General features: G+C 46.1%; 1 long non-coding RNA gene across 1 annotated transcript; it reads left to right on the forward strand.

The window, feature by feature from the left end:
* The first annotated feature begins 20,364 nt into the window (after positions 1-20,364).
* On the forward strand, positions 20,365-21,986 carry LOC123430023. The gene is made up of 4 exons (XR_006622825.1): positions 20,365-20,640; positions 20,731-20,957; positions 21,434-21,521; positions 21,636-21,986. It is a non-coding gene; the product is annotated as an uncharacterized LOC123430023 (long non-coding RNA).
* The last annotated feature ends 50,103 nt before the right edge of the window (positions 21,987-72,089 follow it).

Below are 72,089 nucleotides of genomic sequence, written 5' to 3' on the forward strand. Positions count from 1 at the left end.
ACAAAGTCATTTTAAAAATGTTGGTTATTTTGGATAAATCTAGTTTGTTATTTAAAAAATATTTTCTTCTGTTTTTAGAGAAAGAATATTTTTAAAATCAACTTAGCAGAAGCAAAACTATTCCAATTTAATCCTATTTATTATTATAAAACAGAATAGTTGCTGCGAAAATTCAACCAATGATTGTGTTAAATACTACACATTTTTAGAAGAATAACAGTGGAAAAATTATATTTTTACATTGGTTAAATCTTTTTATAAAAATCATTTAAACTCAGGTATAAAATCTAAAAGAAAAAGGCTAGAGACGCTGGCCTGGCTTGACCTGGGACTGGGCCAGCCCAATGGCCAGCCAACCAGCCTACCCAGGCGCGCTCGCCGTCAGGTTTGAACCTGGCAAGCGGGCCCTGCGGTCAGTGGCTGCGGGCAGTGAGGGAGAGAGATATGGGCCACTGACAGGTGGGGCACACCTGTCGGGATCGTCTCCTACCTCTGGACAGAGAAGAGGAGGAGCACGCTAGCGTGGCTACCAAAGTCCTCGGGCCCTAAGGGCGACGGGAATAGGTCCGGCTTGTCGTCGCCTACCTGATGATGGTCAAGAAGACTGTGGAGGGGCTCAGGTTCACCGGCGACGAGGTATCCGTGGCGGAGGAGTTTCGGGCAAAGGTGGAGGTGGTAGCTACGGGCACGGATTTGCTCGAGGAAGAGGGGGAAATCTTCCTGAGGTCACGGGGAGTGGTTTGGTGGGCAGAGGGACGCGAGAGCCGACGTGTATCCAAAGGTCGACCAGAGCTCCGAGGCGGAGGGGCCTCGGTCGATCTTGAGTACCGAGGCTCTGCTTGCTCAAAGAGGAGGATAGGGAGGTGATTGATGTTGCTGCGATGAGGAATGGGCGGTGCTGGAGTGAGGGGAGAGGCTATAAATAGGCCCATGATGGTGAGCTGACTCGGGAGCGCCGGTGATTCACCATGGAGTGCATGGGGTGTGCAGACAGGAGCTGGAGTCGAAACCACGGTCTCAGGACATGGTTTTAGACTGCTAGGACTCACTACGAGAGAGGGAGAGAGAGGAGAGGCGAGCTACCGTGGGCACGCCTCTCTCGCCAGTTCTGGTGCACGCGGGCGCGCATCGCACCAGTTCTTAGCGCGGGAGAGAAGGGGCCTTGATGGTCGCCTGATGCATAGGGGTTGTCGGGGGAGAGGATGGACACATCAGGGAGGCTGGAACTGGCCGAGAGTGTCGCCCCCACCTTGGTGGCTCTCTGTAGTGCGCCCAGAGCGCAGCTTTGGCATGCCACGACATGCTGGCATGCTCTGGGTGCCTTGGACGTGTCTAGTGTGTCCTGGGCACTGGCTGAGAGATACCTAGCCGTTGGATACCCATGGGAGCTTTGGCTGGTCAAGGGGGACAAGGAAAACAGGTGTTATCAACCTTGAGGTGAAGCTTAGATTGGGTTTTTTGGCATTTCTACTTTGAACCAGAGAGGGGCCAGTTGACTGGGGCTTGGCATTGATGCTAGCCACCTAATCTGAGAGTTTGGGAGAAAGGGTTGGGGTTTAGCTAAGGTTAGGAGGGGTTTTACCCATCTGTCAGAAGGTGCTCGACAGTGGTTTGGGTGGTTGCACCCCACCACTGGCTCTGCAACTTAACAGGATTGGGTGTGGTGCTAAAACAAGGGGCTTCACCAAGTTTGAGCTCCATTGGACAAGTTTAGCTTTGTAAACTTGAAAACATCACCAAATGACCAAATTTGTTCCTTCCAAAGAGAGTGTGGGAAAATTAAGCCCCACAAATCCCATTTTTGGCATGGAGCCCTCATTTGAGGTATTAGGCAGTCCTACAAAGTTTCAACTCCATTGGACAAACTTTCCTATGTAGAGTTGCTCTAACTTCAATCTGGACAGAAGGGGATTTGCAACTATTTGGTGGCCTTAATCATCTTGGTCAAGGTGAAATTTTATATGGACACCAAATATGGCTTAGGGATACCACTGGAAATTTCTAGGAATTTATTGAGAATATTTCCTTTGGAAATACTTCAAAAGGTTAAAATAGACAGAAAGGTTTTCTGGGTTATACTCAAATAATAATAATATAAATAGGGGTTGCAATTCTTATGTATGGAAAATATATGTTCTTATGATCATCTCTAATTTTTCTCAGATTTTTCTAATGCAGAGAAGTATTTTTCCACATAGGATTACCATTTCTGCCCTCGAAAATTGACATGCAATTAAATTAGAAAAATAATTCAAAAAATAATTATAATATGGTTTTGGTGCTCTAAAATGGTGCTAGAACCAGATCACCAACTTTGGGTAAGAACACTCCTTGCCATCAAGGACTTGTAGTGCAACCCAAAGCACTGTTTTGCTTTAACCAGAAATAATAAAAAAGGGTTTTGAAAATAATTAAGTAATGAGAAATGTGGTTTTTAATATCACATGATCAAGCATACAAGCATACAATGACAATCATGGCACTCACAACATTAGTTTTGAAAAAGTTTTAATAAACTCAGATTTTTGAATTACAGAAAAAGTGGTAGTGAAAACAGGGTGTGACAGACCTATCCCCCTTACAAGAATCTCGTCCCCGAGATTCCTAAGCTAGGTGCGAAAAAGGTACGGAAACTCAGATTGGAGATAGTCTTCGGTGGGGTTGCTCCACTGAACTTTGAAATACTTGATGGTGCGGCTTCTGGTGCAACGCTCTGCTTCATCCAGGATGCGGATGCTTCTCGCGGTAAGTGAGGTCTGGCTGAAGGTCGATGGCCTGATGGTCAATGTCCTTGTAAAGATCAGAACGGTTTGGCGCTTGAAGACACTTCCGAAGTTGTGACACGTGGAAGACATTGTGCACACCCGAAAGTTCCGGAGGTAGCTCCAACTGGTAAGCAACTTCTCCACGCCTTGTCGTGATCTTAAAAGGCCCAATGAACCTTGGAGCAAGTTTCCCTTTAACGTGGAAACGCTTGGCTCCCTTAAGAGGTGTGACACAGAGGTACACGTGGTCTTCAAGGTTAAACTCCAATTCTCTGCGGTGAGAATCCGCATAGCTCTTCTGTCGCGACTTGGCTGCCTTTAGGTTTTCTCGAACAAGCTGCACCTTATCTTCTGCTTCTTGCAGAATTTCCGGCCCGAAAATCAACTCTTCACCGGTTTCGGACCACTTGAGCGGGGTGCGGCACTTTCGTCCGTATAACACTTCAAATGGGGCCATCTGGAGACTAGACTGGTAGCTGTTGTTCTATGAAAACTCGGCGAACGGCAGACAGTCTTCCCATTTGGCACCATCGCCAAGACACAAGCGCGGAGCATATCTTCGAGTATCAGATTTACTCGTTCCGTCTGTCCACCCGTTTGCAGGTGGAAAGCGGTGCTGAAAGAGAGTTTGGTTCCGAGGGCTTCTTGAAACTTCTTCCAGAATCTTGAGGTGAACTGCATGCCTCGGTCAGACACAATCTCCTTGGGAACTGTGTAAGGGCTCACAATACGCTCAATGTGGAGGCTAGCCAACTTGTCGCCCCCAAAGGTGGTGCTGATCGGAATGAAGTGAGACACCTTGGTGAGATGGTCAACGATGACCCATATAGAGTCATGGCCTCTGTTAGACCTTGGTAGGCCGGTAACGAAGTCCATGCCTACTTTGTCCCACTTCCATTCTGGCACTTGGAGAGGTTGTAGCAGTCCAGCAGGTCCTGATGCTCAACCTTGACTCGCTGGCACACATCGCACTTGGCAACATATGAGGCTATTTCCCTCTTCATGCAATGCCACCAGAATCTTTCTCGAAGATCTTGATACATCTTCGTACCACTTGGGTGAATAGAGTAGGGTGTGTCATGTGCTTCCTGCAGGATCAAGTCCTTAAATTCTGCCTTGTTGGGTACGCATAAATGTTTCCCAAACCACACTACTCCTTGCTTATCCACTGAGAATTCTGGGGCCTTGCCTTCTTGGATCTTCTTCTTGATGCCTTCAATGCTCTTATGCCCCTTCTGGGCCTCCTTGATATCATCAGCCAGCGTTGGTCTGACTTCGAGGTTAGCTAGGAATCCTGATTCCACTAGCTCCAACCCGAAGCTCTCCATTTCTTCATATAAGGCGGGTAGCCTTTCCTTGAGCATAACGTTCAAGGTGCTGGTCTTCCTGCTTAAGGCATCAGCCACTATATTGTCCTTACCGGGGTGATATTGAATGCTGAGATCGTAGTCTTTGATTAACTCTAACCATCTTCGTTGCCTCATATTCAATTCCCTTTGAGTGAATATATACTTCAGACTTTTGTGGTCGGTGCATATTTCACATCGCTTCCCCAGAAGGTAATGTCACCATGTCTTTAGAGCATGCACTACTGTTGCCAATTCGAGATCATGGATGGCATAATTCTCCTCATGCGGGTGCAGTTGCCGTGATAGATATGCCACGACCCTACCGTCTTGCATTAGGACTCCACCGAGCCCGATTCTGGAGGCATTACAATATATCACAAACTCCTTGCTGATATCTGGTGTAGCCAATACCGGGCGGTAGTCAATCTCTTCTTCAATTCCTGGAAGCTCGCTTCACACTCCGGCGTCCATTCGAATTCCTTGCCTTTCTTCAAGAGCTGAGTCATGGGTCGAGCGATGCGGGAGAATCCTTCTATGAACTTGCGGTAGTATCCCGCGAGCCCGAGGAAGCTCCTGACTTCCTTCACATCGATTGGCGACTCCCAGTTGGTTACCGTAGTAATCTTGGAGGGATCGACTGCCAACCCACTTGTTGTCATGGTATGACCCAAGAATCCAACTTCGTTCAGCCACAATTGGCATTTTCTGAATTTGGCATAAAGTTGGTGCTCTCGAAGCTTCTCCAACACTAACCTCAAGTGTTCCTCATGCTCTTCTTCGGACTTGGAGAAGATTAATATGTTATCAATAAATACGACGACAAACTTATCCAGGTATTCCATGAAGACTTTGTTCATGAGGTACATGAAGTAAGCTGGGGCATTAGTCAACCCGAAAGACATGACAGTGCATTCGTATAGACCGTATCGAGTCACGAATGCAGTCTTGGGTATGTCTTCAGGTCGGTTCTTCAGTTGGTAATATCAAGATCGGAGATCGATCTTAGAGAATACCTTGGCTCCATTTAACTGGTCAAACAAATCTTCAATCTTGGGGAGTGGGTACTTATTCTTGATCGTGACTTCATTGAGTGAACGGTAATCGACGCAGAGTGTGATAGTTCCATCCTTCTTAGACACGAACAGAACAGGTGATCCCCAAGGTGATGCACTCAGACGAATGAACCCTTTTCTGAGTTGCTCATCCAACTGCTTCTTCAGCTCTGCTAGCTCTTCGGATCCCAATCTATAAGGCTTCTTATAGATAGGCCTTGATCCGGGCATGAGCTCAATGATGAAATCGATGTCTCGGTCAGGAGGCATCCCTGGTAGTTCATCAGGAAAGACGTCCGGGTACTCACAGACTATCGGCACTCGGTCCAGTTCTCTCCTCACAAGTTGTTAACCTGCGGTGTACGAGTGGTTACTCGCTCAAAGACATACTTGACTTTGACCCCTTGGTTGCTTGTCATGGTAATAGCCCTATTGGCACAGTCCAAGATGCTCTGGTGTTTGGCCAACCAATCCATGCCGAGAATTACTGCTAGGCTTTGCGACTTAATGATGATGAGATTTGCTGAGAAGCTTATCCCATTGATAACAATCCCGACTTTCCTACACCCTAGGTTGGTCCTTAACACTGCTCCCGGGGTTTGTATTGCCATTTTCCCGTTAAGAAGGGTAGGCTTTAAACCACATTTTTCCGCAAATCTTTAGGTGACAAAAGAATGCGAAGCACCACAATCAAACAATATTGTTGCTGGGGTGGAGTTGACGAGGAACGTACCCAGAATGTAGTCCGGGTCTTCATGTGCCTCTACTGCAGAGATATGATTGATCCGCCCCCTGCTGTGATACTGCTAGTTGCAGGGAGATTGGTTCCTGCCTGGTGCTCCTTGGCCTTGGTTTGGCGCATTGGGGCACGGTGCGTCGGCCTTATTGTTGGGACACTGCCTGGAATAGTGCCCTGTCTGTCCACATCCAAAACAGGTAACTTGTGCTGGAAGGTTGGTCTTGAATCCACTATTGTTCGGTGGGTTGAATGCTCGCTTGGTGTTGACTTGCTACTGAAGTTGGTAGTTCTCGCGAAATTTTGGAGACTTGTACTGCTGCTGCTGGTAACTCGGTCTTGCTGGAGCTGACTGCCATGGACGTGGCTTCAGATTACTAGGTCCTCCACTACCCATCAGGTTACGCTTACGGGTGTCATCCATTGCACGATGCTTATCCTCCAACATAACGGCCTTATTAACCAGATCGCTGAAGGTGCGGCATTCACAAACAACCAGTTGATACTGGAGTGACTGTTGCAGTCCTTCCATCAACCGTTCCACTTTAGTGACCTCAGTGTTGACATCCTCTGGTGCATATCTTGACACGAGGTTGAACTTCTGCAAATATTCCTTGACGGATCCACTGCCTTGCCTTAAAGCTCGGAATTCACGCTTCTTAATGGTCATCATACCGGGAGGAATGTGAGCAGCGCGGAATCCTTCCTTGAACATTGCACACGTGATGACTTGTCCTGCTCGCATGATCTGAAATCCATCCCATCAAGATCTAGCCGTGCCTCCGAGATAGTGAGATGCACAGGGAACTTTCTCACGATCATCAGTGCATTTGACCAGCGCGAGGAGTTCCTCGATAGTACGGATCCATTCATCGGCATCAAATGGTTCAGTCATCTCCGTGAATATGGGTGGCGTAGTCCGCATGAACTCAGAGAGAGTAGAGCGACCATTGCCATTCCCGTTCTGCGGCGGGTTGTTCACCAAGACTTGAGCCAGCTACTGAATAGCAGCATTATTGGCTTGACGTTCCTCGCGAAGAGCTTGAAGGAACTGAACCATAGTCAAGCTTTTAGGAGGAGGTGGTGGCGGTGGAACATCGTCTTGTTGCTGCGCGTGGTGACCTCCAGCTTGAGCGTCCCCTCCGGTTCCCTGCTGCTGACCTGAAGAGACAGAGTCGGGGTTGCCGAAGGTGCCGATGCGAGTTGCAATCACCATCCTGTCAGGGGAGTAGACAGGTCAATTTGCCGAACTGGCCAGATTCATAAGGGAGGATGCTCTAGTGTAGGGGGTCTGGTGCTGTGCTGGTGTGAGCTTTTTAAGCCAAAGATTTTTGGAAAAGACTAATGCATTAGATTAAATCAAGCGATGTAGTCGCTTACAAGCTCCCTAAGGCAGAATGCAACTTGCATCCAACATGCTCACAACATCATGGTTCGCATGAACCGATACATAAACATACTACGCTTGGGAAATCTCCTACCTGCCTAAGTCGTAATCCTATGCGGTTGACTGCTCGGTTTCTTAGCCGGGTTCTGTCGGGTCTTTGTCTTCATCTTCATCAGTAATTTCCTCCTTCAGAGGGGTGGGAGAAGGAAGCGGTCCATCACGGCGTCTCTTTGTTGGCGAGGCAGCGAAGAGTTCAGTGTACTCTTCCGTGGTCAGGCGGCGACTCTGAATAGGAGTGGCCTGCAGTGGTGGTACTCCTCTTCGGAAAGCAACGGCTGATCGTCCTTCGGGTGTTCCTTCCTTCTTCACCTTGCGGGTCTTCATCTTCTCCATGCGGAGCAGATCCTTGGCTTGGTGCAGTTCTTGGCGAATCTTTGTTGACTCCTTGATCAAAAGGTGCGTCAAAGTGTCGGAGGAGAGGCTGAAGTCGGTCTGAAACCTTAGTGGCGTCCCGTCCTCCAAAGATGGGTTGAGTGTCCAACTCCCGTCTATCCCATCCTTAATGAAAGGTAGGTGACGAGTAGCTGGCTCGTTAGCCATCTCGGGAAGGATATCGCGGAGACGCATGAGCGCCTCTTGTGCGGTTTTCTCCATTGCCAGCATCAGATCCTCCATTTGTGGTCCTTCGAAGAACCAACTAGTCGGGGAGTCATTATCCTTCACTATCACATCCACGTGATATTCCTTTGTGTCGGTGTTGACCCAGTCTTCGTAGTAGAGGAAGATGGGTGTGCGGCGTACTTGGCACTTATCGAGGCTATCACCCAAAAGTAGGGGAAAGCGTGTCTCCAGAAGCATCTCAAGTACGGCGGCCATCTACAAGATGTAGGAGAGAGGGTTAGAAAGTTTTTAGTGGTGCAGAATCTCAGGTTAAGGTCTAGGTAAACTAATTGTCTCGGCTACTGTCCATGCTACCTAAGGATTCTTATAGTCAGGATGGCTCTGATACCAGCTCTGTGGGGACCCCGACTTACGAGTCAAGATCGCCAAATGAACGTGCTTAGTGATCCCGGAGATCAATGCTCACCGAACACACACATGCTTAATATTAAGAGTCTTACATCCAAATACCAAATTATTACATCACGTGACCGAATGGTCAAGTTCACAAGGTAGGGCCTATAAGGCCAGTCACACGGATACAACTAGTAGCGGAAAACTTAGGGCTAAGCGGGTGCCCATGCCATCAGCCTACACCAATAGGCATTCTGACTGGGAAGCGTCCTAGTTCGCAGGGGCATCTCCGAAGACGTACTCTTCTCCAAACTCCGGTCCTTCCATGTCTGGTCAATAATATAACCAGTGGCAATCCAATGAGGACTTTGGAATGTACTCGCAAACAGCCCAAGATATGAAAAATGCAAGTGAAGGATAACGAGTACGTGGATTCGGGAGAGTACGTGCAGGACGAACAAGAGCAGTTGCAAGCTGAGGATATCACAGGCAAGATGATATGACCTTGATTCCATCTCTAGACTTGTTATGCTAGATTATGTTTGCATTGTCATGTGCTTGCTGCCTACCACGGAAATAATTGCCTCCTGAAGTGCCATGAAACCCAAACACTTATCCGTTCCTAGCAAATCTTGAATGGCTAAGTAGGCTTTGCTCAGCTACTAATGTTAGCATTGCTAGATAGAGGTGCTTGTCTCATGTGATAACATGAGTTTGATATCATTATGTTAAATCTGTTATTTAATTAATGCACCTATATACTTGGTAAATAATGGAAGGCCTAGCCTTTTGTCGGGTGTTTTGTTCCTTTATTGCCGCCCTAGTTACCGGCTACCGGTGTTTGATTCCATATTGATCGCTCCTGACATGTTCGGGGTTGTTATGGGGACCCCCTCGATAAATCGCGTAGTGTTAAGACTTGTCCGGCAGGATCCAACCTTGGTGTTAATTTGCTAATCACTTAATAATAATCTACATAGGGAATGGCCTACCCGAGGAATTTAATCAACAACCCAGGCGAGTGCCTGATGAGTGTTGGTCCAACCCAGAGCAGCTTACTACGCTCCCCGGGGCAACTCGGTGTTTTGGCGTGGTAACCATCGCTTATCCCGTGTGTCCTTAGACTGAGATACGCGGCTCTTATAAGGGTTGTCGACAAGTCGGGAGGTCCTGCTAGTCTTGTCTTACCTTAACGATATATCTTGTGTATAGGAATCCCGGTGAAGCTTTGGTTCTCCCCAAAGTTGAGGTTTTCCTCTAAGGAATCCGACGAGCTCACGAGATTCATGAAAGAGGATTACTTTGCGGCCCGTGTACATTTGTGATGGACTAGTTGGAGCACCCCTGCAGGGTTTAATCTTTCGGAAAGCCGTGCCCGCGGTTATGTGGCAACTTGGAATGTTTGTTAACATCCGGTAATAGATAACTTAAACATAAGCTAATAAAATTGCCAACTGTGTGAGTAACCGTGTCTGTTCCCTTCGAAGATCTCTCTTCGATCGGGAACATGGTGGGGTTATGATTGACGTAGGTAGGTGTTTAGTATCACTTAGTGATCATCTATTATCGACCGCTAGAATAGACCACCTTCAATATATGTTCTACGTAAGTTAGCCACCATATAAAGCTTAGGATGCTGCAACCTAAACACTCCATCTTCCAACCTAATAACTTGACTAGTTCTGGCACCGAGGTCATAGATTGTTGAGTCCTCGTGGCTCACAGATTCCTTCACAACACCAACAGGTTCAGGTACCCCCGAGACAGGTGATCCCGACGACACGCAACTGGCGTGGCAGTACGATGAGGAGAACGGCCGCCTGTACATGAACTATCCAGAAGATTGAGGCGTGGTCATGATCGTGGGCAAGCATGCAGGGTAGCATAGTCATTTCCCTTGTTTTGTAGTCCGTAGCGGAACTACCTTGTCTGGATGCATGATGTAACTCTCATATATTTATGAGATGACAGTTGAATCCCTTATTGTCATTCCTCTATTATTTATGTATGTGCTATGTTACCATGTTTGTGAAACGCTTAGATGCGCTTCTTTCCAATTCGGGGCCTCGATCCCCAAATCGGAAAGGACCGCATCTTAGTCGTTACATGGCCCTACCTAATCAGCGCCCCTGTCGGCACCGGCGCCCAACCGGAACCCCACCACCACAGCCCCCCACTGCCCCGTCCTCCACACACTGCCTCTTGTGCCAACCACACCAAGGTGATGTTTTTCTCCTTTTTGTTGTTTAATGCTATGTTAGTTTAGTTTAGTGCTATGTTAGATTAGTGATAGGTTTATTTATATTAGATTTAGTGGTATGTTATATTAGATTAGAATTTTTCTGTGTTAGTGCTAGGTTTAGTTAATTAGTCAGAATTAAAAGAAGTAGAAAAAATATGAAAAAGATGAAGCAAAAAAGAAGAATAAGTAGAAGAAGGAAGAATAATAATAAGAAGAGGAGGAGGAGAAGAAAAGGAATAAGAAGAAGAGGATAAGAAAGAAGAGGAAAAAGGAAAAGAATGAAGAAGAAGAAAAACAAAAACAAGAAGAAGAAGAAGAAGAAGAAGAAGAGGAGAAGGAAAGAAGAAGAAGAAGAAGAAGAAGAAGAAGAAGAAGAAGAAGAAGAAGAAGAAGAAGAAGAAGAAGAAGAAGAAGAAGTAGAAGAAGAGGAGAAGGAAGAAGAAGAAGAAGAAGAAGAAGAAGAAGAAGTAGAAGAAGCGGAGAAGGAAGAAGAAGAAGAAGAAGAAGAAGAAGAGGAAGACGACGACGACGACGATGACGACGATGACGACGACGACGACGACGACGACGACGACGAAGAAGAAGAAGAAGAAGAAGAAGAAGAAGAAGAAGAAGAAGAAGAAGAAGAAGAAGAAGAAGAAGAAGAAGAAGAAGAAGAAGAAGAAGAAGAAGAAGAAGAAGAAGAAGAAGAAGAAAAGAAGAAGAAGAGGAGAAGGACAGAAGAAGAAGAAGAAGAAGAAGAAGAAGAAGTAGAAGAAGAGGAGAAGAAGAATATGATAAGGAAAGAAGAAGAAGAAGAAGAAAAAGAGGAACTGTCAATGCTTTATGCGATGTGATGTCATTAGTAACATTATTTGTTCATAGTTTGAACTGACAATGCTTTATGAGACGTGATGTACTAAAAAAATTTCACTCGGTAAAATTTAGAGGCTTTGCGCTATTTCATCTCCTTGGAGTCAATGTCGTCGAATATTTTGTTCAGTGATCCCGCCATTGTTCGACTTCTTCCTCTACATCAAAGGGTGATCTACGAATCCACCTTCACCTCCTACGCTCTTTTAATCATGTTAGTAGATTTCATTTTCATGCTAAGTAGCATAACCTAGGCGTCTCCCGTCCCAAAGGGTTGCATCGATAAATATGCATTCGGTTCCATATTTATCATCGTAACTCATTCGGATTGTCTAGCGATTTGCATGGACAACCTGAGTATGTGTAGAGTGAGTATTTGGAGAACAACGAGGAGGTGTGCCGATTTTTTTCTTGGAATGGGGTAGAGCATGGAAAACGTACTTACTCTACACATACTTGGCTGGGATTAGGACCTATCTTTACCTATTACCATGTAGGTTGCATGGACGTAATAAAATTGACAAACTAGATTAACTCATGTATATACATGTTGAATTATTTATATATATATAGTGTCTTTAGAAGCTAGGCATGATGAGTGATCATGCGTGGATGTACACCGGTCACACTAATCACGAAGAGATGACCAAAGAATGGTTTATAAAAACCAGGGAGTTTCTGAAAGCGGCATTTGCAAATGGCCAGGAAACAAACTCGTGCCCCTGTCCTGTGTGCAACAACTATAAAAAGAAGACATGGGCTGAAATGATAAAACACCTGCAGAGGAAGGGTTTTAAGCCTAACTATATGGTGTGTACATTTCATGATAAGTCTAGACAATGCACCAGAGTTTAGGTGGTTCGTCGTGGCACCGACGAGCATGGTGCCAGGATCGAAAGCATGGTGAAGACTTTGATGATGCTCGGGATTCGGAGAATGGGGGAGGAATCTCCAAAGGCCTTCTATGAAATGTTGGAGTCTTCAAACGTCCTCTCCACGAGCACACTCAGCTTTGTCAGTTGGATGCCATTGCACAAGTACTGGCTCTGAAGGCTTAGTTCAACTTGGGAAGGGAATGCTACGACGCGATGATTACACTATTTGGACACTTTCTACCCAAAGGCCATGTCATGCCTGCAAAACTGTACCATTCGGACAAAATACTTCATGTACTTAACATGCCCTATGAAAAGATACATGCATGTGAGAAAGGATGTGCCTTATTTAGGAAGGAGTATGCGGACTTGGACTATTGTTCCATTTGCAAGTCTTCTAGGTATGTGGTGGTCGAAAACGGTATGGGTGAGAAGAGCCATACCAAAATCCCAGTTAATGATATTCAGTATATGCCAATCACACCAAGTCTTCAACGTCTTTTCATGGTCGAAGAGACGGACAGACAGATGACATGGCACACATTGTGCAAAAGAACCGAACTATATGCGGATGAGAATAAGATGGCGGTACACACAACGGATGGGGAAGCGTGGAAGGATTTCGATGCAGTACCTCTAGATAAAGCGACAGATCCAAGGCATCTTCGAGTGTGCGTCGGCACGGATGGGTTCAATCCCTTGGGTGTGACGGCAACCCAATACAATTATTGGCATGTATTTTTCATTCCACTCAATCTCCCCCACCCCGGACAGATTATGCAAAGAAAGAACATATTCCTGACGTTGATAATTCCATAGCCCAATTATCCAGGGAAGAATATGAATGTTTACATGCAGCCGCTTAAGGATGAATTGCAAGAAGTTGGGATAATGGGGTCAAGACATATGATGCCGCTAGAAAATAAAACTTCAAAATGCATGTCTGGTACATGTACTCGATGCATGACTTCCCGGCGTATACGCTATTCTCTAGATGGCGGGTGCATGGAAGGTTCCCGTGCCCCATGTGCAAGGCAGCTGTTGGATCATATTTCTCCATATGTGGTTTTGGTAATTGATGACAATCCCTATGGACTAATGGCTGCCTTAATTTATATTCGAAGGATTTGTCCATAGGCACTTCTTGAAGTCCATCTGTTGGTTTCAAGGAGTTTATATGATGACCAAGGTGGTATTCAAAGTATTATCCAAAGATTGGTCCTAAAGACACAAGGTTGATCAAGAATAAGCACAAAGTAAATCAAGATGATCAACACACAAAGCGTACAAGATGTACCGAGAAGGATCAAGTGATCCCATGGTATGGTAAGCATTGTCCATAACGCTTTTGTGTACTAATCCATGTCTTCGTGAGAGTTCTATGTGGGGTTAGGTGTGTATCCATGGGTTTGCATCAAGAGGAAGATCTCATTCAACCTATGAAGTATGACATCAAGTGGTGATCATCATCAAGATTGTGGTGTGCAAGTTCAAGTGGAGCATCACGAAGATATCATGCTTCAAGCTTGTCGTCCATTGTGGTGGCAATGGACTTGTGAAGAATGTGCTGAAGATTGGCTCACCCATAGTGAGTATGTGGGAGCAATCAAGAAAGGTGGTCCATCTTGAGGAAGCCAAGATCATCATCATCTAGCTCAAGGTGACTAGATGCAAGGTATAGGTTTTCCCTTGATAGATTTTTCTATTGTAGGATAGTTTGTCGTACTATCAAGGGGGGCTCTCAAGTGAGTAGCTTGATCGTATCGTTGATTGAGCGCTCAAACCATTTGCATCCTTGCATCATATCTTGTTTATTGTTTGGTGTTTCTCCTTGTGAGTTTTAGAGTTTATAATTCTTCATGACAAGCTCGAGTTCATCAAAAACGGAGTCTATATACATCTTCTATGATGTTTTTCGATGTTGGAAGTTTTTGTCGGTTCTTCATTCATAGAGGTCTCACATCTCTATATAATTGGCATTCTCATAACTGCATGTTCTTAAGATTTTATGTCGTTGTTGGATAGCTCTTGTCATTGTGAATTCAACAAGCTTGAGCTTGCTCGATTCGGAGTTTGTAGGCAGAAGTTATGGCAGTTTCTGTATCCAGCGGTAGTACCGCTCCTAGTGCGAGCGGTAGTACCGCTCCTGGAGAGGTAGTACCACCCCTGGAGCGGTAGTAATTTTATACTACCGCTCCCGGGCGGTAGTACTGCTCCCTAGGACGTTCGGGTAGCGGAAGTACCGCTCCTAGTAGCAGTAGTACCGCTCCGGTCGGGCTATGAGTGGGGGTAATGGTTGGATTCTTTCCCCCACTATATAAAGGAGGTCTTCTTCCTCATTGGACTTTATATATCCGTTGAGCTCGTGTTATTCCCCCATTGTTGACCTTCTTAGAGCTTGCTAACTCTCAATCCCTGCAATGATTCTTGCTAGTTCTTGAGGGATAAGAGAGAGGAGATCTAGATCCACATCTCCACCAATCACTTTCTCCTCTATGTGAAGGCAACCCCTTGGATCTTGATCTTGGAGTTCTTTGTGAGCTCCTTGTTCTTCCTCTCATATTCTCCTTAGCTTTTGTTATTGTGGAGGGATTTGAGTGTGAGGGACTTGACCACTTCGTATGTTCTTGTCATTGCATTAGTTGCATCGGTTTGAGTTCTCCATGGTGATACGTGGAAGTGAGACGTTGAGAATCTTATTACACTTGGGTAATTGGTACCCCTAGAGATTGTTCTCCGTGGATGCTTTGGCGTCCTAGAAGCTTAGCGGTGCCTCGGAGCTTAATCATTGTGGTGTAAAGCTCCGGGCAAGCATCGGGGTCTCCAATTAAGTTCTGGAGATTGCCCCGAGCATTTTTGCTCACCTCGAAGCCATATGCCATTGTGGTGAATCTTCGTGGTGTTGTTGGGAGCCTCCAATTAAGTTGTGGAGATTGCCCCAACCTTGTTTGCACGGGTTCGGTGACCGCCCTCAAGGGTCCCTTAGTGGAATCACGACATCTTGCATTGTGCGAGGGCGTGAGGATATTACGGTGGCCTTAGTGGCATCTTGGGGAGCATTGTGCCTCCACGCTCCAAATGGAGACTAGCATCCGCAAGGGTGTGAACTTCGGGATACATCGTCGTCTCCGCGTGCCTCGGTTATCTCTTACCTGAACCATTTACTTATGCACTTCACTTTGTGATAGCCATATTGTTTCTTGTTATCACTTAGTTGTTTATCCTTCTTAGCATAAGTTGTTGGTGCACATAGGTGAGCCTAGTTGTTTTAGGTTTTGTGCTTGAAAAATTAAACGTTAGTTTTATTCTACATTTGTTCAAGCCTAAACCGTAATTATTTTAAAGCACCTATTCACCCCCCCCACTAGGCGACATCCACGTCCTTTCAGCAACTCTTCAGTTTCGTTGGTTGGAGGCGGGTGGGAAGTATTCTTGCTTTGACTTGCATAGACACTCACTACAAGAAATGTGTAACTTGTGACCTTCTCTCAGTGAACCCATCCGAATTGGTCATAAATCCACGACCATTTCACTAGGAAGGGCTCAATCCTTGAAATTGCCTTACACCAAATGGTCATAAAGCAGACAGCAGTGGTCGACGACCTTATTTCTACCTGATTACGACTAATATAAATGGTCATGAGGTTGTGAACGTGGATGCATTGGTACTTAAGGCCACCTCCTTTTTAAATGTATTGTGAAGGAAGTAACATTTTTACTTATCCAAATGGTACGAAATTTTTACAGCGCCTTCATATGCCCAAATTATCATCCTTCTCCAAATTGCAGCTCAATCCAATCATCTACGTGAGCCTAGTATCAATTTCTATTTTTTCTAGATTGCCACATTGCAAAGCAAGTGCTATCTAGACCCATCCTATTTCCCTCAAACTTTTTGGGCTCTCTTACATATTCAAATCATAGCTACATGGCAATATTCAGCTCCATTTGCCTAGTAAAGCTTCGTCAACAAATTTCCAAAGTTTCTATCCAAAGTGAAGCTTTGCGAATCAAGTACTCGCTAGGATTAACCAAATGATCTAAGATTTTTTCCAAATGTTTCATGTGCTTAAATAATCACTCTCCGCAAAATTTTAGATTTATCCACCAATCCATGTGAACTCATCATCCAAACTTTTATTCTAGTCATATTTTCACTTTGTGAAGGAACTATATTTTATAGTGCTTAACTATTTATGAAACTTTACTAGGGAATGTTGATACCTATATAACTTATCTCCACCAAATTTTAGCTCATTTTTTAGCCAAATTCTCTCAATAATCTTCCCAAGTTTCTGTCTGGTGAAGAGCATTGTGAAGGAAGTACCACTTTGGCACGTCAAAATGGTATCAAATTTGTACAGTACCTACCTACACCCAAATTACCATCGTCCGCCAAATTTCAGGTCAATTCATTCATTCATTTGAGCCCACCTTAAACATTCATTTTTCTGCCCAGTGTGGTACTTTGAAAAGCAAGTGCCACGTAGGCTCCTCCATTTGAAATGAAAATTTGCCAAGATAGTCTCCTTAGTTGATGATCATCCTCATCCATAACTCAAGCCCATTGGCCATGTTCATTTTGCCCAGAGCTAATCAAATACTTGGCTACTAATTAATGTTTGAGCTTAGTTTGATCTCCTTGTAAGATTCTTATGTTGTATTCTTGTTCCTAAGACCTACCGCGGGAGTGTCCGACACATCAGACATGCCTAGGACACCCAGAACACATGGCAACACCAAGGTCATGCGGTGACCACGCGGTTGGCATGCCAGTTTGCACGCTCTGAAGTTGGGGCCTCGGACACCATCAAAACCTCGACGTCTTGCCACCACACCATCTATCTCTGATTAAATGGATACTTATTTACCTATAAATAATTTTTGGGAAAAATAAAGAGCAAATTATAATGCAGATGCAGTTCAAATTTGACCTGCTTCCAACTGAATCGGTAGAAATTTGTGTTTTCCATGAGAGATGGATCAAAGCTTTTGAGACCCAACAATTTGGTCAATTGTACATTAAACATGGCCTATTATTTTAGAAAAATGATTTGGTCCAATATTTCAACAAATATATGGTAGGTCCTACACAGAAAAACTCATTTTGGGCACTTGAAAAATGGAAAATGAATTTTTCATCCAAGGAAATTGAAAACTTCCTTAAACAACATTGTTTGCCATTCTAATATGCACCCTTAAACACAATATTAGATCATCTGAATAAAATATGCCATGAATGAGGTCATAAGATTGACATTTGGCTTGAAAAAGCCTTTAACCTTCACACATGATAACTCATTTCTAAGAACACTTTTTAAAAATAATTTTCGTATTATAACTTTATTATTTTTTATCATAACATGGTAACATATAGTGACACAATGCGAAGGTTTTCCATTTTTTGATTTTTTGTTGAATTTTTCATGCCCATTTCAAAACACGGTCAAAACAGCACGAATGGCCGTTCAAAACTAGTGGCTAAATCTTGGAATTTTTTATTTTTCTCTGATTAAATAGATATTTATGTCCCTATAAATGATTTTTGGAAAAATAAATAGCAAACTATGAGACACGTGTAGTTCAAATTTGACCCACTTCCAATTGAATCGACGAAAATTTGTCTTTTTCGCGAGAGGTGGTTCAAAGGTTTTGACACCGAACCATTTGGTCAATTGTACATTAAATATAGCCTAATATTTTATAAAATTGATTCAATCCAATTTTGCAACAAATATTTGGTAGGTCCTTCACAAAAAAAACTGATTTTGGGCCCTCGAAAAATGGAAAATGAATTTTTCGTCCAAAGCAAATGAAAACTTCCTTATGCAACATTGTTTGTAATTCCAAGATGCACCCTTATGCACAATATGAGATCATTTGAACAAACTATGCCATGAATGTTGCCTTACTATTGATCATTTGGCTTGAAAGCCATGAATCTTCACACATGATAGCTCATTTCTGAGAACAATTTTCTAAAATAATTGTCGTATTACAACTTTATTGTTTTTCTGGTAAATTGGTCACATATAATGACACAATGCAAAGATTTTCCATTTTGTTTCAATTTTTTTGATTTTTTATGCCAATTTCAAAATGCGGTCAAAACGGCGGGCATGACCGTTCCTAGCAAGTGGTTAAATCTTGAATGTTTTTAGTGTTTCTATGATTAAATAGATACTTATGTACCTACAAATGATTTTTGTAAAAAATAAAAAGCAAACTATGAGGGAGCTGAAGTTCAAATATTACCCGCTTCCTCTTGAACCTAGTGATATTTGCCTTTTTCAGGAGAGGTGGCTCAAAGCTTTTGAAATCCAACCATTTGGTCAATTGTAAATTAAATATGACCTAATATTTTATATGATTGATTCGGTTCAATTTTGGAACAAATATATGGTAGTTTCTTCACAAAAAAACTCATTTTGGGCACTCAAAAAATGGAAATGAATTTTTCGTCCAAAGAAAATGAAAACTTCTTTAGGCAACATTGTTTGTCATTTCAAGATGCATCCTTGTGCACAATATGAGATGGTTTGAACAAACTATGCCATGAGTGTGGCCTTAATATTGATCATTCGGCTTGAAAGCCATGAATCTTCACACATGATAGCTCATTTTTGAAAATTGTTTTTTCAAATAATTGCCGTATTACAACTTTATTATTTTTTCTGGTAACTTGGTCACATATATTGACACAATGCAAAGCTTTTCTATTTTTTTATTTATTTCTGAATTTTGCATGCCCATTTCAAAATGCGGTCAAAACGGCAAGCATTGTCATTCCTAGCTAGGGGTTGAATCTTGAAAAACTTTTGGTGTTTTTATAATTAAATAGATACTTATGTATCTAGAAACGATTTTAGAAAATTTATTTGGTTCAATTTTGCAACAAATATTTGGTAGATTCTTTATGAAAAAACTCATTTTGGGCACTCCGAAAATGAAAATGATTTTTTCGTGCAAAGAAAAGGAAGAATTCCTTAGCCAACATTGTTTGTCATTCCATGATGCACCCTTGTGCAAATATTTGGTAGCTTCTTCAAAAAAATCATTTTGGAAACTCGAAAAAATGAAAATAAAAGGGAAAAGCTTCTCGTCACCTCACAAATATGTGTGTGCGCATCGGTCGCCTGTGTGGTCGACACATCTTTCTTTAATGAGACGGCTTCGCAGCATCCTCTTTTTACAGTATAATTTTGCAACTGACCCATCGTTACAATCTTTTTTCCCGTTACGAGTACTTTGTTGCATGATTTAGATTCCAACAGCTGTCGGGCACTCACATTATCGGACGAGACGGCATCGCAGTGATCAAGCTTTCCTCCATTGTGATCCCTCCCTTCTCTTGTCCTTCCTCTTTGGCTCGTCGACCCGACCCTTTCTCCTCCTCCATCTTGTCGGCCATCGATCGCATCTCCATCGGTCGCCCAAAGACCTTGCGCCAAGCCGTCTCCTACCGGATCCACGCCAATGAGATCACCGTCGCGCTGCCTTGGTAGTATCTGCCCCTATGTCGTTTCCAATCTCGCCCGCATCAGACAATGTAGTTGGAAGAGAAGGTCACCACACGAAGTCTGTTCGTCGCGTCGTGGTTCGCCTCGTATCGGTCGTCACCTCCTCAAGCTCAGTCACAACCACCGGTGCCGCAGTAGCAATAGTTCGTGCAACATGATCTTTGTTGCATAATTTTTCTGTAACATGACATCAGTTGCAAAACAAATTCGTCGACCCATCTTTTAAAAAGATCTACGGACCGACACATCGCATTGCCCAAAATAAAATGCTGACCTAACTTTACACTTTTTTTTAATCAACCAATTTTAAATGATCATAACATCGCACACGCATAATACATTCTGATTGGACCATAGTCATTTCATTTGCATTGTGATTGGACCATAGTCATTTCATTTCACGGGAATCATGATCAGACTTCCCTCACCCGGTTCTAATCTCGGAAACCCTAGCCTGCCCCCTTCCTCTCCCCCGATCTAGATCCCGTTCCAGATACCCTCCACTCACCCCCGTCTCCATTTCCTTCTCGTCGTTTCCAGAGAGAGAGGGAGGGAGGGAGGGAGCAAAAGAGAGTGAGTGAGTGAGTGAGGGAGGGAGCGAGAGAGCGAGCGCTAGGGAGGGAGCGAGGGAGGCAGCACGCCGAGGGGAAGGGGCGGAAGTGGATCCGGCTCTGGCGGAGCTCGATGCGGCGGCCTCCTCGGATTTCTCCAAGACGTCCTCCTCCTCCACTACCGACGCGCTCAGCTCCGTCGTCACCGCCGTGGTGCGCACGCCGCCCAAGGACTTCCGCGTCATCAGGAAGGAGTGGGGGCCCATCCGAATCTAGACCGCCTTCCGCGGCTTCCTGGTAGGCCGCTCGCCCCGCGTTGCTCGGTCCGATTCCGGCGGAAAAGTTTCGGGTTGTTCAATGTCGCATTTCTTTTGTGTGCCCGTGCAGGCCATGAGGGCGCTACGAGGGATCGTGCGGCTGCAGGCGCTGGTGCGCGGCCGTCGTACGCAGCTGGCCGTCACATTCAAGTGCATGCAAGCGCTCGTCAGGGTGCAAGCGTGAGCGAGGTACCCTTAGTTATTGTTTCTTGTGTCTCCGCCACCTGCGCTGAGGACAAGTCCGACGGCGTTCAGTCCTCCTTCACCATGGTCTCCCTCAAGTCTGCCATCTTCTAGGTCCGGAACTCATCCCGCGCTCACTAAAATCCTGTGTTGTGCCCTGCTGATCTGAGACTATGTTGCGCCTTCTTATACGTAATTAATTAGTTCCGATCCATTAGTTGTGATGATTCGTTAATAACTCAGCCAACCAATTGCTACTGATTCTGTGGTATGCATTCAGTAGCATGTCAGTGATTTCCGACGATCTGTTCTATTAAGATTTCTGGCCTGTCTGGATGAGGAACGGTTTTACTTTATGATAGTTATAGAGTGTTAGCCCAGCTGTATTAAAGTACTTGGAATCAGTTATTTACGGAGTGTTAGCCCTTCGTAGGCTTGAGTTGAAGCACTGCTTCATTTTGGTTTGGCAGTAGCACATTTATTCAGAATAGATGCCCTTGTTCAGATTTAGGTGCAGAGTTAATCTTTGTTCTATAGTTTTGAGAGGTCAATGGTTGGTAATGCTTCTTACTAATATATGTTAATTATAGCTTGTTGATGAGTTAATCATGCTTGGAGTTCGAATTGGTGGTGGCTTGAACAATTTGCCTGGACTTGACCATGAAGAGTTGTCAGAAGGTTGCTAGCTAATTTGTTTATCGTTATTAAATAAACGTTGCTTTCTGAGATGTGTTGTTTTATTTCAGTAGCGATGTTGCCTTAGCTGATTGTGTGTTCTCTTTTGTTGCTCAGTATCTATCAAGTCGTGTCCTGCAGAGGAATTTTTTTCTCTTCATGCTCTTGAAGTCCAACAATTATGGAAATAAGGACGACAATGGCTTGTTGGAATTCGTTGAAGAAGCTCTTGCTTTGCTCCGTTCGGCAACTCTTGCTCTGATGAGGTCCCTTCAAGAGGCTATTGCTGCAGAATAACCTAGAAGTGAATATTTGTCATTAGCTTTAAATGGAGAGAAGTTGAACGAGGAGCTTGTGGTTGTGATTACACTTGTAGAGCTTGTGGCTGTGATTACCATTGTATCCAAGTTATATGATGTAATAGACTTATTTTGGTTGTTATTTGGAGTATTATGTGTGCTTTCTGTCTGTTCTAATTTGAATATTGGTTATTTATTTACTGATGAATTGAAAACATTTGGACCTGTTTGAGTATTGGACCCATCTTTTGAAAAAAAAACTAAAACCATTGAGGGAGAAAGGCTACAACCCCAAAACAAAAAGGCCGAAATATTAGCCCAGGCCTATGTAGTCGATCAGAATGATAATTAAAAAGGCTGAATTACTGGGCTTGGCCCATTTAGACATCGAATTTGACCGGGCTCATTCTTATCAATGACCAATTCAATTGGTCATAGTTTTGTTGAATTAATGGGCTTGGCCCATTTAGACATTGAATTTGAGCTCATTCTTATCAATGACCAATTGAATTGGTCATAGTTTTGCCATGTCAGCTTGCCACGTTGGATCCATCGTGGCCTGGAGAAGCTGCCAGTGAGCAAAATAATTAGTCGTAGAACCAACGACCTTTTACATATAACAAAGAAGGTCGTTAATTTTTATTGAAGACGGCCAGCTTTTGACCAATTATTTTTTGTCACAAAAAGGTTAAAAATAAGAAATAATTACCATTCAGCGACCAATATTGATGGTCGCAAGTTAGCATATTTCTTGTAGTGACTTCCTGGGTCCTCAACATCACTTCAGAAAAGACAAGAAGAACTTTACCAAAGGTAAAGTTGTCAAAAACTAGGCACCACCTTCGTTGACACGCCAACAGATCCTAGATCAGTTAAACGCCCTCGAGCCTGATCCAGAGCATCCATAGTATTTCAAGGGGTATAATTCAGAACATGAGTGGACTCACAAGACATGCTTGTGGGATTTGCCTTACTTCAAAGATCTCCTTCTTTCACACAACATCGACATGATGCACACTAAAAAGAATATCGGAGATGCCATTTCTGATACATTGTTCAACATAGATGGGAAGTTAAAGGATAATACTATGGCTAGAATCGATCAAGAGACACTATGTCATAGACCGTTACAAAACATGCGACAATCGGAAGGAAAGAAGAACTGATCGAAGCCAAAGGCCTCACTAAATCTTGGAAGGTCAGCTATGAAGGAAATTATCTTGTGGGTCAAAATGCACTTGATGTTCCCCAATGGGTATGTAGCGAATCTAAAGAGGGGATCGAGTCTTGAAAAATTGAAAATATTTGGTCTCAAGAGACATGATTGTCACATATGGCTTGAGCGGGTAATGCCGGTGATGTTACGTGGCTTTATTCCTGAGGATGAATGGCTAGTACTGGCAATGCTGAGCTATTGCTTCCATGCTCTTTGTGCGAAAGAATCGTCGTCTCACATGGTAGATGACATGGAGGAGTTGGTGCCGGAGTTGCTCTGCAAGTTAGAGAAGATCTTTCCACCGAGCTTCTTTAATCCAATGCACCATTTAATTCTACATCTCCCGACCGAGGCAAGATTGGGTGGGCCCGTGCAAAATCGTTGGTGCTTTACAACTGAGAGGATGCAAAAGACGCTTCCAGCTAAATGTGAAAATAAACGTAGAATTGAAGGATCGATGGCTGAGGCATTCATTACTCAGGAGGTGGTGTCGGTGAATACTCACAACATATGCCATAGGTAGGCTAAACTCGGTGAGAACCGAAGGGACAAAGGTGGGCGCTGGGAACGAGGTTGGTACACGCATGGGGCGCACGATGTACCCAGGTTCAGGGCTCTCCGAAGAGATAATACCCCTAATCCTGCTAGTGTGTTTGACGTATGGGAACAGAGTACAATGTCGCCCCTGGAGCTGTGTTGGGAGGAGGAAGAGGGGAACAGCCGGCTCGTCTCTACCTCTCTCTCTGTGGGTTGGTGAGTGTGTAGGGTAGAATGACTGGTGAATGATCGACCTCTGCATGGGGGCGGCCGGGGGGTTTTATAGACGAACCCGCCGGCCTACAATATGGATAAAGGGTACATGCGTGGGACCCGACTGGCTGCTTCGCCGGCTAGCCAGGGGCCCACAAGGGTCTTGTCTTGTCGATGAGGGTCCCGCCGGCTGCATGGTCTCGATTGCCTGTGGGACCCGCTGGCTGGCCAATGAGGCTCTCGCGTAAGGCTGACGCTGAGCACGCGTTGTACGTCGAGCATCGCCCCGCGAGATTCTTCATGGGCAGGCAGTACGACCGCCTCCACTGTTCCCCACGCCGAGTGCAGTAATGGAGTGGGAGTGTGATGGTCCGACACTGTGCTAGGTGATGGATCAGAACCGGGGTAGGTCAGCGGCGTGGCCGCCGACGCTCGTACCTGCCAGGCGCCCTGATCCTGTACCTTTGCTGACGCGTAGCTACCTTTGATCGTGAGGTCTCTTCCTGACCTACGATCTGATGTGACTTGTGATCCTCGGCCGGCTAGCCTGCTTGGTTAGCCGGCTTGAGGGTGGCCGCCTCCTCCTTAGTCCGGCTGGCGGGACCAGGCCTGGCTCTGAAGGGGAGGCCACCTGGATTCTAGCCGGCAGGGGTTGCGTGGCGGTCGAGAAAGGTGGCCGCCTCGTCTTCCAGCCGGCAGGTGATGCCTAGCCAGTCAGAAGACTTGGGCATTGGGAATCTCCGTACCTTCATGTCCATTGGGCCGGAAATGAAGGAACAGGCTTGACGAGCCTACCCGGGGGTTATCCCCCCGACAGTAGTCCCCGAAGCTGGCGAGGTCTGACGCCTGCGGGCGAGTGGCCTCACCGGCGTGTTGATTTGTCTTGATATTCTGGCTGTTGTTCATGGCGAAGGACGCCGGCTTTGGAACCGGGTAGCTTCGAAGCGACGCCTCGGTCCAGTCGTAACTGGCCCGGAGAACGCCACGTGCCACGCCCCGCCTCGTGTAATGATGGCGATTACTGCTGATGGGACCGGGCCTAGGCCCTGGGTCCCGCCACGACGCCCCCTCGGCCTCCGCGCGGGAGATCCTCTGCGGATTTACTCCGCGATGGTTGGGCTTAGGAGGGCGTTACCGCCCGTAATACACGGAATTAATGGGGCTCGGCGCGCACCGGATCCCCTCCCCACGACGCTTCCTCGGGGTTTAAATGGGACGCGAGAGTTTCGAGGAGGCCATTCACCCCCTCTTCTCGCCCTGCTCCGTGCTCTCTTCCTCCTTGCGTCCTGAGAAAGAAGAGCTCGCGCCCTTCGTCTTCTTCATCTTCGCCGCCGAGACCTCCGTCGACCGCTTCGAGCTCTCGCCACCCGCAACCATGGCCGGTGGATCTTCTTCGAAGAAGTCGTCGGCGCAGCAGGCGTCCTCGCAGGGGGCCTGGCTGGGTAGCGACGTCGACGAGGGGCACATTGATGCGCTTCGCCACCATCGACTGCTGCCCCCGGCCTCCCAAGTGTCAGTGCGCCTTCCTAGCTTCGAGACCGCTCCTGCACCCGCCGCGGGAGAGGTTGTGGTCTTCGTCGAGCACTTCTATCGGGGTTTTGGGCTCCCGGCTAGCTCCTTCTTTGCCGAATGGCTTCAGTTCTTCGGCCTGCAGCCGCACCACCTGGCGCCGAATGCCATACTGCAGCTGGCCGCCTTTGTGGTGTTGTGCGAGGGTTTCGTGGGGATCGAGCCTCGCGTCGATCTGTGGCGCAGCCTGTTCTTCTTGAAGCAACAGTCCATCGCCATGGAGAAATCCGAGGTGGAGAAGCTCAAGGGGCCGCGCCCCATCACGCCGTGCGGGGCCGCGTTGGTGCATCACCGCCTGAAGTCCGGCTTCCCCCAGATGCCTCTGCAAGATTCCATCAAGCACTGGCAGAAGGGCTTCTTCTACGTGAAGAGCGCCGACCCGGCCCAGGACGCCCTCAACATGCCCCCGTTCGCCATCGCTCCTCCGACGCGGCGGAACTGGGATGCGAAGACTCCCAAGCCGCACCCCGAGGTGGCGCTTATCTGCGCCCACCTCGACATGTTGGGGAAGAGCGGCCTCCTCGGTCGCGACCTTCTCGCCACCATGGTGGTTCGTCGGATTCTGCCTCTGCAGAGGCGGCCCCATCTGGTCTGCCAAATGAGCAACCGGCTTGATCCATGCCGGTTGTCCGCCAAGAAGTTCACCCCGGGCGCTGTAGCGCGAAGGGTGAACCTGATCTCCACCGCCCGCATGGATAAGGGCGGGGAATGGACATGGGGGATGCCCCCGTTCAACGGGGCTCACCCGCCTCCGATGGTAGCCTTTCTCCGTTCCTCTGTGTTGTTTTGTCTTGGAGCCGGTGGCGCTGCTGAGCTTGGTTGAATTCCTTTTTTGTAGATGTACAAGACCCTGCAGGGGTCCCTCCGTCAGCCTGCTCCTGACGTGGAGGTGTCCGACGCCTCCGAGATGGAGGACGAGGGTGCGATGGAGCCCCGCTCAGACTCCTCCGCCGGCTCGGAAGATCCCTTGGAGTCGGAAGGGACCGAGCCGTATGGTGAGTACCCGCGGCATGCCGTAGCAGACTGTACGTACGATGATGAGGAAGCCTCATTCTGTTCTGATGCAGCCTTTGAGGAAGACTCCGACGAGGTGGAGGAGGTCACCAGCTCACTGCTGACGCGCGGCCGGCGTCAAGGTGGCGGAGCGACCGCTGCTGACGAGGCAGCGGGAAGAAGGGCAAGGGTGCCACAGCTTCCCGGCCGGCCTCCAAGCGACAGACGCCGGGTCCTCCAGCCGGACAGCGAGCAGACGGCGCCAAGAGGCGCCGTGGCGGTGGCCGGAGGTAGGTCCCGGTAGTTGCAGGGTATGGTTTCCTCCTCTTTTCACTTCCTCACCTTGAGACGAGCTTTGTTCCTGAGAAACTTGGCTTGACAGGGAGGCGGAGGATGCGGATGAAGATACCGCCTCCGCAGCCGAGCGGGCCGGCTGGGCAGCAGCTGACGCCGCCGAGAGGGAGCTCGAGATAGAGTCCAAGCGCCGGTGGGACACGGCTGCGGGGAAGGCCGCCGTGGGTCAGCTTCGCCCCAGCCGGGTCGAGAGGCCGGCGGAGAAGCCTGCGAAGGCTAGACAGGACCCCTCCGCACATGCCCATGTGGAGGAGCCAGCTAGCGAGGCCGCCTCCAGGCCAACCCCAAGGACCGAAGGGGCCCAGCCGCCTGAACCGGCATCCCCGGAGCAGGTGGACCTGGAGACGATCCCGGTTTCTCCCAGGGCCGAAGCGGCTCCTGACGCGCCGATGCTGGATCTGACCACGCCGGATGCGGCCCCTGATGCCCCACGGGCGACTATGGATGCGTCGGACGCGTCTCATCCGCCTCCTGCAGAGGAGGTAGCGCCGGCTCGGACGAGCCCGAGCCGGCCGTCGAGCCGGCACCAGGAGTCGGCGCCATCGTCGTTCCCCAGCACGTCCCTGTTCGCCAAGGGCCGGGGGCCGGGCTGGGAGCCGGCCCATGAAGACATGGCGGGCGGCGAACTTGGCCCGCCTGTGAATGCCTGCCGGCACCATTTTTTACGGCATACCGGAGCTGGTGACGTTGTTTTCCAGCGGCCGGTCGAAGGTGGAGCAGGCGACCCGCGTGGTATGCGGCGACATGGAGCGCCTGGTAGCCCGCACCCAGGTAGGCCTTGCCTTTTTACTTTTTTGTTTCCACTTTTTCCTCTTCTCTTGACGTCAGTGGGGGCGCGACAGCGCACCCAGTGGGTGTAGCCCCCGAGAATCGGGCCGGTTGATTGCCAACCGGTCTGAATCTCTTGGAGGCCTTTTTCCCTGCACAGTTTTCTTCAGTGGGGGCGCGCAAGTGCACCCACTGGGTGTAGCCCCCGAGAATCAGGATGGTTAGGCTTTTAACCAGGTCGAATCTTAATCATGTTCCCTTTCTCTCCCCTTTGGCAGGCGCTTTACGATGCTCATGTGCAGGCGTACAACGAGCTTCGGGACCAACACCTGGGGGCTGATAGCCGGATTGCCGAGCTTGAAGCCTGGCTGGGCGAGGTTGCCGCGGAGCCTGATGCCCTGCGCGATGCCGGCGGCCGGCTCCAAGAGTAGCTGGACCTTCTTCAGGCAGAGAAGAAGGAGCTCGAGGCGGCCGGCCGGGTCGAGTTGGAGCGGCTGCAGGCCACGCTGCAGGAGAAGGAGACCTCCTACTCTGCCGACGTGGACCGCCTCGCGTCGCTTCACCTTGAGGAGGCGAACCTCAAGGACGCCGCCTTGAGGGCTAAGGATGAAGCCCTTACCCAGAAGCAAGCACAGCTGGCCAAGGCGCTGGAGTCCGCCGCGACCCTCCAGGAGGAAATCGCCCGCCTTGCTCATGCGAGTGAGGTGCGGGAGCGCGAGGTCCTCGAGGTCTCTCATGAGACCGACGGCGCCTTCTAGCCTGGGTCTCTTTTCCTTGTTTTGTGTTTGGTCCTTTTGCCGTCTCCTCCTCTTGCCGTGTTCTTACGTCCCGTTTGCCGTTACTCCAGATCTCTTTCCCGAGACCCAGGTCGCAGCCGACACCGCCGTTGAGGTGTGCCGTGAGGAGCGCCGTGCGGCCGGGCAGGAGGTAAATACTACCTCCGTCTGGAGCGTAGAGGAGACCGGGGTGGGCCTTCGGGCCCGCCTTTACGTCCTGGGCGAGTTTGTGACTCAGCTCCAGGATGCAGGTTTGTCGATGGTGGCGGCCCTGTGGCCGGAGGGCGTGGAGCCGACGACCATGAGCCGGCTTGCCCGTTGGCTCGCAGCAGGTGGAGAGCGCCTGGACGCCTGGCGTGCCTCCGCAGCGTGGTCTGGGGCTTATATGGCCCCGCGCTTGGCCAAGTCTTGGTATCGTAACCTGAACTTGGGCAAGCTGGCTGCCCAATGCGACGGCTCAGAGGCGGAGCTGCAAGGCATGGAGGAGGAGCTCCGGGTGAGAGCCAGCGCCATCGTCGAGTACGCATCCTGGGATGACTTCGTCTTGGAGCGGGGTGAAGACGGCGGCGTGATTGCTGAAGATCTGCACGGCCTTCAGCCCTATGAGGCCGACGGCAGCTCCGGTGAGGCGGTCCGGGCTCCGGAATCTGCAGCCGCCTCCAGCGGTGGGGCGTATGCCGACTCCGGGATCAGCGGAGCCGGGGGCCGCACCGGGGGAGACGGCGCAACCACCTCGGGAGGAGCCGGAGGCAGTGATGCCACCACATCAGGAGCAGCAGCCGAGACGACCACTGAGGCCGCTGTCCCGTAACTGGTGTCCTTCTGTGTTTTTGGTTCTACCCCCGAAGGGATGTAACGAACGTGGGCCGTGGGCCAATGCTTTTTATGAATGTATGTATTCAGCATTATGTTCGTCACCAAGCGTGTTGTCTTATGATCCCGTCTTTTGATTCCTGGTTGACTTCTCTTATCCGAAGCCATCAAGATGTAAAGAACATGACATAAGCCAATCACAGGCCGGCTTGAATGAGCATACTCGAGCCGGTCGTCCCAAGTATAGCCGGACTGTGCATGTATTCGACCTGACCTGGCGTCACTTCGCGAACCGAGCGACCGGAGCCAGCCCGCAGGCTCGAGCAAAGGACCAGGAATCAGCCGGTACACTATGTGCCCGACTACAAGGGTGGACCGTCCGAGCGGCTGGCGAGCCCCCGAGCTTGTTTAAAGCTAGCAAGGGGCCGCACTGCGTAGCCTCCGAGCTTGATTAAGCCTGCAAGAGGTGGTACGCGGTGTAGCCCGTACACTGAGTGAAAACTCTTTAGCAAGAAGAAGCATGGAGCATGCTCTTTTCATCGTAGTTGTTGTTCCCGGCAGTCAGAGGCCGTCTTGAGTCTTGGATGAGATCGTATATACGATCGAGCCAGCCCGAGCCGGTCGTCCCAAGTATAGCCGGACTGTGCATGTATTCGACCTGACCTGGCGTCACTTCGTGAACCGAGCGACAGGAGCTAGCCCGCTGGCTCGAGCGAAGGACCAGGAATCAGCCGGTACACTATGTGCCCCACTACAAGGGTGGACCGTTCAGACGGCTGGCGAGCCCCCGAGCTTGTTTAAAGCTAGCAAGGGGCCGCGCTACGTATCCTCCGAGCTTGATTAAGCCGACAAGAGGTGGTACGCTGTGTAGCCCGTACACTGAGTGAAAACTCTTGTCAAAAAGAAACATGGAGCATGTTCTTTTTATTGCCTTCGTTGTTCCCTGAAGAGGGAGGAAGTCACATGTGCATGCTCTTTCCTTTGCTTGTCTTCTACCTTTTAGCAATAGAACGGGCGAAGCAACGCCGCGTTCCATGGGTGCTCCATTTCTTGGCCGGAGTCATCCCTCTTGCGCTTCCTTGGCTTGTGGGCATCAATCAGGTAGTAAGCATTGTTGTGCAGCGCCCTACTGATGATGAAGGGTCCTTCCAGGGGGGTGAGAGCTTGTGCTGGCCGGCAGTGCGCTGGATTCTTCTGAAAGAGAGAGGCATGATCCTTTTGCTGTGGTAGTATCTCAGCTTCTGTTGGTAGATGGCCGTCCGGCTCAAAGCCAAGTCCCTTGCTTCTTCAAGGAGATCCACACCGTCTTCTCTGGCCTCCTTCACCTCTGTTTCTGTGTATAGGGTGACCCGAGGCGAGTCAAACTAGACATCCATGGGGATAATAGCCTCGGACCCATATACCAGAAAGAATGGAGTGAAGTCGGTCGACTGGTTGGGCGTGGTCCGGAGGCTCCATAGTACAGCTGGCAGTTCTTCAACCCAGCAGCTCGCTGACCTGACCAGTGGTGCCACCAGCCTTGGCTTGATGCCAGATAGGATCAGGCCGTTGGCCCTCTCTGCTTGGTCGTCTGACTGAGGGTGTGCCAATGAGGCCAAGTCAAGCCGGATGCCTATCTTGGAACAGTAGAGCGCCAGGGCACCCTTGGCGAAGTTGGTGCTGTTGTCGGTGATGATGTTGTGGGGAACGCCATATCGGACAGAGATGTCTGTGATGAACCTCACAGCAGTGGGGCTGTCAAGCTTCTTGATAGGTCTGGCTTCGATCCACTTGGTGAACTTGTCGACGGCTACCAAAAGGTGTGTCATCCCTCCGCGAGCCGTCTTGAAGGGCCCAACCATGTCCAGTCCCCAGACGGCGAATGGCCATGATAAGGGAATGGTTTTTAGCGCTCAAGGCGGCATATGGCTTTGTGCGCTGAAGCGTTTGCAACCTTCGCATTTGTCCACCAGATCCACGGCCTCCTCGAGGGCCGTGGGCCAGTAGAATCCATGGCGGAATGCTTTGGCCACCAGGATTCTGGAGGCGACATGATGCCCACACTCCCCCTCGTGGATGTCTCTGAGGATCTCCTGCCCTTTTTCTGATTCGACGCAGCGTTGGAACACGCCGGTCATGCTGCGTCGTACCAGTTCGCGATTGATGATGGCATAGGCGGCGGACCTGCGCTGGATCTGCCTCACCTCCGCCTCGTTTTGAGGAATTTCGTTGCGAAGAAGGAAGGCCAGAATGGCCTGAGCCCATGATGGAGCCGACACAAGGGTCGCCTCTGCTTCGTTTTGACTGTTGGGGGCTTCTGGAGCCCCCGAGCTTGACGGTGTCTCCGGCGTTATTACTGCAGCCGGCTCACCGTCTATCTCCATGACGTCCACCCACTGGGAGGATTCGAGCCCGGACAGAGCTGGGGTTGTCGTTGTCGCTGGTGCCGCTATTAGAGTCAGCTGGACCAATGGAGCCGGATTAGGATCCGAAGCCGTCGTAGCTGGTGGAGCCGACGACGCTTGCACCGTAGACTCAGCCGGTGCCGCATTTGGAGCCGGTGCCGCCAGTGTAGCTGGCGTGGGGTCCGCAGCTGGCATAACTGGCGGAGCCGGCGGCGCTTGTATCGCAGAGTCGACCGGCACGAAGATTGATGCCGACTCAGGAGACGGCTTGATAGACGGCTTGTGGAGTTGCTCAAGGGAGACGCCGGCTGGAATGGCCTGTCTCGTGGAGCCGATCTTCGCCAGCGTATCGACCGCCTCATTTTCCGCCCTGGGAACATGGTGGAACTCACAACCCTCGAAGGGGCCGCTGAGCTGCTGGATGAGGAAGCGGTAGCTTGCCATGTTGGCGTCCCTGGCATCCCATTCGCCAGAGACCTGCTGCACCACCAAGTCTGAATCGCCGAAGCATATGAGCCGCCGGATGCTGATCTCCTTGGCAAGCCGGAGGCCATGAGCCAGTTCTTCGTACCCAGCGATGTTGTTGGAGGCGGCGAAATGGATCTGGAGAGCGTACTTGAGCTGGTCCCCTTTCGGAGACGTCAAGATAATGCCAGCTCCCAGCCCTGTCCGCATCTACGAGCCGTCAAAGTGCATCCGCCAATGCGTGGAGTCTGGAGGCGGTGGCTCGAACTGGGTCTCGGCCCAGTCGACTAAGAAGTCGGCCACCACCTGCGATTTGATGGCGGTGCGAGGCTCATACCGAATATCATGGTCCGCCATGGCGATGGACCATTTGGCAATTCTGCCCGTGGCATCACGGTTGCCCATGATCTCTCAGAGCGGAGCCGTGCTCACCACCGTGATGGCATGCTCTTGGAAGTATTGTTTCAATTTCTTTGCAGCAAGGTAAACACCATAACACATTTTCTGATAATGAGGGTAGTTCTGCTTAGAGGCGGACAAGACCTTGCTAAGGTAGTAGATAGGGCGCTGCACTAGCAGGGCCTTGCCTTCCTCTTTGCACTGAACTACCAACACTACACTGACCACGCGAGTGGTCGCCGCGATGTATATGAGTATGGGTTCCCTTTCAGATGGGGCTGCCAAGATTGGCAGGCTCGAGATTACCCGCTTGAGGTCGCAGAAGGCTTCGTCCGCCTGTCGTTCCACTCGAAATTCGTCGTCTTCTTCATGAGCTGGTAGAGTGGAAGGGCCTTCTCGCCAAGCCGGCTGACGAACCGGCTGAGGGATGCCAAGCAACCGGCGAACTTCTGGACGTCGAGGATCCGAGCCGGCGCACCATCCGCTCGATGGTGGTGATCTTCTCAGGGTTTGCTTCGATGCCGCGGGCGGATACGAAGAACCCCAAGAGTTTGCCACGTGGGACCCCGAAGATGCACTTCTCAGGGTTGAGCCGGATCTTGTATTCACGCAGATTGGCGAATGTGTCCTGCATGTCGTCGAGGAGGCTGAAGTGCTGCTTCGTCTTGACGACGATGTCATCCACATAGACATGGATGTTCCTGCCAATCTGTGGTAGTAGGCACTGCTGCATGCAGCGTTGGAATGTCGCACCTGCGTTCTTTAGACCGAACGTCATGGTGGTATAGCAGTAGGCCCCGAAGGGCGTGGCGAAGGAGGTCTTCAGGCGATCAGCTGGATCCAGCTTGATTTGATGGTAGCCCGAATAAGCATCCAGAAACGACAGCAGTTCGCAGCCTGCAGTGGAGTCGATCACTTGATCTATCCTAGGCAACGCGAAAGGGTCTTTCGGACATGCCTTATTTAGGCTAGTGTAGTTGATACACATTCGCCATGTGTTGTTCTTCTTCAGCACCAGGACTGGGTTCGCCAGCCAGTCTGGGTGGAAAATCTCCATGATGAAGCTGGCTACAAGGAGCCGAGTGATCTCTTCTCCGATTGTGCGCCGCTTCCCCTCGGCGAAGCGACACAAAGGTTGTTTCACCGGCTTTGCATCCGGTCGCACGTGAAGTTTGTGCTCGGCGTACTTCCTCGGGACACCCGGCATGTCCTTTCGGGACCATGAAAGATGTCCCGATTCTCACGGAGGAAGTCGACGAGCTCGCCTTCCTATTTGGGGCTCAGGCCAGCCCCAATGGTGATGCACTGCTTCGGGTTGGCAGGGTCGAGTGGGACCTGCTTGGTCTCTTTAGCCGGCTTGAAAGAGCCCTCGCAGGCCGACTGGGACAGAGGAGAAGGAATCGTCGGCTGCTCGGTAGCCTGGGCTACGAGCCGGTCGATCTGCCGCTTCTCCTCAGCAATCACCAAGGCGTCGACGAGGCGGCTGCTATCTTGGGCACACTCGAGCGACTTCTTGTAGTCGCCAACAACAGTGATGATGCCCTTGGGACCCGGCATCTTCATTTTTAGGTAGGCGTAGTGCGGAATAGCCATGAACTTGGCCAGAGCCGGTCTCCCTAGTAGCGCGTGATACGGGCTGCTGAGGTCCACTACCTCGAACCATATGGACTCCCGACGGAAGTGGGCCTTGTCGCCGAAGAGGACGTCCAGCTGGATCTTGCCAATGGGCGAGCATGACTGCCCAGGCACGATGCCATGGAAGACAGTGCTGGTTGGCAGGACGTCCGTCTCCTTGAGCCCGAGCTTCCGAAGAGTGTCGAGGTAGAGGATGTTGACGCTGCTGCCGCCATCGACCAGCACCCGGGAGAATCGGCAGGTGAGCCTTTTGGAGGCGAAGGTGGGGTGGAGGACGAGTGCGTATGACCCCGGGTTGGGCATCACCGCAGGATAGTCCACCCGGCTCCATGTGATTGGTTTGTCAGACCAATACATGTACTGGGGAACCGGGGGGACACAGACGGCGCAGGCTGTGTTTGTCGTCGCCTTCGCTGGTGAAGACGACGAACGCTCCGTTTTGGTGAGGATAGTCATCAGGGTGAGGACCGTCATCGCGAGGCGGTGGCGGCGGAAGCAGAGCGTGATGGGGAGCCGGTGGACGAGGCGCCGCCTGCGCACCCGGAGGAGCCCACAGGCCCTCCCCTTGCGACAGCAGGCGTGCGACGCTGCACTGTCGAAGGGTATGGGTAGACGGTGTCGCCCTAGAATGTATCTTGCAGGGGGCGTCGAGCAACTACTCGAGAGACTGCTTGGGCAGCCAGTTGGGGTTGCCCTGATTGCGACGCTTTCGTGGAGGGCCGGCTTGAGAAGCCGACGCCTCGCCCTCCACATTGGGCACTAGCTTGTTGTTGGAGCGGGGTTGGTCCCGGGGACTCTGATTGAGCCCGAGTTTGGTCCCGGGGACTCTGATTGAGCCTGACCGGGGTCGAACTGAGAGTGCTGCTGGTTAGCGGCGTCAAGGAGATCCTTGACACGCTTCTCGTGGAAGGCGCGCTCCTCGCCTGGTAGGCTTGCCATCTCCTCCATGGCCGCCTGCGCTGCCCGCATGTTGGTCGCAGGAGTCTCGTAGGTGGGCAGGTCCCCGCCTAGAACCTCGGCGACGAACCGTCCGCGGCTGCGGAATGATCCAAGCCGGCTGGGGCCCTCGGAAATCGGAGTAAGACCGTATGCGGAGTTATACTCACGATGTGTAGCCTCCAACTGACGTTTCGCCGAGGCCACGGCGATGCCCTCCTCCAAGATACGCTTGCGAGCCTCCTCCAGCGAGGCCCGAGCGTTTGCAGGGTCGGCGGAAGTGGTGACCGGTGTCTTCAGGCCGGCGATGGCGTCCCGAAGAGTGTCGGCAGCGGCCGCAGCGGGCTCGCTGCTGCCTACGGAGGCCTTGCCGGGAGCCGTGCTCATGCCGGCGCCGACAACCATCACCTCCACGGTGTTGGAGACGACAGCGATGTGGTATGGGGTGAAGAACCCCACCGACGGCGGAGGGCCGTCGAAGATGAGGACGTTACTAGGGTAAACGTGGTGGGCAGGCATCTCAGTGATTGAGAGCCTACTGAAGCTGGCGCAGAGCGCCTCAACGTAGTAGTCCTTGCTGAAGTAGCGCGGGCCGTCGTTGAGACGAAGGTCGCTGAGGTTCTCCATGGCGGCGACGACGACGCTAGGGAGCGCCTCGTCATCAGAATCTTCGCCCGAATCCGCATGGTGGACGGGGACGTCGATCATCATGGGCGTCGCCTTGTCGAAAGCGAGCTCCACGGGCATGCAAACTGATCCGGACACGATGCATCCGGTGGTGTAGGTGCGGGGCCCCACCCAACGCGTAAAGCCAGCCGATGCCGCGACCGGCCCCACGGTGGGCGCCAAATGTCGGTGAATACTCACAACATATGCCATAGGTAGGCTAAAGTCAGCGAGAACCGAAGGGACAAAGGTGGGCGCTGGGAACGAGGTTGGTACACGCATGGGACGCACGATGTACCCAGGTTCAGGGCTCTCCGAAGAGATAATACCCCTAATCCTGCTGGTGTGTTTGACGTATGGGAACAGAGTACAATGTCGCTCCTGGAGCTGTGTTGGGAGGAGGAAGAGGGGAGCAGCCGGCTCGTCTCTACCTCTCTCTCTGTGGGTTGGTGAGTGTGTAGGGTAGAATGACTGGTGAATGATCGACCTCTCTGCATGGGGGCGGCCGGGGGGTTTTATAAACGAACTCGCCGGCCTATAATATGGATAAAGGGTACATGCGTGGGACCCGACTGGCTGCTTCGCCGGCTAGCCACGGGCCAACAAGGGTCTTGTTTTGTCGATGAGGGGGCCGCCGGCTGCATGGTCTCGATTGCCTGTGGGACCCGCCGGCTGGCCAATGAGGCTCTCGCGTAAGGATGACGCTGAGCACGCGCTGTACGTCGAGCGTCGCCCCACGAGATTCTTCATGGGCAGGCAGTACGACCGCCTCCACTGTTCCCCACGCCAAGTGCAATAACGGAGTGGGAGTGTGACGGTCCGACAATGTGCTAGGTGATGGATCAGAGCTGGGGTAGGTCAGCGGCATGGCCACCGACGCTTGTACCTGCCGGGCGCCCTGATCATGTACCTTTGCTGATGCATAGCTACCTTTAATTGTGAGGTCTCTTCCTGACCTACGATCTGATGTGACTTGTGATCCTCGGCCGGCTAGCCTGCTTGGTCAGCCGGCTTGAGGGTGGCGGCCTCCTCCTCAGTCCGGCTGGCGGGATCAGGCCTAGCTCTGGAGGGGAGGCCGCCTGGATTCTAGCCGGCAGGGGTTGCCTGGCCGGCCATAAAGGTGGCCGCCTCCTCTTCCACCCGGCAGGTGATGCCTAGCCGGTCAGAAGACTTGGGCCTTGGGAATCTCCATACCTTCATGTCCATTGGGCCGGAAATGAAGGAACAGGCTTGATGAGCCTACCCCGGGGTTATCCCCCCGACAGGTGGCAAACTTCGTGATAGCACACTACGAAGCCAAGAATCGTCATTTGCATAATCATAAGCCTTTGTACAATGATGGCGACCCTAAAAAAGGTGGATCCAACCTTAGCCTATTCAAAGGGAAGCTCGCACCAGGCGGTGCTTATAAACCAGTAATGTTGGATGTCGAAGAATGGTGGACCATTTCCCTGTATATCTTCAACAACCTAACAGAAGTGCGGCCGTACATCGAGTAAGTTTTTGGTATATTTTTCCACAACTTCTAATTCCTTTGAACTCCTCTTATTTCCGAATATTTGATAAAGTCGATACGTCGCCAAATTCTCGGATGGAGAGGTCATCCAAATAGATTCCGTCAAAGAGTATGAGCTTCTGGCATAGCATGGAGGTGGCTATCCTGGTTTCATCTCTTGGTTCAAACAAACGACAATTATCAATAATGGACCATTTCATTTCTTGGTCTAATTTGCGGCTAATGCAACAATCATTTGAGAAAGTCGCTAATGGCTTTGACTATAAGGTCCATTCATTTGAGAAATTAAACATCAACGGGTATCGCTTTCATACCTTTGGCAAAGAGCTATCTATGCCCGACCGGAAATCTACAAATTGTGGTGCCTCTGCTATCAGTGAAGGAGGTAACGAGTATTATGGAAGAGATGAAGCAATTTATGAACTTCAATTCTATGGTGAAAACCTACCGAACGTCGTAGTCTTCAAATGTTATGGGTTCCTGCCGAAGGAGACTAGAAGGACTCATGAACATATAGGGCTAGTCGAAATCAAGCAAAGCAACCATTTAGATGTTCCCGATGTCTATAGTATGGCTCAACAGGTGACCCAAGTTTTCTATCTACCGTGGGCCTGCCAAACTAATAAAAATCTGTATGGTTGGGATGTTGTTTATGAAGTGTCGCCACATGCTAAACCACCTCCCCTAGATGAAGAGGATTATGGACCTCACATTAACCAAGACACATATCACGGAGAATTCTTCCGAGGAACACGTATTTCGAAGAAACGTTTCAAGAACCGTTGTACTTCATCCCAGAACATGGAAGTAGACAGTGAAAGTGAATCCGACTTCACCCTAAGCCTGAACCAGCAGAGCCGGAACTAGAAGTGGTTACTGTTATGGGTGACGTGTCAATGCTTGACCGATTAGAGAAAGGCCTTCCACAAGTTGATGCGGGTGAACCCGATGAGCACGTCTTTCATGAATACACGCGTGATAGTGATGATGACACTACTAGGAAAAGGGCTATAGATAATATAGACACTAATGGCGCACCAGACAAGTGGTGCGCCACTACTATATAGTAGTGGCGCACCATGTGCAGGTGCGCCATTAGTGTGATGGACACTAATGGCGCACCACACACATGGTGCGCCACTACTAGCAAACTTTTTATTTTTATTTTTCCAAAAGTACTAATGGCGCACCGGGACAGAGTGCGCCATTACTAGTTTAACTAGTAATGGCGCACCACTCACCGAGTGCGCCACTACTATATTTTTTTGCAAAACTACTAATGGCGCACCACCAGCTGGTGCGCCATTAGTAACCAGGGTTACTAATGGCGCATTTGTAGGTGGTGCGCCATTAGTAGATTTGCAAAAAAAAGGTATCTCTCTGCTCCTATCGCGACCGTGAACCAGCAGGAAGAGGGAGGAGGGAGGGAGTTCCACCGCAACCGCGAACAAGCAGGTGAGCCGGCGACCATGGCACGCCCAGATTCACCCTCCTTTGGCCGCCGTCGTCGATCTCCTCTGCTCCTAGCGCCGGATCCACCTCAGACAGTCTTCATCTCGCCACCAAGATGCGCCAACGCGACCTCGACATCGTCCTCCTCGCTGCCTTCGCCGTCTTCTTCTCGCTCCAGGTGACCCATCCCCCTCCTCTCTGAATCGAATCGATTCGAAACCCTAGCTAACCCGTCGTCCTCCGGCAGCACGAGGGCGACTTCTCGTTCCGGGAGGCGTGGTACCACCTATCGGACGAGGGGTACCTGATCAAGCACGACGCGGACCGCCTCCCGACGCCGCTCGTCGCCAACGACCGGCGGGAGGTGCTGCTCCTCACGCATGACGCCAAGATCCAGGTCCTCCAGCTGCCCACCCACGCCAGGCTCGCCGCCGCCGACACCCTCGACGACTTCCACGAGGCGCTCGTCATGGCCGAGATCTCCCTGCTCCCAGCCAACGTCCGCGTCGCCGTCGGCCGCCGCCCCGTTGCCATGGCCGTCGGCACCGTCGACCGCTCCTACAAGCAGGCCGACGTCCGCAAGCAGGTGCTCATCGTCATCACCTCCGGCTAGGCCGTCATGTGCTTCGACCACAACCTAAAGAAGCTCTGGGAGGTCAGCCTCGGGGATGACTTCCCCCACGCCGCGCACCACCGTGAGGTCGCCGTCTCCGTCACCAACTACACCCTCAAGCACGGCGACACCAGGCACGTCATCGTCGGAGGGAGGATGGAGATGCAACACCATGTATGCTATCGCCACCATTGTCTTCTACCTGCATTCCCATTGGTTGGTTAAAATCAGCTTTGTTTTTGCAATCTGGTTTGAGCAAGAAGTGCCCCGATGAAGAAAAGATTGCAGTGCCATATATTAACTCCGGTGGCCACTGCCCCCACTCTAGTCGACACACCTGTTCGACAGACGGGTCCCGTTCCCCCTCCCCTCCTCCGAGTCCGAAGCCTGGACCCTGAGCATGAGCTCGTCTGCAAGGTGAGGAAAATCCTTTGTTTCTTTGCAAAAAAATCACTTCCTTGCTTAATTCTCCCTAATGTGCTGCATGCTTTGGATTGATTTTTTTGATTCATGTATGGATAATTGGATATACTCAACTGAATCGATTCCATATTGTCTGTGATTTTGCTATTATGCTCACCACATGAGCCAATCTTCAGACCCCTGTCCTTGCCTCTAACTTTGTTGAACAGACCAACAACAACATTGTTGATAATAATTGGTATGAATGGGAGTTGATATAGTTTCAACTATGCGATCAAGTACGTACTAGAAATATGATCTATATGCTGCCATGCTGGTGATAGGTTATGTCTTTTATCTATATGTATGTATTCTTAAACAGTTGGTTCGGTTGTTTCTGCACACCCTGCTTGTTAGGGGATTCTCTTTTAAAATGCTACAATTCGACATTTGTGGGAGTAACTAAAATCTGCTTGGCGCCTAGGATATTTAAGCCACATGCATTCCTCTAATTGCTTCCTTCCTCTGCATTACAATACTTTTCTTATCATGTCTCCATCTTAATTTGAGGGTCATTGCTTATGAGATACAGTTTAGTGTCTACATTACAATACTTTTCTTATCATGTCTCCATCTTAATTTGAGGGTCATTGCTTATGAGATACAGTTTAATGTCTGCATTACAATACTTTTATTATCATGTCTCCATCTTTGAGGTCCAAAACTGTCTGTCGTTGCAAGTTATCACCTGCCATTCAGTTCTCCATTCTGAAGTATGACCTGTAACCTCTCACTGGTGAGAGCATCGAGGTCCAAAATTGTTTTTCAATGTAAGTTATTGCCTTTTGACCCTGTATTTGTTAAAGGTTTAGTGCTTCTGTTCTAGTATGTGATAATACCATTCATTGTTAACTCGTAAGTACTAGTTAGATGGAAAACACCCAAGCAAAATATGTCCTGTGTGTATGATGTTGACACTTCTGCTCTCTCAGGATAGAAATTAACATTATCTAACATGGCAAACTCTGACGTGTGCACGTGTGGCTTTGGAAAACTACAACAACATGAATCGGGTTTGCTCTATTCTACTCGAGTATATAAATATTGCATAGTGTCACTTAGAGGCAGGGTAGTCATTCAACATTTAGTTCACCAGATTGGGACAACTTTTCTGCTTTCTTTACTTTGTCAGTGTGCCGTTTTTGTCAGTATTATTTATTCAGTGTGGTATCCACATCCAAGGGCCAAAGAGGAGGAGGAGTAGACGCACCTGGATGGTGTGGATCAGATGGCGCTGCAAGGGGAGCAGTAACTCCAAGATGGTAGTACCCACTAGTTGTTAGACATCATTCCATGCTTAATTAGTTCGCTTCTTCCCAACGTTTTTACTTAATATATGTTCCTTGCTGCTGTAGCAGATTGGATTGGAAGGAGATATTTGGTTTTGTGATGGGCAACTCTAGATCCTTGAAGGTAGCCTACATGGTCGTAGGTACTGGATCGACAGCCAAGCAGTCCGCAACGACGACGAGAACACCAAGATCCAAAGGCCCGCCGCCCCAGTATCCCTGTGCCGTCGAACGCATGCCCATGTTTGTCTATATTTCTCTCTCTCTCCCTCCTGCCACAGCTTGAGAAGGGACGACATCAGTGGCTTAGGTCCATTTCTATGAGACCGGGGAGTTTGTGAAACCTTGGTGCCAGTTTGTACATAGATATATGTCCTTGTATCTGTTTCGAATATGTTTAGTTAAGATGCAACTCACGTGCGAGAGACTTGGGTTTGTACATAGAAGCTTAATGTTGCCAATTAGGTATTGTATAAATATTTAAGTTTCATAAGCACTGACTTGCGAGTATGATGTTCTCCGTCTGCTTATACGAACCTGATGGTGAAGAAATAGAACTATTAGACCATTTTGTAGTTTACTTCACCAAAATATTGCATACATAGAGACTGGAGCCTTTTGATGGTACAAATAAACCAAGGGAACCATGGCCCATGGGTGATGCTTTGGGAAAAATAGATATACATAAATTTGGATTATTTGGTGCCATCATACTTATATGATTACTACGATGAGCACACACTCCTTAACTTCATGATAATAAATGTTAGTTTCTTATTAGTAGAAGATAAATGTGTGTCAACATGTGAAAATAACCACATAGAAACGATATTGTTAACTATGATATCATGACAATCTTTGTTTAAGATGCACAATGCATTCATTGTTGATAAAACTACAAGCACTGGAACATAGTTCTATATAATAGCATGTGAGATGATTATAACTTTTATAGAAACTATATTGTTAACTATGATATCATGATAATCTTTTGATCAAATATTTTTAATACGCATATGAGATTTTAACAACTTGATCTGGTTCCACTTTCTTGACAAATCTGTGCAAAATGTTTTCAGGTACTCAACCTATTGGTGACATGGACATGCTGACTCTCTAGCGTTTATGAACCAACCAACCTGTAATCATGGACCTTATTGTCTTGTAGACCATTTGGTGTTTCGAGTGTTTTGGAGCTTGCACTTTGTGCATGTAGATACAAACTTGTGTGTTCTGGACCATTTGAAGTCTGTCATAGTAACCAATAGTCCTTATCTTTTTGTGACTTGTTTGTTCTAGATGCTTGTTAAGATGGTCAAAACTATGCTTCCTCTAGGTTAATTTGTTTGTCAACTTGCGTTCAATGTATGTGCATGTTTATAAACATATTTTCATTGTGGTGTAATATGTGTTTATCTTGAACCTTCTTGTGGGTGTGAGGATAATAATTGAATATTTTTAGAGCTAGTAGTATATATTGTTTTGAGTGCACATCATTTTACCAACAATTTAACTATCGACAAAGTAAATATATGTCCGCATAGGTATGGTGTACCTTGATAGACTATATGTTGGCGTAGATATGGTGTACCTGTGTAGTAATATGTTTTGTAACCTGTGCAAATATCAGAAAAGAAAACAAAAATAGTACCTAATATTCATACTAGTGGCGCACCACTCAGCACTTTAGTGGCGCACTGCAAAAAGCACACTAGTGGCGCATCGTCAACTAGTGCGCTATTAGTAAGCCAGAGCACATGGGTAAATATGGCCCCCTGGGAGGCATACTAATGGCGCACCATGAGCTATATTAATGGCGCACTGCCTGGTGGGCCATTAGTATACCAGATACTAATGGCGCACCTCTGGTGCGCCATTAGTAAAAAATTCTAATGGCGTGATGCTAGTGGCGCACTTGTAGTGCGCCATTAGTAGCCAAAACAGGTGCGCCACTAGCACGCCTTTTCCTAGTAGTGTGATGATGCATTTATTGATCCAGACTATTATTAGTTTGTATGCATCCCAACTTAAATTATATATGTACATATTATTATTTATGTCAGGTATTCAACTTTTTTTATGTTGTACTAATTTCTTTTACTTTTTATCATGGCAAGTGTTGTAAGATGGTAGGTGCGGGTCCAGATCGCTCGGCGGCCCGCGCGAGGGGTACTTCCATTCCACCCCAGTCTCTCCGTAGAGTCTTGGCAGACAGTCTGGGGACACCCGTGGGTGCTTCTTCGTCGGCATCGTTTCCCACCGGGAGAGGAGGTCGGGAAGGCGAGAAGAAGGCGATGGGTACATGACGTTGCTGCGAGAGAGGTAGAAAGGCCGCTACGCCGTCCTCACCGCCACCCCCAAGCTGATTCACCCGAGCACAAGACTACTATGGTGGACCAGTTTGAGGTGGATGCTACGGGGACTCCGGTCGAGGAGCCTCGGGTCGACGGGCATTCGACCCCTGAGACTCCGGTTCGTAAGGCTTCAGCCCACGAGATTCCTGTACCAAGGGCTATATCCGAGGAGACTCCCTCCCGAGAGGCTTCGGCCAACTTGGAGTCATCTGGCTAGGATACGTGCCGGATCTGACCGAGGGGCCGGGTGGCCATCCTGATGGAGGCGGGGAGGCCAGTGATGAGTCTACTGATAGGAGGGGGAGGTGGTTGAGGGGGTCACCGTGTACGAGTGTGGTAGTACACGTGTCCCGGTTGTGCTGAGACCCGCGAGAAGAGGCCAATGATTAGGCTGAAGGGGAGAAGTAAGTGCATTTACTCTTTTTGTACCTTTTGCCTTTAAGTTTCTTCAAATTTCTAATGTGTTGACCTTGTCATACTGTAGGGGTTGTGATCACCCCCTGGAGTCCGCAAGCCAAACACCGTCCATGGTGTGTTTGGCCGGGAAAATTTCTCGGGGTTTGTCACATTGCCCGGTGAGTGTGAGCTTCCAACACTAGGATTTACCTGGTTGCACTACCAGGTTACCCAGGCCACGCTGGAGGAGATTATCGATGGTGTCTTGTGCCACACGAGGGCGGAGATGGTGATCAATAGATTTTGGATAATTTATCCTCTTACACAATCTAAAATTAACAATATAGCTAGTTATTGTACTAATAAGTGTTGTCTTGTTTGCTTTTAGACTTTCTACAGGTGCGAAAAGGGATATGAGGAGGCGGCGGCCAATGTTATCGAGGCTGAGTGCAAGCTTCTATTACAGAACTTACGCCACGAGGCTCGGTCGCAGGCTATTCGAGACTACTATGCCATGCGTGGTATTAACAAGGACAGGAAGTTGTGTCACGGAAACTATCTGAAGAAGGAGCATTACATGAAGATAATTACCTATTCTTAAGGCCTTGTACATAGTTTCTTGATTTGATTCGTAGGCGTAGTGCTCAAATTTCTCCTTACTAACTTATAGGTGCCCCCGAGATGATGTGCGGATCAGATGGATTGTTGGAGGCGTTGGCAGATGAGTGGTGCACAGGACAATGGCAATCGATCCACGACAATGAGAAGGACTAGCATTCCCAAACGGTTGGTGTGCCACACCATAAAGGCAGCGCCAACTTATTTCTGTTCGGACGGAACGGGGTATGTGGTTTCTTCATGATTCATGCAATTCATTCTTCATGCTAGCTTGAGACCTTTACTAATACTTTGTTCCTCTCTTTTAGGCGCACCACAATAAGACGTAGGTGCCACATTTGTACGACCTATATGGCATGACCCATACTGCTTCCTACAAGAAGGCCAAGGCATTCTGTGAGTCCGACCTCGATCATCTAGAGAAGTTCACCAACATCTCCTCCCACCCCAAAGCTTGTGACGTACAAGGATGAGGGGAAGAAGAAGAGAGGGGGGACTTTAACCCGAGCCAGAACCTTTCGATCCAGAGCTGGTGATGATATCTCGTGGCAGGAGGCCCCATGGGTCGATAGCCATTGGAGATGGGGTGATACGTTGTCCTCTCACACTCCCAAAGATCAAGGCGTGCGAGACGAGCTCCTCTCATGAGATAAGGCCTCGTCCACGGCCAGTCGATCTCGCGTTAGTTATACGGACATTGTGTGTGTGTGGCCATCAATGATTACAATGCTAACGAGGAGTGGTGTTGCAGGCTGTTCTTTCGAAAGAGAGAGCGGCAACCCAGATGCTTATGGTGGAGAGGGACCTGGCCGCAAAGGAGAACATGACTCAGTTATTAGAGGAGAGGGACTGGGCCGCGAAGGAGAACACAAATCGGTTATTGGAGGAGGAGATGGCATGGAATGAGGCGGCTAACCGGGCCATGTACGATATACTTGTGGTAAGTTTCTTTTTCAGATTAGCCAAATCATGCATGTAATGTTCGTTTCATTACTAACTCATATGACTGACCCTTCAAAACCAAATGTGCAGTCTATGTGCCTCCAAAACGGTTAGACCCCTCCGCCAATGTCGCACATTTCTTGGGATGGAACGGTGAGTTTCATTTCAATGGACTAGTATGAATACTTGAGTGTCATCATGCTAACAAGACAATGCAAAATATCTTTCGTGCAGAATAATTCCCGAGTCGCATTGCACACCCCTTCTCCAGGGCAACCTTCTCCAAGTGAACCCGGCCCTAGCAATCCCCATGATTCACATCCTTGATGGCGACAACGGTAAGTTTTTCCTAGTGTTTTGCGGCATACTTATCTCATAACTTAGCTTATTATCCTTCTTCTTCTAGTTTTATTCTACAAAATGATATACTTAGCTAATTGTCCTCCAAAATGACATAATTAGCTTATTTAGCTCATTTATGACATAATTAGCTTAGTTAGGTTAAAAATAGCACAAGAACCTTGATTAGCTCATAACTTAGTGTATCTTCCTCCAAAATGACATAATAAGCTCAAAACAAGATAAGTAATCATCTTCACCTTCTTCTTCTCCTTCCTCTTCTTTTTCTCCTCCTTCTTCTAGTCTTATCCTCCTCCTCCTCCTTCTTCTTCTAGTTTTATTATACAAAATTACATACTTAGGTAATTATACTCCAAAATGAAATAATTAGCTTATTTAGCTCATTTATGACATAGTTAGCTTAGTTAGGCCAAAAATAGCACAAACCTTGGTTAGCTCATAACTTAGCGTATCTTCCTCCAAAATGACATAATAAGCTCAAAACAAGATAAGTCATCATCTTCACCTTCTTCTTCTCCTCCTTCCTCTTCTTCTCCTCCTTCTAGTCTTCTCCTCCTCCTCATTCTTCCACTTTTATTCTCCAAAATGGCATACTTACCTAATTATCCTCAAAAATGATATAATTAGCTTAGTTAGGTCAAAAATACCACAAGAACCTAGGTTAGATCATAACTTAGCCTATCTTCCTCCAAAATGACATAATAAGCTCAAAACAAGATAAGTGATCATCTTCACCTTCTTCTTCTCCTCCTTCTTCTAGTCTTCTTATCCTCCTCCTCCTTCTTCGTCAAGTTGTATTCTCCAAAATGTCATACTTAGCTAATTATCCTCCAAAATAATATAATTAGCTTATCTAGCTCATTAATGACATAAATAGCTTAGTTAGGTCAAAAATAGCACAAGAACCTTGATTAGCTCATAACTTAGTGTATCTTCCTCCAAAATGACATAATAAGCTCAAAACAAGACAAGTAATCATCTTCACCTTCATCTTCTCCTCCTTCTTCTAACCTTCTCCACCTCCTCCTTCTTCTTTTAGTTTTATCCTCAAAAATGACATACTTAGCTAAGTATCCTCCAAAATGACATAATTAGCTTATTTAACTCATTTATGACATAATTTGATTAGTTAGGTCAAAATAGCACAAGAACCTTGGTTAGCTGATAAGTTAGCGTATCTTCCTCCAAAATGACATAATAAGCTCAAAACAAGATAAGTAATCATCTTTACCTTGTTCTTCTCCTTCTTCTTCTTCTTCTCCTCCTCCTCATTCTTCTAGTCTTCTCATCCCCCTCCTTCTTCTTCTTCTTCTATTTTTATTCTACAAAACAACATACTTAGCTAATTATCCTCCAAAATGACATAAATAGCTTTTTAGCATATTTATGACATAATTAGCTTAGTTAGGTCAAAAATAGCCTAAGAAACTTGGTTAGCGCATAACTTGGCGTATCTTCCTCCCAAATGACATAATAAGCTCAAAACAAGATAAGTAATCATCTTCACGTTCTTCTTCTCCTTATTCTTCTTCTTAGTCTTCTCCTACTTCTAGTATTCTTCTCCTCCTTCTTTTTATTCTAGTTTTATTCTTCAAAATGACATACTTAGCTAATTATCCTCCAAAATGACATAATTAGCTTATTTAGCTCATTTATGACATAATTAGCTTAGTTAGGTCAAAAATAACACAAGGACCTTGGTTAGCTCATAACTTAGCGTACCTTCCTCGAAAATAAGATAATAAGCTCAAAACAATATAAGTAATCATCTTCAGCTTCTTCTAGTCTCCCTTCCTCGAAAATAAGATAATAAGCTCAAAACAATATAAGTAATCATCTCCACCTTCTTCTTCTCCTCCTCCTCCTTCTTCTCCTCCTTCTAGTCCCCCCTCCTCCTCCTTCTTCTTCTTCTAGTTTTATTCTCCAAAATGACATACTTAGCAAATTATCCTCCAAAATGACATAATTAGCCTATTGAGCTCATTTATGACATAATTAGCTTAGTTAGGTCAAAAATAGGACAAGAACCTTGGTTATCTCATAACTTAGTGTATCTTCTTCCGAAATAACATAATAACCTCAAACCAAGATAAGTATTCATCTTCACCTTCTTGTTCTCCTTCTTCTTGTTATTCTCCTCATTATGTTGTAGCTCATAACCTAGAGTTCTTAAGTAATATGATTAGTTGAACTCATTATCATGAACATAGTCAAAAGGTCTTTGCATATTATGTTGTAGCTTGCGCTGTAGCTATATTGTTTTTAGATATGTTCCTAGAGAAAATTTAGTTGAAAGATGATAGTAGCAATTATGCATGCGGAATCGGTCCGTAAACTAAGGATTGTCCTCAATGCTGCACAGAAGGCTTATGTCCTTAATGCACAACTCACTGTGCTGAACCTCGAGTATCGTCTGTGGATGTTGCGAACATATGACATACACGTTTTTGATGACTACGTGATAGTTCAGTGCATAATACTTAACAACTTAGAATTAAGGCGCCGAAGACGTTTTGAACGTCACGGAACATATGAGATGTTCTAAGAGATGAAATTGGGATTTCATGCCCGTGCCCTTGTTGAGAGGTATGAGACCTCCGACAAGAGTCTTTGTCTACAAAGTAAAGGAGAAAAGCTCAATCGTTTATCATGTGCTCAGATTGTCTGAGTCCTACAATCGCTTGAATCGAGTGGGAGTTAATCTTGCAGATGAGATAGTGATGGTTCTCCAAAGTCACTGCCACCAAGCTACTAGAGCTTCGTGATGAACTATAACATATCAGGGATAGATATGATGATCCTTGAGCTATTCGTGATGTTTGACACCACGAAAGTAGAAATCAAATAGGAGCATCAATTGTTGATGGCTAGTAAAACCACTATTTTCAAGAAGGGCAAGGGCAAGAAGGGATGCTTCATGAAACAGCAAACCAGTTGCTGCTATAGTTAATAAACCCAAGGTTGAACCCAAACCCTAGACTAAGTACTTCTGTTATGAGGGGAACGGTCACTGAGACGGAACTACCCTAGATACTTGGTAGATGAGAAGGCTGGCAAAGTCGACAAAAGTATATTGGATATACCTGATATTGACGTGTACCTCACTAGTAATCCTAGTAGCACCAGGGTATTAGATACCGGTTCAGTTGCTAAGTGTTAGTAAGTAGAAATTATAGCTACGGATTAAATGGATACTAGCAAGGTTGGGGTGACGATGTGTGTTGGAAGTAATTCTAAGGTTGATGTGATCCAACATCGCACTCTCCCTCTACCATCGGGATTAGTGTTAAACCTAAATAATTGTTATTTGGTGTTTTCATTGAGCATGAACATGATTAGATCGTGTTTATTGCAATACGGTTCTTCATTTAAAGAGAATAATGGTTATTCTATTTGCTTGAATAAATACCTTCAATGGTTTATTGAATCTCGATCGTAGTGCTACACATGTTCATAATATTGATACCAAAAGATACAAAGTAGTAATGATAGTACCACATACTTGTGGCACTTCCGCTTGAGTCATGTTGGTATAAAATGCATGAAGAAGCTCTATGCTGATGGATCTTTGTACTCACTCATTTTTGAAACGTTTGAGACATGCAAACCATACCTCTTGGTATAAACGCATGAAGAAACTCTATGCATATGGATCGTTTGGACTCACTTGATTTTGAATCACTTGAGACATGCAAATCATACCACATGGGCAAGATGACCGAAGGCCTCGTTTTCCAGTGAGATGGAACAAGAAAGTAATTTGTTGGAAGTAATACATGTTTGATGTGTGCAGTCCAATGAGTGTTGAGGCATGCAGTGGATATCGTTATGTTCTTACTTCACAGATGATTCGAGTAGATACTAGTGTATTTGCTTGATGAAACACACGTCTGAATTATTGAAAGGTTCAAGTAGTTTTAGAGTGAAGTTGAATATCGTCGTGACAAGAGGGTAACATGTCTACGATATGATCATAGTGATGAATATCTGAGTTGCGAGTTTGGTACACAATTAAGACAAATGTGAACATTGTTTCACATCTTATGCCACCTAGAACACCATAGTGTGATGGTGTGTCCGAACGTCATAGTCGCGCCCTATTTGATATGGTGCATACTATGATGTCTCTTATCGAACTACCACTATCGTTTATGGGTTATACATTAGAGACAACCGCATTCACTTTAGATAGGGCACCACATATTTCCTTTGAGATGACACCGTATGAACTATGGTTTGGAGAAACCTAAGCTGTCGTTTCTTAAATGTTTGGGGCTGCGATGCTTATGTGGAAAAGTTTCAGCATGATAAGCTCGAATGCAAAGCGGATAAATGCATCTTCATAGGACATGCAAAACAGTTGGGTATACCTCCTATCTCAGGTCCGGAAGCAAAGTGTTTGTTTCTGGAAACGGGTCCTTTCTCAAGGAAAATTTTCTCTCTGAAGAATTGAGTGGGAGGGTGGTGGAACTTGATGAGGTTATTGAACCATCACTTCAACCAGTGTGTAGCAGAGCGGAGGAAGTTGTTCCTGTGGCGCCTACGCCAATTGAAGTGGAAACTGATGATAGTGATCATTAAGGTTCAGATCAAGTTACTAAAAACCTTGTAGGTCGACAAGGTCGAGTACTGCTACAGAGTGGTACGGTAACCCTATCTTGGAGGTCATGTTGTTGAACAACAATGAACCTACGAGCTATAGAGAAGCGATGGTGGGCCCGTATTCCGACAAATGGCTGGAGGCCATGAAATCCGAGAGAGGATCCATGTGAGAAAACAAAGTGTGGACTTTGGAAGAACTACTTGATGGTCGTAAGACTATTAAGTACAAATGGATCTTTAAAAGAAGACAAACAATGATGGTGAAAGTCACCATTTAAGAAAGCTCGACTTGTTGCAAAGAGGTTTCCGACAAGTTCAAGGAGTTGACTGTGATGAGACTTTGTCACTCGTAGCGATGCTAAAAGTGTGTTGGAATTATGTTAGCAGTTGCTGCATCTTGCAAATGGATGTCAAAATATTGTTACCTCAACGGTTTCCTTGAGGAAAGGTTGTATGTGATACAACCAGAAGGTTTTGTCGATCCTAAGGATGCTAACAAGTATGCAAGCTCTAGCGGTCCTTCTAAAGACTGGAGTAAGCATCTCGGAGTTGGATATGCACTTTGATGTGATGATCAAAGCTTTTGGGTTTATACAAAGTTTGTGAGAAACTTGTATTTCCAAGGAAGTGAGTGGGAGCACTATAGAATTTCTGATGAGTATATGTGGTTGACATATTGTTGATCGGAAATGATGTAGAATTTCTGGAAAGCATATAGGTTTTTTTTGAAAAGGTGTTTTAAGAGGAAAACCTGGATTGAGCTACTTGAACATTGAGCATCAAGATCTATAGAGATAGATCAAGACGCTTGATAAAACTTTCAATGAAATGCATGTATTGACAAGTTTTTGAAAGAGTTCAAAATAGATCGGCAAAGAAGGAGTTCTTGGCTGTTTGTAAGGTGTGAATTTGAGTAAGACTCAAAGCCCGACTACGGCATAAGAAAGAGGAAGGACAAAGGTCGTCCCCTATGCATTAGCCATAGGCTCTGTAGTATATTATGTTGTGTACCGCACCTGATGGGTGCCATGCCATGAATTTGTCAATGGGTACGAAGTGATCCACGAATGGATTACTGGACATCGGTCAAAAGTTATCCTTAGTAACTAGTGAACTAAGGAAATTTTTCACGATTATGAAGGTGATTAAAGAGTTCGTCGTAAAGGGTTACGTAGATGCAAGCTTTGACACTAATCCGAATAACTCTCAGTAGTAAACCAGATTCGTATAGTGGAGCAGTCATTTGGAATAGTACCAAAATGGCACGTTGGTAGCAGCACATACAGGATGACATAGAGATTTGTAAAGCACGCTCAGATCTGAAAGGTTCAGACCCGTTGACTAAAACCTCTCTCACAAGAAAGAGATGATCAAACCCCAGAACTGTATGGGTGTTAGATTCATCAAAATCACATAGTGATGTGAACTAGATTATTCACTCTAGTGCAAGTGGGAGACTGTTGGAAATATGCCCTAGAGGCAATAATAAATTGGTTATTATTATATTTGCTTGTTCATGATAATTGTTTATTATCCATGCTAGAATTGTATTGATTGGAAACTCAAATACATGTGTGGATACATAGACAACACAGTGTCCCTAGTGAGCCTCTAGTTGACTAGCTCGTATGGTCAAAGTTTCTTGACCATAGACAAGTGTTGTCACTTGATAACGGGATCACATCATTGGGAGAATGATGTGATGCACAAGACCCAAACTATAAACGTAGCATATGATCGTGTCAGTTTATTGCTACTGTTTTTCTGCCTGTCAATGTATCTGTTCCTATGACCATGAGATCATGCAACTCCCGGGCATCGGAGGAATACCTTGTGTGTTATCAAATGTCGCAACATCACTGGGTGACTATAAAGGTGCTCTACAAGTATCTCCAAAGGTGTTTGTTGGGTTGGCATGGATCAAGAATGGTATTTGTCACTCCGTGTGACGGAGAGGTATCTCGGGGCCCACTCGGTAATACAACATCACAATAATCCTTGCAAGCAATGTGAATAAGGAGTTAGTTACGGGATCTTGTATTACGGAACGAGTAAAGAGACTTGTCGGTAACGAGATTAAACTAGGTATCGAGATACCGACGATCGAATCTCGGGCAAGTAACATACAGAAGGACAAAGGGAACAACATACGAGATTAATTGAATCCTTGACATAGAGATTCAACTGATAGACATTTTCGTAGAATATGTGGGAGCCAATATGGACATCCAGGTCCCGCTATTGGTTATTGACTGGAGAGTGTGTTAGGTCATGTCTGCATAGTTCTCAACGTTTTGGTGACATTTCGGTATAGTTGAGTTATATGTGTTGGTGACCACAGTTTTGTTAGGAGTACCGGATGGGATATCGGACATCACAAGGAGTTCCAGAATGGTTTGGAAACGAAGATTGATATATAGGAAGTCCTGTTTTGGTCACCTGAAAAGTTTCGGGCACGTCGATAGTGTACCGGGAGTGCCGGGAGGGTGCGAGGGGACCACCGGGAGGGGTCTGACGACCCAAGAAGCTCATGGGCTATGATAGGAGCTGGATAAGTCCAGGATGGGCTGGCCTAAGTCTCTCTCAAGGGCCCATGCGAAAAGACAAAAAGGCTAAAAGGCCAAATAAGGAAGGAGTCCTAATATGATTCCACCTCCCTTGTGGGAGGTGGATTCCTCCCTTGTGGGTTCGGCTGAAGTGCCTTGGATTGGAGGCCAAGGCTGCCTCCTCTCCTCTCCTTATCCTATATATACTAGAGGTTTAGGGCTTTTTGAGACACAACTTTGCCATGTGCAACCCTAAACCTCTACTTCGTAGTTCTTCCTCTAGATCGGATTTCTATGGAGCTCGGGCGGAACCCTACATGAATAGATCACCACCACCACCGACACACTGTCACGCTGCCAGGGAACTCATCTACATCCCCATCTCTAATTGTTGGATAAATAAGGCGGAGATCGTCATCGAGTTGTACGTGTGTGGAACGCGGAGGTGCCGTCCGTTCGGCACTTCATCGGGACGGATCGTGGGACGGATCGTGAGACGGTTCATGGGAAGGATCGTGGGACGGATCGTGAAGACGTACCACTACATCAAACGTGTTTATTAATGCTTCCACTTAGTGATCTACAAGGGTATGTAGATCCGATCTCCCTCTCGTAGATGATAATCACCATGATAGGTCTTCGTGTGCGTAGGAATTTTTTTTGTTTCCCATGCAAGTTCCCCAACAATAATTAGCTTCGTTAGGTCAAAAATAGCACAAGAACCTTGGTTAGCTCATAACTTAGCGTATCTTCCTCCTAAATGACATAATTAGCTCAAAACAAGATAAGTAATCATCTTCTCCTTCTTCTTCTTCTTCTTCAACTTCTACTTCTCCTTCTTCTAGTCTTCTTCTCCTCCTCCTTCTTTTTATTCTAGTTTTATTCTCCAAAATGACATACTTAGCTAATTATTCTCCAAAATGCCACAATTAGCTTATTTCTCTCATTTATGACATAATTAGCTTAGTTAGGTCAAAAAATAGCACAGTAACCTTGTTTATCTCATAACTTAGCGTATCTTCCTCCAAAATGACATAACAAGATTAAATCAAGCTAAGTAATCATCTTCACCATGTTCTTCTTCTCCTCCTTCTTCTTCTTCTCCTCCTTCTTATAGTCTTCTTGTCCTCCTCCTCCACCTCCTTCTAGTTTTATTCTCCAAAATGACATACTTAGCTAATTATCCTACAAAATGACATAATTAGCTTATTTAGCTCATTTATGACATAATTAGCTTTGTTAGGTCAAAAATAGCACAAGAACCTTGGTTAGCTCATAACTTAGCATATCTTCCTCCAAAATGACATAATAAGATCAAAAGAAGACAAGTAATCATCTTCACCTTCTTCTTCTTCTCCTTCTGATTCTTGTCCTTCTTCTAGTTTTATTCTCCAAAATGACATACTTAGCTAATGATCCTCCAAAATGAAATAATTAGCTTATTTAGCTCATTTATGACATAATTAGCTTAGTTAGGTCAAAAATAGCACAAGAACCTTGGTTAGCTCATAACTTAGCATATATTCGTACAAAATGACATAATAAGCTCAAAACGAGATAAAAAATCATCTTCACCTTCTTCTTCTTCTCCTCCTCCTTCTACTCTTCTTCTCCTCCTCCTTCTTCTAGTTTTATTCTCCGAAATGACATACTTAGCTAGTTATCCTCCAAAATGACATAATTAACTTATTTAACTCATTTATGACATAATTAGCTTAGTTAGGTCGAAAAATAGCACAAAAACCTTGGTTAGCTCATAACTAAGCGTATATTCCTCCAAAATGACATAATAAGCTCAAAACAAGATAAGTAATCATCTTCACCTTCTTCTTCTTCTTTTTCTTTTTCTCCTTCTCCTCCTCCTTCTAGTCTTCTCCTCCTCCTCCTTCTTCTTCTAGTTTTATTCTCCAAAATGACATACTTAGGTAATTATCCTCCAAAATGACAGAATTAGCATATTTAGCTCATTTATGACATAATTAGCTTAGTTAGGTCAAAAAAGCAAAAGAACCTTGGTTAGCTCGTAACTTAGCGTATCTTCCTCCAAAATGACATAATAAGCTCAAAACAAGATAAGTAATCATCTACAAGTTCTTCTTCTCCTTCTTCTTCTTCTTCTTCTCCTCCTTATTCTACTCTTCTCCTCGACCTCCTTCTTCTTCTAGTTTTATTCTCCAAAATGACATACTTATCTAATTATCCTCCAAAATGACATAATTAGCTTATTTGGCTTACTTATGACATAATTAGCTTAGTTAGGTCAAAAATAGCACAACGACCCTGGTTATCTCATAACTTAGCATATATTCCTCCAAAATAACAAAATAAGCTGAAAACAAGATAAGTAATCATCTTCACCTTCTTCTTCTTCTCCACCTTCTTGTAGTCTTATACTCCTCTTCTTCTTCTAGTTTTATTCTCCAAAATGAGATACTTAGCTAACTATACTCCAAAATGACATAATTAGCTAATTTAGCGCATTTATGTGATATTATCTTAGTTAGGTCAAAAATAACACAAGAACCTTGGTTAGCTCATAAGTTAGCGTATCTTCCTCCAAAATGACATAATAAGCCCAAAATAAGATAAATAATCATCTTCACATTCTTCTTTTCCCTCTTCTTCTAGTCTTATCCTCCTTCTTGTATTCTTTTCCTCCTCCTCCTCCTTCTTCTAGTTTTATTTTCGAAATTGACATACTTAGCTAATTATCCTCCAAAATGACAAAATTACATTATTTAGCCATTTTTGACATAATTAGCTTAGTTAAGTCAAAAATAGCACACGAACCTTGGTTAGCTCATAACTTAGCACATCATCCTCCAAAATTACATAATGAGTTCAAAACAAGATAAGTAATCATCTCCACCTTCTTCTTTTCCTTCTTCTTCTTGTTCTCCTCCTTCTCCTCCTCCTCCATCTTCTTCTTCTAGTTTTGTTCTCCAAAATGACATAATTAGCTAATTATCCTCCAAAATGACATAATTAGCTTATTTAGCTTATTGATGACATAATTTGCTTAGTTAGGTCAAAAATAGCACAAGAAAGTTGGTTATCTCATAACTTAGCGTATCTTCCTCCAAAATGACATAATAAGCAGAAAACAAGATAAGTAATCATCTTCACCTTCTTTTTCTTCTTTTCCTCCTTCTTCTAGTCTTATCCTCCGCCTCCTTCTTCTTCTAGTTTTATTCTCCAAAAAGACGTGCTTAACTAATTATCCTCTAAAATGACATACTTAGCTTATTTAGCTCATTTATGACATAATTAGCTTAGGTAGGTCAAAAATAGCACAAGAACCTTTCTTAGCTCATAACTTAGCGTATCTTCCTCTAAAATGACAAAATAAGCTCAAAACAACGTTAGTAATCATCTTCACCTTCTTCTTCTCCTCATTCTACTTCTTCTCCCCCTTCTTCTAGTCTTCTCCCCCTCTTCCTTCTTATTCTTCTAGTTTAATTCTCCAAAATTACATAATTAGCTAATTATCCTCAAAAATGACATAATTAGCTTATTTAGCTCATTTATGACATATGAGCTTAGTTAGGTCAAAAATAGCACAAGAACCTTGGTTAGCTCATAACTTAGCGTATCTTCCTCCAAAATGACTCAATAAGCGCAAAGCAAGCTGTAAGTAATCACCTTCGCCTTCTTCTACTTCTTCTCCTCCTTCTTCTAACTTCTCGCCCTCCACCTTCTTCTTCTTCGAGTTTTATTCTCCAAAATTACATACTTTCCAATTATCCTCCAAAATGACATAATTAGCTTATTTAGCCCATTTATGACATACGTAGCTTAGTTAGGTCAAAAATAGCACAAGAACTTTGGTTAGCTCATTACTTAGCGTATCTTCCTCCAAAATGACATAATGAGCTCAAAACAAGATAAGTAATCATCTTCACCTTATTTTCGTTCTTCTTCTTCTCCTCCTTCTTCTAGTCTCCTCCTCCTCCTCCTTCTTCTTCTAGTTTTAAACTCCAAAATGACATACTTAGCTAAGTATCCTCCACAATGGCATAGTTAGCTTATTTAGCTCATTTATGACATAATTAGCTTAGTTAGGTCAAAAATAGCACAAGAACCTTGGTTATCTCATAACTTAGCGTATCTTCCTCCAAAATGACATAATAATGTCAAAACAATATAAGTAATCATCTTCACCTTCTTCTTCTAGTCTTCTCCTCCTTCTTGTAGCCTTCTCCTCCTTCTTGTAGCCTTGTCCTCCTCCTCCTCCTCCTTCTTCTTCTAGTTTTATCCAAATTGACATACTGAGCTAATTATCCTCCAAAATGACATAATTAGCTTATTTAGCCTATTTTAAACATCATTAGCTTAGTCAGGTCAAAATTAGCACACGAACCTTCGTTAGCTCATAACAATATAAGTAATCATCTTCACCTTCTTCTTTTCCTTCTTTTCTTCTTCTCCTCCTTCTCCTAGTCTTCTCCTCCTCCTCCTTCTTCTAGTTTTATTCTCCAAAATGACATACTTAGCTAATTATACTCCAAAATGACATAGTTAGCTTATTTAGCTCATTTATGACATAATTAGCTTAGTTAGGTCAAAAATAGCAAAAGAACCATAGCGTATCTTCCTCTGAAATGACATATGAAGCAAAAAACAAGATAAGTAATCATCTCCAGCTTCTACTTTTCCTTCTCGTTCTTCTTCTCCTCCTCTTTCTTGTCTCATCCTCCTCCTCCTTCGTCTTCTAATTTTATTCTCCAAAATGACATACTTAGCTAATTATCCTGCAAAATGACATAATTAGCTTATTTACCTCATTTATGACATAATTAGCTTAGTTAGGTCAAAAATAGACCAAGAACCTTGGTTAGCTCATAACTTAGCGTATCTTCCTCCAAAATGACATAATATGCTCAAAACAAGGTTAGTAATCATCTTCAACTTCTTCTTCTTCTCCAAATTTTACTTCTTCTCCTCCTTCTTCTAGCGTTCTCCCCCTCCTCATTCTTCTTCTAGTTTTATTCTCCAAAATAATATACTTAGCTAATTATTCTCCAAAATGACATAATTAGCGTATTTAGCTCATTTATGACATAATTAGCTTAGAAAGGTCAAAAATACCACAAGAACCATGGTTAGCTCATAACTTAGCGTATCTTCCTCCAAATTGACATAATAAGCTCAAAACAAGACAAGTAATCATCTTCACCTTCTTCTTCTCGTCCTTTTAGTCTTCCCCTGCTCCTCGTCCTTCTTCTAGTTTTATTCTCCAAAATGACATACTTAGATAATTATCCTCGAAAGTGACATAATTAGCTTATTTGTCTCATTTATGACATAATTAGCTTAGTTAGGTCAAAAATAGCATAAGAACCTTGGTTAGCACATAACTTAGCGTCTATTCCTCCAAAATGACATAAAAAGCTTAAAACAAGGTAAGTAATCATCTTCACCTTCTTTTTTTCCTTCTTCTTCTTCTTTTTATTCTCCTCCTTCTAGTCCTATCCTCGTCCTCCTTCTTGTACTAGTTTTCTTCTCCAAAATGACATACTTAGCTAATTATCCTCTGAAATGACATAATTAGCTTATTTAGCTCATTTATGACATAATTAGCTTTCTTAGGTCAAAAATAGCACAAGAACCTTGGTTAGCTCATAACTTAGTGTATCTTTCTCCAAAATGACGTAATAAACTCAAAACAAAATAACTAATCATCTTCGCTTTCTTCTTCTCCTTCTTCTTATTCTCCTTCTTCCTCTTCTCCTCCTTCTCCTAGTCTTCTCCTCCTCCTCCTTCTTCTTCTAGTTTTATTCTCCAAAATGACATATTTAGCTAATTATCCTCCAAAATAACATAATTAGCTTATTTAGCTCATTTACGACATAATCAGCTCAGTTAGGTCAAAAATATCACAACAACCTTGGTAGCTCATAACTTAGATTATCTTCCTCGAAAATGACATACTAAGCTCAAAACATGATAAGTAATCATCTTCACCTTCTTCTTCTCCTCCTTCTTCTTCTTCTCCTCCTCCTTCTAGTCTTCTCCTCCTCCTCCTTCTTCTTCTTCTGGTTTTATTCTCCAAAATGACATACTTAGCAAATTATCCTCCAAATTGACATATTTAGCTTATTTAAGTCATTTGTGACAGAATTAGCTTAGTTAGGTTAAAAATATCACATGAACCTTGGTTAGCTCAAAACAAGATAAGTAATCATATTCACCATCTTCTTCTTCTTCTCCTCCTTCTTCTTCTAGTCTTCGCCTCCTCCTCCTTCTTCTTCTTGTAGTTTTATTCTCCAAAATGACATACTTAGCTAATTATCCTCACTACTGGAAACCAGTTCTTTGCCGTCTACTGGCTAATGGCACAGAACCTCTTTGCCATCAGCTGACATCAAGCAGACGGTAAAGGGCTGACTGATGGAAACAGACTATTTGCCATGTCTCAGCCCTTTGCCGTGTGCGAGCGGATGGCAAAGGGAACGAGCCTATAACGGCCGTCACCCCCTCCCCTCGCTCCACTAACCCCCACTACTCCCACTGTCTCTCTCTCTCCCCTCACCTCACCCTCCCCCTGCGTCGTCCTAAGCACATCCCGCTTCGCTCCAGTAACACCGCCGGCCGGCCAACCCTCCACCGCCCCCGGTGCCGCCCCCTGCGCCGTCCCCTCCCCTCACCCGCCCCCTCTTCTCACCCGCCTCCGGCGCCGCCCCTTCCCTAACCGGCCCCCTACGCCGCCCTACCCTCACCTGCCCCCTGCGCCGCCCCTACCCTCACCCGCCCCCGGCGCCGCCCCCTCCCCTCACCCGCCCCCAGCGACGCGCCTCCCCTCACCCGCCCCTGCGCCGCCCCTCCCCTCACCCACCCCCAGCGTCGCCGCTCCTCTCACTGGTTGCGGGCGCCGCCCCCTGCGCCACCCCTCCCCTCACCCACCCCCGGCGTCGCCGCTCCTCTCACTGGTTGCGGGAGCTGACCCCTGCGCCGCCCCCTCCCCTCACCGACTTCCGGCGACGCCCCTCCCCTCACCGGCCGTCCCCAACTCCGGTGAGTGCCTTCGGTACCCATATTTTCTGTTTTTTTAAATTAGATAGTTAGTTTTTTTCTTTTTTGTTAAATTAGATAGTTAGTTTATTAGGTAGAATAAAGTAGATAGAAAATAAAAAACTTAGAAGAAAATAATAGAAGAAAAAAAACTAGACGAAAGAAGAAGAAGAAGAAGAAGAAGAAGAAAGAGGAGAGGAGGAGAAAGAGAAAAGAAAGAAGAAAAATAAGAAGAGGAGGAGGAGGAGGAGAAAAAAGAATAATAATATTAATAATAAGAAGATGATCAAGAAGAAGAAGAAGAAGAAGAAGAAAAAGAAGAGAGAGGAGAAGAAGAAAGAAGAGGAAAAAGGAACCCCGGCACCCCGGCACTGACCCTCGACCCCGACCCCCACGCCCGACGCCACTGACCCTCGACCCTTGACCCCCGACGCCACTGACCATCGACCCTCGACCCTCGACCCCCGACGCCCGACGCCACTGACCCTCGACCCCCGACCCCCCACACGTGTTCGGCCTCTTGTTGACCGAAAAGACCCCAACCCCTGACGCCAGTGACCCTCGACCCCCGACGACACTGACCCCCGACCACCAACACAACTAACCCCCGACCCCCGACACCACCGACACCCGATACCACCGACCCTCAACGCCACTAAGCCCCGACCCCCAACACCTCTTCTGCCTACTATTGAACGAGAAGGTGCTTTTCAGCCTTCTAGAGGCCGACGGGGGTCATAGTTTTGTAAATTATGAGTTAGGCCACATATTTTCCGATTATGTTAATTATAAAAACATCATATTTGTGTTGATCGTGTGAATTTCAATGTGCAGTTGTTCGACGACCTCCACGTGCGTTGGACGAGCTCCGCCCCTGCGTTTGTTGCTGAGCACTAATGACTTCTCCTCCTACCCCCTTAATTTGCTCTGTTCTGGTCTCCGTGCCGATGAAACTTGTTAACTATAGGTTTCTTCAATCATGAGTATGCGTGACCAGTATGCGTCTCCCGTTCGAAGGGGAGACATCTATAAATATGCATGTGTTTGCATATTCATAACCGCCATCCTTTCGAATTGTCCAACGTTATCCATGGACAGCCTGAGTATGTGTAGATTGGGTTCGTTTTCCCATATGTTGTGCTCCGGATCCGATGCGGAATTTCGTCAGTGCCTCCCTGTTGTTCTCCGGGTACACATCCTCTATGCTTATTGCCGAGACGTGTATCAGGAGAACATCGGGGAGGTGTTGCCTAAATTCTGCGTCGCATCTGGAGCAGAGCATGGGAAAACGAACCCAATCTACACATACTCGGGTGGGATTAGGACCTATCTTTACCTACTAGCGCGTAGGTTGCACAAACGTAATAAAACTAACAAACTTGATTAGCGGATGAATATAGATGATGAGTTATATATTTATTTGTTGTGCGCCCATCGGTAGCTAGGCAACATGAGTGATCGTGCTTGGATGTACACTGGTCACCCTAGTCAGAAAGACATGACCAATGAATGGTTAACAAAAACCAGGGGGTTTGTGAGAGCCGCATTTGCAAATGGCCAGCAAAAAGCATGGTGCCCCTGTCCCAACTGCGACAACTAGAAAAAGCAGACATAGTTTGAAATGGGTAAACACCTGCAAAAGTGGGGTTTTACGCCAAATTATACGGTGTGGACTTTTCATGTGAGTCTGACCAACGTACCAGAGCTGAGGTGATTCGTCGTCGCACCGACGAGCATGGTACCAGGATCGAAGACATGGTGCAAGACTTTGATGATGCTCGGGATTCAGACGGTGAGATGGAGGAATCTGCAATGGCTTTCTATGAAATGTCAGAGTCTTCAAAACGTCCTCTCCACGAGCAAACTGAGCTTTGTCAGCTGGATGCCATCGCGCAAGTAAAGGTTGTGAAGGCTCAATTCAACCTAGGTAGAGAATGCTACGACGCGATGATGAAGATATTTGGACGCTATCTACCCAAATGCCATGTAATTCCTGCAAACATGTACCAGTCAGAGAAAATCCTCCGTGTACTTAAGATGCCCTATGAGAAGATACATGCCCGTGAGAATGGATGTGCCTTATTTAGGCTTGAGTATGCGGCCTTGAACTATTGCCCCATTTGCAATTCTTCCAGGTATATTGTGGTAGACAACGGTATGGGTGAGAAGAATCGGACCAAAATCCCCATTAGTGTTCTTCGGTATCTGCCAATTGTACCAAGACTTCAATGTCTTTTCATGGTTGAAGAGACGACCAGACAGATGACATGACACAAATTGGGCAAAAGAAGCGAACTAGATGCGGATGGGAACAAGATGCTGGTACACACTTCAGATGGTTTTGCGTGGATCCACTTCGATGCATTACATAAGGATAAATCGGAATATCCAAGGCATCCTAGAGTTGCCATCAACACGGATGGGTTCAATGTGTATGGTATGACGATATCACAATACAGTTGTTGGCCTGTATTTGTCTTTCTACTCAATTTGCCACCCGGAGAGATTATGAAAAGAAAGAACATTTTCCTGACGTTGATAATTCCAGGGCCCAACTATCCGGGGAAGAATATGAATGTGTACATGCAGCCGCTTAAGATGAGTTGCAAGAAGCCTGGGATAATGGGATCAAGACCTACGACGTAGCTACCAAAATAAATTTCAAAATGCATGTGTAGTACATGTACTCAACGCATGATTATCCGGCGTTTGCGCTATTTGCTGGCTGGTGTGTGCATGGAAGGTTCCCGTGCACCACATGTAAGGCAGCTCTTCAGTTCCGTTGGCTGCAGGCTGGTCGCAGGTTTTCTTGCTTCGACATGCATAGACAATTCCTGGATCCTGACCATAAGTTCAGAAAAGACAAGAAGAATTTCATCAAAGGTAGAGTGATCAAAAACACTGCACCAGCTCCGTTGACAGGCCAACAGACCCTTGATCAGTTAAACGCTCTCGAGCCCGATCCTTTGCGTCCAGGATACTTCAAAGGGTATAATACGGAACGCATCTGGACTCACAAGTCATGCTTATGGGATCTGCCTTACTTCAAAGACCTCCTTTGCCCACACAACATCGACGTGATGCACACTGAAAAGAATATTGCGGAGACCATTTTTGGTACATTGTTCGGGATAGAAGGGAAGTCAAAAGATAATCCTAAGGCTAGAATCGACCGGGAGGCTCTATGTGATAGACCGTTGCAAAACTTGCGACAACGGAAAGGAAATCAAAGCATAGCGAAGCCAAAGGCATGGTTCAATCTTGAAAGGCCAGCTATGAGGGAAATGCTATTGTGGGTGAAAATGCGGTTGATGTTCCGCGATGAGTATGCTGCGAATCTAAAGAGGGGAGCGAGTCTTGAGAAATTGAAAATATTTGGTCTCAAGAGTCATGATTGGCACATATGGATTGAACGGGTAATGCCGGTGATGTTGCGTGGCTTTATCCGTGATGATGAATGGCTAGTACTGGCAGAGCTGAGCTATTTCTTCCGTTCTCTTTGTGTGAAAGAACTATCGCCTGGCGTGCATATGAAATGGAAGAGTTGGCGGCGGAGTTGATCTGCAAATTAGAAAAGATCTTTCCACCGGGCTTCTTTAATACAATGCAACATTTGATTTTGCATCTCCCGACCGAGGCAAGAATGGGGGGGGCGTTCAAAATCGATGGTGCTACTCAACTGAGAGGATGCAGAAGACGCTTCGAGCTAAGTGTAAAAATAAACGTAGAATTGAAGGATCGATGGCCGAGGCATTCATTACTGAGGAGGCGGCAAACTTCGTGACAACACACTACGAAGCCAAAAATCATCATTTGCATAACCCGAAGCCTCGGTACAATGATGTCGATCCAAAAAAGTTCGATCCAACCTCAGCCTATTCAAAGGTAAGCTCACACCATCCGGTGCTTCGAAAGGGAAATCGTTGGATGTCGAAGAATGGCGGACCATTTCATTGTATATCTTCACCAACCTAACAAAAGTGCGGCCGTACATCGAGTAAGTTCTCGGTACATTATTGTTCTGCAACTTCTAATTCCTTTCAACTACTCTTATTCCCGGATATTTGATATAGTCGATACGTCGCCGAATTCTCGGATGGAGCGGTCATCGAAAAGGATTCCATCGAAGAGTATGAGCTTCTCGCAAAGCATGGAGGCGACTATCCTGGTTTCATCTCTTGGTTCAAATAAAGGGTAATTAATTACCATTAATGGCCCATTTGATTTCTTGGTCTAATTTGCGGCTAATGCATCCATTCTTTCGTATTAAACTTGTAGGCTGATGCAGAGTCTATGGACGCCGAGGTGAGACAAGTCGCTAATGGTTTTGACTATAACGTCCGTTCATTTGACAAATACAACATCAACGGGTATCACTTTCGTACCTTTGGCAAAGAGCTATCTATGCCCGGCCTAAAGACTAGAAATTGTTCTGTCTCTGCTATCGGCGAAGGAGGCACCGAGTATTATGGAAGAGTTGAAGCAATTTATGAACTTCTATTCTATGGTGAAAACTCACCGACCGTCGTAGTCTTCAAATGTTATTGGTTTGAGCCGAGGGAGACTAGAAGGACTCATGAACATATAGGACTAGTCGAAATCAACCAAAACACCCAGTTAGATGTTCCCGATGTCTATATTACGGCTCAACAGGCGACACAAGTTTTCTATCTACCGTGGGCCTGACAAACTGATCCAAATCTCAAAGGTTCGGATGTCGTTTATGAAGTGCCACCACATTTTAGACCACCTACCCTCAATGAAGAGGATTACGAACCTCACATTAACCTAGACACATATGAAGGAGAATTCTTCCAAGAAACACGTATGTCCAAGAAACGTTTCAAGAACCGCTCTATTTCACCCCAGAACATTGAAGTAGACAACGACAGTGAATCTGTCTTAACCCCTGAGCCCGAACAGGAAGAGCTGGAAGAAGAAGAGGTTACTGTTGCGGATGACCTATCACTTCTTGACCGATTACATAATGGTGGCCTTCCACATGTTCTTCCTGATAGTGATGATGATGATGCAGTTAGTGATGATAGTGATGATCATGATGCATTTATTGACCCCGAAGCGTATATAGATGAGCACGATTGTTATTAGTTCATGTCAGGTATTCAACTATTACTATATATAAATTTTGAGTTCATGTTTGGTATTCAATTTTTATTAGTCATGTTGGTATTTATGACGATGATACACTTAAATTATATACATTTTATTACTCATGTTGGTATTCATGTTGTACTAATTTCATTTACTCTTTGTCATGACAGGTGTTGAAAGATGGTGGGAAAGGGTCGAAAGCACTCCGCGGCTCCTTCTTCGTCGGTGGGTGGTGGGATGGGTACTTCCATTCCTGCCTCGCCTCTTCGGAGAGCGTTGCTGTCTACTCTCCATGGAGCGCCTCCCGTGAGAGGAGGTCAACCCCCCACAAAGCCGAGAGGTACTAAAGGTATTACTCATGTTGGTATTTATGTTGTACTCATGTTGGTATTTATGTTGTATGCATGTTGGTATTTATATACATTTTATTACTCATGTTGGTATTTATGTTGTACTAAAGGTACACGTGGCCGCGAGAGAGGTAGGGCGGTGGCTGCCACGCCTTCCTCGCCGCCACCCCAAGATGATTCACCTAAGCACATGACTTCTAGGGTGGATTCGACTGAGGTAGAGGCTACACGGTCTCCGGTTCACGAGCCTCAGGTCGACGAGCATCAGGTCAACGAGCCTTCGACCCACGAGATTCGTGGCCCAGAGGCTTCATTCCAGGCGACTTCAGAGCAAAGCAAGTATGATGGTATGTCCCCAGAGACCCAGTGGGATGCCTGGGCTGAGCCAAGTGGCCATGTTGATAGCGACAAGGACCTGTGTGAGGGGGCTACCGTCTACCAGCGTGGTAGTTCGGGGCTCCCGCTCGTGCCGGCGACCCGCGACCAGAGGTGGTCGATTAAGCCAAATGGGGACAAGTAAGTTAATTAACTCTTATTTAACCTTTTGCCTTCACGTTTTCTCAAATATCTAATGTTTTGGCTTTGATTTGTCATACTGCAGGGGTTGGATTGTTGCCAAGGGTGTCCGCAAGCCCAACAGCGTCCTTTGTGTGCTTTGCCGTCAAAACTTCCCAGGGTTTGTTACGTTGCCCGGTCGGGAGCGAGAGATAGGAATGACCTGGGAGCACTACTTGGGTGGCCCAGCCCCGCCGGAGGTGGAGATCGACGGTGTTTTGTGGCACACGAGGGCCGAGATGGTGATCCGACAGTTCTGGGTAATTTCTCCTTTACACAATTATAAATCAACCATAGCTAGTTATTGTACTAATCGGTGTTGTCTCGTTTGCAGACCTACTACAGGTGTGAGGAGGGATACGAGGAGGACGCGACAAAGGTTATCAAAACTGAATGTCGCCGCCTACTTTAAAACTTTCGGCACGAGGCTCAGGTGCAGGCTGTTCGAGACTACTATGCCTCGCGGCGTATTAGGAAGGACAAGGCGAAGTGCCGTGATTCTAAGATGGATAAAGAGCATTACATGAAGGTAATTACATATTATTAAGGTTTTGTAGTTAGTTTCCTCAATTTGGTTCTTACGCGCTCAAATTTCTCTTTATTAACTTATAGGTGCCCCCGAGATGGTGTGTGGATAAGATGGATTGTTGGGAGGCCTTGGTGGATCAGTGGTGCTCCGAAACGTGGGAGGCCAGCCACAACAACGCCAAGGAGAGGCGTGGCAAAATGGTTGGTGTGCCACACCATCAAGGGAGCGTCAACTTAATCCAATTTGGCGAGAACTGGGTATGTGGTTTGCTTCATGCCTCATGCAATTCATTCATAATGCTATCTTGAGCCCTTTACTAATACAATTTTCCTCTCTCTCTCTTTTAGGCGCGTCACAATAAGACGGAGGTGCCACAGATGTATGACCTGTATGCGATGGCCCATACTGCCTCGTACAAGAAGGTCAAGGCATTCTCCGAGTCTGACCTCGAGCATCCAGAAAACTTCACCAACATCTCCTCCCACCATAAGCTCGTGAAGTACAGAGATCACGGGAAGGCGAGGAAAGGGGAGGACTTTAACCCGAGCAAGTGGCCTATTGATCCAGAGCTGGTGATGATAGCTGGCAACGGGAGGCCCCATGGATCGATCACCATTGGAGACGGCCTTATACGTTGTCCTATCACTCTTCGGCAGATAAAGGCACGCCAAACAAGTTCCTGTCCTGAGATAACACCTCGTCCACGGCCATTCGAGCTCGCCATCGAGGTTAGTTTAATGGACTCAACTATCTTTCCGCATTATGTTGTGCATTGGAACCAATATGATTACAATGCTAACAATGAGTTGTGTTGCAGGCTGCTATTCTGAAAGAGAGAGACGCAATGCAGGCGGTTTTTGGCGGAGAAGGATAAGGAGATGAAGGAGCTGGAGGAGAGGATGACTGCATTGGTGGAGGCGGAGAGGGCATGGAATGATGCATCTAACAGGTCCTTATACGAGCTCTTCGTGGTAAGTTTCTTCTTCATATTATTTCAAATCTTGCATTTTAATGTCCGTTTCGTTAATAACTAAAAAATTTGACCTGTCGAAACCAAATGTACAGTGTATGTGCGAGAAGACCAGCCAAGTCCCTCCGGCGACGCCAGTCATTAACATGGCGGAGACGATGAGTTTCATTTCAATGCGGTGATCTTAAGAGTGTCCTCATGCTAATGACACATTGCAAACGATGTTTGGTGCAGAATATCTCCCGAAACGCATCGCATGACCTTCAAACAGTGGAGCCTTCTCCAGGGCAGCCTTCTCCAGGTGAAACAAGCCAGAGCCACCCTGCTTCACCGCCGTGATGACGATAATGGTATGTTATCCCCCTTCTTCTTCTCTCCTCCTTATTTTCCTTCTTCTCCTTCTTCTTTTCTTCTTCTTCTCCTCTTCCTTCTCCTTCTCCTTCTATTCCTTCTCCTCTTCCTTCTCCTTCTCCTTCTCCTTCTACGTAGATTATTTTCCCCAACATAGACATACTTAGCTAAGTGTCCTCCAAAATGACATAATTAGCTTAGTTAGGTAAAAACATCATCAGAACCTTGGTTAGCTCATTAAAATAACTAATTTAACTCCAAAATGACATAATAAGCTCATAATGGCCTATTTAATAAACAATGACCTATACTTACCTAATTATACTCCAAAATGACATAATTAGCTCGAAAAAGGCATAATTAGCTAACTTAGCTCGAAGAAGAGGACAAGAGGAGAAGAAAGACGAAAAATGAAAAAAGAAGGAAGAAGAAGAAGAAGAGAAGAAGAAGGAGAAGGAGAAGAAGGAGAAGGAGCTAGCCCCCTCCTTCTTCTTCTTTTCCTTCTTCTTTTCTTCTTCTTCTCCTCTTCCTTCTCCTTCTCGTTCTCCTCCTCCTCCTTCTTCTTCTTCCTTTTCTTCTCCTTCTTCTCTTCTTGCTTCTTCTCTTAATTGGCTCATGAATATTATATACTTAGCTTGGCTTCCACCTAAATGACATAATTAGCCAATTTAGCTCCAAAATGCCTTAATAATCATAGTTGGCTCCAAAATGACATATTTTACCCAAGTTAGCTCTAGAATGGCCTATACTTAGCTTGGCTTCCACCTAAATGACATAATTAGCTTAGTTAGCTCCAAAATGGCCTATTTAATAAAAAATGACATATACTTAGCTAATTATCCTCCAAATGACATAATTAGCTCCAAAAAGGCATAATTAGCTAATTTAGCCCGAAGAACGGGACAAGAGGAGAAGAAAGATGAAAAATGAAAAGAAGGAAGAAGAAGAAGAGAAGAAGAAGAGCACAAGAAGGAGAAGGAGAAGGAGGAAGAAGAAGGAGAAGAAGGAGCTCCTTCTCCTTCTTCTTGTCCTTCTTTTATTCTTCTTCTCCTCTTCCTTCTCCTTCTCCTCCTCTTTCTCCTCCTCCTTCTTCTTCTTTTACTTCTCCTTCTTCTTCTCTTCTTGCTTCTTCTCTTTCTCTTCTTCTACGTAACTTAGACTTATCCAACAAAGACTAAATTGGCTAATTATCCTATAAAATGACATAATTAGCTTAGTTAGGTGAAAACATCATAAGTGCCTTGGTTAGCTCACTAAAATGACCAATTTAGCTCAAAATGAAATAATAAGCTCAAAATGGCATAAGAACCTTGGTTAGCTCATGAATGTTATATACTTAGCTTGGCTTCCACCTAAATGATATAATTAGCCAATTTAGCTCCAAAATGCCTTAATAATCATAGTTGGCTCCAAAATGACATATTTTACCCAAGTTAGCTATAGAATGGCCTATACTTAGCTTGGCTTCCACTTAAATGACATAATTAGCTTAGTTAGCTCCAAAATGGACTATTTGACATATACTTAGCTAACTATCCTTCAAAATGACATAATTAGCTCCAAAAAGGCATGATTATCCAATTTAGCCTGAAGAAGGGGACAAGAGGAGAAGAAAAAGGAAAAATGAAAAGAAGGAAGAAGAAGAAGACGAGAAGAAGAAGAGAAGAAGAAGGAGAAGGAGAAGGAGGAAGAAGAAGGAGAAGGAGAAGGAGGAGAGAAACTCGTTATCCTTCTTCTCCTTCTTCTTGTCCTTCTTCTTGTCCTTCTTCTTTTCTTCTTCTTCTCCTCTTACTTCTCCTTCTCCTCCTCCTTCTCCTCCTCCTCCTCCTTCTTATTTTACTTCTCCTTCTTCTTCTCTTCTTGCTTCTTCTCTTTCTCATCTTCTACATAGCTTAGACTCATCCAACAAAGACTAAATTGGCAAATTATCCTACAAAATTACATAATTAGCTTAGTTAGGTGAAAACATCATAAGAACCTTGGTTATCTCATTAAAATGACTAATTTACGTCAAAAATAAAATAATAAGCTCAAAATGGCATAAGAACCTTGGTTAGCTCATGAATATTATATACTTAGCTTGGCTTCCACCTAAATGACATAATTAGCCAATTTAGCTCCAAAATGCCTTAATAATCATAGTTGGCTCCAAAATGACATATTTTACCCAAGTTAGCTCTAGAATGGCCTATGCTTAGCTTGGCTTCCACCTAAATGACATAATTAGCTTAGTTAGCTCCAAAATGGCCTATTTAATAAAAAAAATCACATATACTTAGCTAATTATCCTCCAAAATGACATAATTAGCTCCAAAAAAGGCATGATTAGCTAATTTAGCCCGAAGAAGGGGACAAGAGGAGAAGAAAGAGGAAAAATGAAAGGAAGGAAGAAGAAGAAGAAGAGAAGAAGAAGGAGAAGGAGAAGGAGGAAGAAGAAGGAAAGGAGAAGGAGGAGAGAAGCTCCTTCTCCTTCTTCTCCTCCTTCTTCTCCTTCTTCTTGTCCTTCTTTTCTTCTTCTTCTCCTCTACCTTCTCCTTCTCCCCCTCGTTCTCCTCCTCCTCCTCCTTCTTTTACTTCTCCGTCTTCTTCTCTTCTTGCTTCTTATCTTTCTCTTCTTTTACGTAGCTTAGACTCATCCAACAAAGACTAAATTGGCTAATTATCCTACAAAATGACATAATTAGCTTAGTTAGGTGAAAACATCATAAGAACCTTGGTTAGCTCACTAAAATGACCAATTTTGCTCAAAAATGAAATAATAAGCTCAAAATGGCATAAGAACCTTGGTTAGCTCATGAATATTATATACTTAGCTTGGCTTCCACCTAAATGACATAATTATCCAATTTAGCTCCAAAATGCCTTAATAATCATAGTTGGCTCCAAAATGACATATTTTACCCAAGTTAGCTCTAGAATGGCCTATACTTCGCTTGTCTTCCACCTAAATGACATAATTAGCTTAGTTACCTCCAAAATGGCCTATTTAATAAAAATGACATATACTTAGCTAATTATCCTCCAAAATGACATAATTAGCTCCAAAAAGGCATAATTAGCTAATTTAGCCCGAAGAAGGGGACAAGAGGAGAAGAAAGAGGAAAAATGGAAAGAAGGAAGAAGAAGAAGAAGAAGAGAAGAAGAAGGAGAAGGAGAAGGAGGAAGAAGAAGGAGCAGAAGGAGAAGGAGGAGAGAAGCTCGAGAAGCTCCTTCTCCTTCTTCTCCTCCTTCTTCTCCTTATTCTTGTCCTTCTTCCTTTCTTCTACTTCCCCTCTTCCTTCTCCTTCTCCTCCTCCTCCTCCTTCTTTTTCTTCTCCTTCTTCTTCTCTTCTTGCTTCTTCTCTTTCTTCTTCTACGTAGGTTATTTCCCCCCAACAAATACATACTTAGCTAATTATCCTCCAAAATGACATAATTAGCATAGTTAGGTAAAAACATCATAAGAAACTTGGTTATCTCATTAAAATGACTAATTTAGCTCCAAAATGACATAATAAGGTCAAAATGGATTAATAATCATAGTTGCCTACAAAATGACATATTTTATCCAAGTTAGCTCTAGAATGACCTATACTTAGCTAAGTTCTCTCCTAAATGACATAATAAGGCTATGTAGCTCCAAGATGACCTATTCCACCTAACTTAGCTATTAAATGGCCTATACTTAGCTAAGTTCTCTCCAAAATATTTCTTCATCTAGTATTCTTGTTCTAACTTTCTTGTTTGTCATTTTGCAGATTACATTCACTTCATGGGAAGCTTGGATTATATTGATGGAATGCTTGAATATGATTTCTTGTACCATGGCTTCACGGAAGCTTGTATTGAAACTATTGTAGTATATGGACATATATGAAACTTTGTATGCATGGATGAAACTGGTGTAATATATGGTTTGGTACGGATGCAACTTGCATAATATGTATGTACTATGGATGAAAGTTATTTTAATATGGTTATGAGTACGGAAACAAATTTATTTTGTCAAATATATATATATATATATATCCTGATTATTGTGAAAATTGCTGGATATAATAGGAAATAAAATAAAGGGGCTGTTTTCAGCCTTTGCCATGAGGGGGCAGACGACAAAGGACTCATGGCAGACGACAAAGAGGGGAGAGAGAGGGGTTGGGTGCCCCCTTTGCTGTCAGCCCCCTCATGGCAAAGGGGGAGGGCAAACGACAAAGAGGGGATAGAGAGAGGGGCTGGGTGCCCCCTTTGCCGTCAGCCCCCTCATGGCAAAGGGAGAAGGGCAGACGGCAAAGGGGGGAGAGAGAGAGGGGTTGGGTGCCCCCTTTGTAGTCAGCCCCTCATGGCAAAGGGGCGAGGGCAGACGACAAAGGGGGGAGAGGGGTTGCGTGCCCCCTTTGCCATGAGGGGGCTAACGACAAAGGGAGTAGGGCATACGACAACGAGGGGAGGCCTGCCGTTGACACTTAACGGGACCGTCTCTCGATCTACCGTCCCATTTAATTTGCCGTCTGCCCCCTCATGGCAAAGATTCTTTGTCGTCC

The sequence above is a fragment of the Hordeum vulgare genome, chromosome 2H (assembly GCF_904849725.1).
Source record: "Hordeum vulgare subsp. vulgare chromosome 2H, MorexV3_pseudomolecules_assembly, whole genome shotgun sequence".
Taxonomy (NCBI): Eukaryota; Viridiplantae; Streptophyta; class Magnoliopsida; order Poales; family Poaceae; genus Hordeum; species Hordeum vulgare.